The 51295-nt window shown below is 38.1% G+C and overlaps 1 protein-coding gene and 1 long non-coding RNA gene across 10 annotated transcripts; one reads left to right on the forward strand and one right to left on the reverse strand.

Annotated features, from left to right (window-relative positions):
- Positions 1-14126: 14126 nt before the first annotated feature.
- LOC127161152 (galaxin-like) lies at positions 14127-20552 on the reverse strand. Of its 5 annotated transcripts, none has more exons than XM_051103798.1 (10): positions 20507-20552; positions 20361-20405; positions 18111-18138; positions 17881-17960; positions 17618-17752; positions 17283-17456; positions 16997-17085; positions 16498-16718; positions 15691-16052; positions 14127-15593 (listed from the first exon to the last, which is right to left on the reverse strand). In XM_051103798.1, exons 1-10 carry the CDS (start codon positions 20529-20531, stop codon positions 15316-15318), a joined length of 1437 nt encoding a protein of 478 aa, XP_050959755.1. In that variant the 5' UTR covers positions 20532-20552; the 3' UTR covers positions 14127-15315. The 5 variants fall into 5 exon arrangements, with proteins under 5 accessions (XP_050959755.1, XP_050959754.1, XP_050959756.1 ...); XM_051103797.1 differs by having other exon boundaries at positions 17881-17963; XM_051103799.1 differs by lacking the exons at positions 20361-20405; positions 20507-20552 and adding an exon at positions 19941-20033 and having other exon boundaries at positions 17881-17963.
- A 14652-nt stretch (positions 20553-35204) lies between these two features.
- Positions 35205-42170, forward strand: LOC127161153 (uncharacterized). Of its 5 annotated transcripts, none has more exons than XR_007826965.1 (8): positions 35205-35397; positions 35891-36007; positions 36899-38311; positions 38559-38810; positions 38936-39238; positions 39604-39924; positions 40035-40602; positions 40736-42170. It is a non-coding gene; the product is annotated as an uncharacterized LOC127161153 (long non-coding RNA). The 5 variants fall into 5 exon arrangements; XR_007826967.1 differs by having other exon boundaries at positions 40765-42170; XR_007826968.1 differs by having other exon boundaries at positions 40035-40540.
- The last annotated feature ends 9125 nt before the right edge of the window (positions 42171-51295 follow it).

Below are 51295 nucleotides of genomic sequence, written 5' to 3' on the forward strand. Positions count from 1 at the left end.
GTGGACTCTACTTAAATGTATATAAAGGCTATTCCATGTTTTGAAGGTACACCGACAAGTCAAATATGGACATGGATAATGCCTGCTACAAGTATAATGTCTGTGCTTTAGTCTGTAATGTTTAAGCAAACCAGGCCTACTGGATTCCACAGCAGTACACTGTTTACACTTCCACATGCACTTTAGGACAAAAATTTAAAAAATAATTGGGTGGGGGGGTTAAGAATTTCTGGACCATTATTACATAATAAATTTGCACCTACCTCTAGTCAGTTAAAAGCAATTCCAATACTTGATAAAATAACAGTGTACTAAAAAAAAAAAAAAAAAAAAAAAACAGGATAGAAATTATAACCAAGCCTAAATATAAAAAAATAATTTTAAAATATATTTTTAAAAAAAATAAATATAAAAAAGAAATTTCCTGTATAACTGCTTTTTGAACAATAATGTTACGTCTGTGCAACATGTCCTGAATGTTATTAATCGAGAGGGGCACTGACGCAAATGTATGCAAAAAAATAAATTCTGCTAAAATGTATAGACTATAGTGGCTGGCACATGACTAACATGCTCTAATATTAAATAAAGAATTTGAACTTACCTGTAGTCACTTAAAAACAGTTCCAATACTTTGATGAGTGTCTACTACAATCTAAAACAAAATCACAACAGGAAAGAAGTTTTAACCAAATCAAAAACCTTGCACACATGCAAAAGTTTGTACAAATAACAGTCTGGTTGTGGAAAAAATATATCCTAAAACATTTAAATGTACAACTTAATATAAATATTAAATGTGTTTTAAGAGTGTAATATTAAAAGAGTGTATTTCTGACACCATGCTATAACTTAAGAGTGAGGAACATCAGCTTCCTGCTAATGTAACGACATGATTATGAAATTTTGTTTATAATTATTAAAACACAGATTGTGCGGTATATGAAACATTTAAACGCCATATAATTTATGTACAAAGAAATACAAAGGAAAAAGTTATCTGGTACAGATTAGTTAGCACAGTGTACAGGCCGTCCATTTCATCAGAATCATTACAGTCGATTATTCCTTTTGACAACCTAGTAACATTTATGTCGGTCGACAGAACATGCAAACGCTTGGAGAAACGTCACGTTTTTACCTTGCAGAGACCGGTTGACACCACAGCTCATTCCCATGTTTTGCATCAGTATACCGGAGAGTTTTAAAAAGACTTTTTAAACCCGTTTCTGCGCAAAATGACTAAAATAATTAGTACTGCGATCTAAATGAGATTATTTCTTAACACTGGCCCAACAATGAAATAGCATTTTGATACTGTCCTTGCAACTCGGGTCTCCGAGGTTATTTGCCACGCGCAGCTTGAAAAAAGCCCGGGAGTGGAAAGGTTACCAATGAACGCGCTACAGGTGGCTAATCTACTGCCCGTTTTATTTTTATTTTTTAATTATTTTGACATCGATGAGCGATAAGATATATACGGTTGAGGGAGACCTCGAATATATGAATATGTCTAAACTTTCAATCATCCTAACAGCAGCTGAATGCAGAGTATAGTATCAGCTTAAAATTGAGGGGACAATTTGGCCATTTCTAATTATCGGGGGGTGGTGCTTACGACCCTGGTTCGTTCATTAATTAACAGTAACTTTACTGAAAATATTGATAGGTTTTGTGTCCTCTTTGTTCCTCTTACACATTGTAGTTTACCATGCTATGTTACGCTGTTAGTCAAAATGGATGATTAAACATTAATAGCTGCAACCTAAAGCCCAACGTCAATTATTATTAAACACACTCTAAGTTAGCTATTTTCACACAATTCTTGAATAACATTATTTTCTGACATGCAGCATGAAATTAATATTCGTATTTTAAGTTAATTTGTTCATTAAGTACATGGATGGTGATAGATTAAAAAAGTAACACTTACCTCACATGTTCTTTTGGCGCTGAACAGTGCTTCTTCATCCGTTTCGGCTGACGACGTACATCCGGTTATGATTAACGAAAAATGTTCATGTTGACTCAACTAGAAAAAAAATTGTAAACCTATTTTTCTCTAAATTATGTTGACTAAATTAAATTCAATTAAGCTCAAATGATTTTATTCAATATTTAAGTCATATCTTCTCATTTTAATTAATTAAATTGAACAAACAAAAAAAAATAGTTTTTTGAGTGTGGGGGGCACAATTGAAGTCAATTATATGAAGAAAAATCCTGAAATGCTTTCCTCAAAAACCATAATTTCTTTACGACAGAAGACAGAAAGACATAAACATCTTGGATGACAAGGGCGTGAGTAAATTATTTGTGAATTGTTTTTCTGGAAGTGGAGTTCTCCTTTAACACCATATTCAAATATCTAAGGCTTAGTATATAACTGTACTTTGAATACGTTTCAAAGGACCATGGCCAAATCAAGAGTTTGGTACATTCTAAGAAAAGAAAAAAAGAACACACTGGTAAGCTCAGCAACATAAAAAAGGCCTAGACATTCACAGAGGACAACAGTGGTGGATGATGGGATGATCCTCTCCATGGTAAAGAAAAACCGTTTCACAACATCCAGCCAAGTAAAGAACACTCTCCAGGAGGTAGGCTTGTCACTCTCAAAGTCTACAATCAAGATATGACTTCACGAGAGCAAATACAGAGGGTTCACCACAAGGTGCAACAAGGCTAGATTAGACTTTGCCAAAAAACATCTAAAAAAGCCAGAACACTTCTGAAAAAGCATTATTTAGGACGGCTAAAATTAAGATTCTGTACCAGAATGAGGTGAAAAGTATGGAGAAGGCTTGGAACAGCTCATGACCCAAAGCATACGTCATCATCTGTGAAACATCAAATGGAGCAAAGTTGATTGGATGGCACTTCATAGTACAAATAGACAATGACCCAAAACATACAAACAAAAGCAACCCATGAGTTTTTGAAGGTCAAAGTGGAATATTTTACAATGGCCAAGTCAATCTCCTGATTTCAACCCGATTGAAGTGAATGCCTGGCAAAACATCACAAAGGAGGAAACCCAGTCCATGAGCTCCAGACTTAAGGCAATCATTGCTAAAGTCAAATGATTCTCAACAAAATGAACATTTTATTTATGATTATATTTATTTGTCCAATTATATTTTAGCCCCTGAAAATGAGAGGACTGTATATAAAAATGTTTGTAATTCGTAAGTCTAATAGGTCGTTATATTTCTGTTCAACCCCTTAAATTAAAGCTTTAAGTCTGCACTTCAAATTCATCTTGATTGTTTCATCTTGATTTTTAAATCTATTCTAGTGGCAAAATTAGGAAAATTGTGTTGTGTCCAAATATATATGGACCTGACTGTATCTGTGGTATTGCCCACAGATCTCCCTCTAAACCTTAGCTAAAGCTCATTCTTGGTTAAAACAAAGGGCTGTGGTTGGGTTTGGAGTCTATTGTAGAAAAACACTTACACTCTCTCCAGAATCCTGTGGTTGATGAGTAACATGTTGCCTCCTTAGCATGAAGTTTGCTGTAGTCCTCATTTGTAAGTTGCTTTTGATTAAAAACGTGCTAAATGAATTGAAAAATAACGTGCTAAATGAATTGAAGACCACCTGCTTAATATGCTGTTGGTCCTAAAAAGCACTGACCCGCCAGGTCATGAACTACACAGGTGTGCATGCACTGTAGCAAGGTTTGATATTCTGTTGAAAAAGGCCACTGCCATCAGGGAATACCATTGCTATGAAGAGGTGTACCTGGTACCTGTTTGACCTTGTTTGGCTGTGTCCGAAATGGCCCTTACACCCTTAAACAGAGCACAGCTGCCATCTGGTGTTCAAAACTATTGTGAACTTTATTGAGCTAGGGGTGTAAACTTTTTAACAAAATGAAGAAGCTACAGTACAGAAGATACTTAGATGTTTATTTTTAAAAACCTGTAAAAGAACCCAAATATAATACAAATACATTAATGCTGCTCACATATAATTGCAGCCCAGTTTGTGATGAATACAGACTATAGACATAATACACTACCACTAGAAGTTAGTTTTAGTTTTCTAACAGCATTTTTTTCCCCAAGACATCTCTTCTGCTCCCCAGTCCTGCTCCCCAATCCTGCATTTATTTAATCCAAAGTACAGCAAAAAAAACCCAAAACAAAACAAAACAAAAAAACTATTTAAAATGTTTTCTATTTGAATATATTTTAAAATGTAATTTAATCCTGTGATGTCAAAGCAGAATTTTTTTCATCATTACTGTAACGCCACGCCAGCAGAGGGAGCCCTCACCCATTGTCTGACTGTTGCTGCTCCCTCTGCTGCCTCCTTGGTTACTTCCTGTTTGGTGGCCATAAAAGGAGGCCTATACCAAACAGATACCGCGAAGTATTGTTTTGCTGTGCGGACTCTACTAAGCGTTTATCTTGTTTCATTGCCTTGTTTTGTTCTTGCCACGGTTTTGTTTCTTAGTCATTGTTTTGCCTTGTTCCATTGCCTTGTTTATTTGTTACTTTTGAACTGCTCACTGGTATTTTGACGTTCTGCCTGTTTTTCTGGATTACGCTATTGTTTCGCCTACGTATTACTGTTTGTTTGGTGATCGACACTGCCTGTCTTGACTACGATCTGTGTAATAAAGCTTGCACTTGGATCTATCACGCTTCCCTGGAGTCTCCGTTACAATTACTCATGATCCAGTCACATGATCCTTCAGAAATCATTCTAATATTCCAATTTGCTGCTCAAAAACATGTTAAAAACAGCTCAGTAAAATTATTTTATGAATTAAAAGTAGAACAGCATTTATCTGATATAGAAATCTTTTGTAACATTATAAATGTCTTTTTCATCACATATTATCTTCTGATCAATTTAAAGCATCCTTGCTGAATAAATTTATTTTATTTTTATCATTAATTTCTCAAAATAGACTCCAAGCTTTTGAATAGTATGGTATGTTATATGGTATATGTTACTGTCATAATCACCAGACGGGATTCAGTTAGCGAGTGCAAAAATATAACAGTTTATTGAAAGAAGCAATAAACAGAACAAGACGTGAAGCGAGAGGATGATCAGGACACCGAGTAGCACAGGGACGCGAATGGGCAGCCACACATCCGAGAATAATCCAGGAGAAAGGAAATGAACCAGAACAGCATACAGGCAGAGAATCCGGGAGTGGAGAAACTGTAACATAAACTTTGACATCCAAACGGAAACAAACGATCTGACAACACAGGACGGAAACACAGGTGTTAAATAGCTGAGCCAGACAGCTGGCGCAACACGCTAACAATTAATCGCCACACACACACACACACACACACACACAGAGCGAGAATGAGTCAGTGAGCCCATGAACCGTGACAGTACCCCTCCTCCTAGGAGCGCCTCCTGGCCCTCCCAGGCGAGCCTACCCGTTGATTGTAATCATCAATAAGGGAGTGATCCAAAATGTCCCTGGTCGGAAACCAACTTCTCTCCTCCGGACTGTAACCTTCCCAGTCCACCAAGTACTGGAATCCGCGTCCCCTCCGCCTGGAGTCCAGAATACGATTTACCGAATAGGTGGGTTCCCCGTCTACGAGACGCGGCGGTGGGGGAACCAGAGCTGGTGGATTAATGGGTGAGTGAAAAACAGGTTTCAATTTGGAGACATGGAAAACGGGATGAATTCTCCTGTACGCTGGAGGAAGTTTGAGGCGGACTGCCACTGGGCTAATGATCTTAGTGACAGTGAACGGGCCAATGAATTTGGGCGCTAACTTGTTGGAAACGGAGCGGAGCGGAATATCCTTGGAAGAAAGCCCCCCGTATACGAAAGAAGTGATTAACTACAGTAACTGCTGTTTCCTTGGCAGATGGTAATTTAGGCAAGGGAATGAAATGAGCCGCCTTCGAGAACTGGTCCACTACAGTTAAAACAACCGTATTGTCCTGGGAGCGTGGGAGGGCAGTAACGAAATCGAGCACGATGTGGGACCAGGGTCTCGAAGGGACTGACAATGGTTGAATAGCCCCTCTGGGGGTCGATTGGAAGTCTTACCACACGCACAAGCCAAACAAGCCAAACAAGCCAAAACAAAATCCCGGATGTCACGAGCCATAGAACGCCACCAGAACCATTGCTTAACCAGAAAACTAGTACGATTGACTCCTGGATGGCAAGCTATGTTGGAACAGTGACCCCATCGGATAACGTCGGACCGTAATCCTTCCAGCACAAATAGTTGACCCGGTGTGCACCCGGGTGGGGGCGTTACCCCTTCTAACGCCATGCGGACCTTTGACTCGATCTCCCAAGAGAGTGTAGAGACCACGAGTCTCCCAGGTATAATGCTCTCAGGAGAGGGTCGGTGTTCGGAATGATCAAAAATACGGGATAACGCATCAGGCTTGATGTTCTTAGTACCTGGACGGTAGGAAATGGAAAAATCAGAGCGACTGAAAAAAAGTGCCCACCGTGCCTGCCTGGAGTTGAGTCGTTTGGCGGATCTTATGTACTCTAAGTTCTTGTGATTGGTCCAAACGATAAAGGGTACCTCCGAACCCTCTAGCCAGTGACGCCACTCCTCCAACGCCAACTTGACTGCCAGCAACTCCCTGTTACCAATATCGTAATTGCGTTCAGCAGGTCACAAACGTTGAGAAAAAAAAGCGCAGGGGTGCATCTTGTCGTCCGAGGCAGAGCGCTGGGAAAGAACCGCACCTACCCCCACCTCCGACGCGTCAGCCTCCACCACAAACTGACGTGTGGGATCAGGGGCTACGAGGATGGGAGCCGAAACCAAGCGGCTCTTGAGGTTGGTAAAGGCAGAATCGGCTGCGCTAGACCACCTGAATGTCGTCTTGGCAGAGGTCAAGTCGGTCAGAGGTGAGGCTAGTTGGCTGAAATTGCGAATAAAATGCCGGTAGAAATTGGCAAACCCCAGAAACCTCTGGAGTTGGCCAATCCACCACAGCCTTAACCTTAATTGCGTAAATCCAATTTGGTGAAAATGGAGGCTCCCTGCAACCGCTCGAAGGCTGAAGACATCAACGGCAAAGGATAGGTATTCTTTACCGTGATGTTGTTCAGCCCTCGGTAGTCAATAAACGGTCACAGGGAACCATCCTTTTTACCCACGAAAAAAACCCTGCCCCAGCGGGAGAGGAGGAAGGACGAATGAACCCGGCTGCTAGAGAATCAGAAATATATTTCTCCATGGCCTCCCTCTCAGGAGTAGAAAGTGAGTATAACTTGCCTTTAGGTGGAGATGTACCTGGCACTAGATCTATAGCACAGTCATAGGGACGATGCGGAGGAAGAGAAGCAGCCCTGGACTTACTGAACACTTCCTTCAGGTCCAGGTACTCCTTAGGCACGTTAGACAGGTTCACCGGCTCATTCTGCAACGAAGAACAAGACACAGACGAACAAGCAGACACAAGACAAGAAGCATAACAGGAGTCACTCCACGCAGAAACAGAATTGTGACCCCAGTACACCCTGGGATTGTGGTGGACCAGCCAAGGATGTCCAAGGACAACAGGGGCCAGTGGGGATGAAGTGAGCAGAAGGGTAATCCTTTCTGAGTGGTTCCCGGATGTGATGAGGGTTATCTGGCCAGTGGTGTGAGCAATGTTGACCGAAATCTTTTGAGTGAGGGGAACAATGGGGATGTGAAGCTGAAGAGCCAAAACCCACACTCCCAACACACACACACACACACACACACACACTCACGCACACAGAGAGCGAGAATGAGTCAGTGAGCCCATGAACCATGACAGTTACAAAAGCTTTTGATTTTAAGTAAATGCTGATCTTTGGATCTTTCTATTTATCAAAGAATCCTAAAAAAATGTACTCAACTGTTTAAATATTGATAATAATTATAATTATAATTAAAATAATAATAATAACAAATGTTTCTTGAACAGCTAACCAGCATATTATAGTGAAGGATCATGTGACACTGCATAACTGGAGTAATGATGCTAAAAATGTAGCTTTGATCACAGGAATTAGTTTAAAATATATTCAAATAGAAAGCAGTTATTTTAAATAGTACAAATATTTCACAATATTACTGCTTTTGCTGTATTTTGGATCAAATAAATGTAGGCTTGGTGAGCAGAAAACAACAACAACAACAACTTACTCTTCAAAAACTTTTGACTGGTAGTGAATTTTGTTAAGATACTGAAAAAACACAAATGTCAGGGTATGTCAAAACTTCTCAAAAACCCCCTTAGACCCCCAGAGGGTTAAAGACACTTGTATGTTGTGCAATAACATATATATTTTCCGCAGCACTTACAGTTTTGACTGAAACCACTTGATCTTTTATTCTGGTGGATAAAGGGACCCATCCTTTTTACCCACGAAAAAAACCCTGCCCCAGCGGGAGAGGAGGAAGGACGAATGAACCCGGCTGCTAGAGAATCAGAAATATATTTCTCCATGGCCTCCCTCTCAGGAGTAGAAAGTGAGTATAACTTGCCCTTAGGTGGAGATGTACCTGGCACTAGATCTATAGCACAGTCATAGGGACGATGCGGAGGAAGAGAAGCAGCCCTGGACTTACTGAACACTTCCTTCAGGTCCAGGTACTCCTTAGGCACGTTAGACAGGTTCACCGGCTCATTCTGCAACAAAGAACAAGACACAGACGAACAAGCAGACACAAGACAAGAAGCATAACAGGAGTCACTCCACGCAGAAACAGAATTGTGACCCCAGTACACCCTGGGATTGTGGTGGACCAGCCAAGGATGTCCAAGGACAACAGGGGCCAGTGGGGATGAAGTGAGCAGAAGGGTAATCCTTTCTGAGTGGTTTCCGGATGTGATGAGGGTTATCTGGCCGGTGGTGTGAGCAATGTTGACCGAAATCTTTTGAGGGGAACAATGGGGATGTGAAGCTGAAGAGCCAAAACCCACACTCCCAACACACACACTCACACACACAGAGAGCGAGAATGAGTCAGTGAGCCCATGAACCATGACAGTTACAAAAGCTTTTGATTTTAAGTAAATGCTGATCTTTGGATCTTTCTATTTATCAAAGAATCCTAAAAAAAATGTACTCAACTGTTTAAATATTGATAATAATTATAATTATAATTATAATTAAAATAATAATAATAATTAAAATAATAATAATAACAAATGTTTCTTGAACAGCTAACCAGCATATTATAGTGAAGGATCATGTGACACTGCATATCTGGAGTAATGATGCTAAAAATGTAGCTTTGATCACAGGAATTACAGTTTAAAATATATTCAAATAGAAAGCAGTTATTTTAAATAGTACAAATATTTCACAATATTACTGCTTTTGCTGTATTTTGGATCAAATAAATGTAGGCTTGGTGAGCAGAAAAAAACAACAACAACTTTTCAAAAACATTTGACTGGTAGTGAATTTTGTTAAGACACTGAAAAAACACAAATGTCAGGGTATGTCAAAACTTCTCAAAAACCCCCTTAGACCCCCAGAGGGTTAAGGACTCTTGTATGTTGTGCAATAACATATATATTTTGCGCTGCACTTACAAAAGAAACCTTTTTTGACTGAAACCACTTGATCTTTTATTCTGGTGGATAACTATAGTTCTGTGAATCCAGGTTTACAAATGTGTCTCATTACAAGAGATTTGTGCAGTGGAAATAGAACAGTTTGAGAATGGAACCTGCAACAGAAACCAAGTTGGTGGTGAAGGGGTATAACAGCAGTCACCTTAAAATTCTTTATGCAGGAAAACCCTGCCTTAAATGAAATGCATTTAATATTTTAAGCAGAAATGTTTCTTCAAATTCTGATAAAACGTTAGATCCAACAGCCTTGTGCATATAGTGTGGTTGTGCTTTGGGTGATCCTTGAAAGTGTCCCAGCTCTAGGTCCTTTCTGATGCCGTCCCCTCCTCTCTCTCCCACTTGTGCACTCTCTGTACTGACCTGTATAAACAAAAACACCAAAAATAAATACTCATAAACATCAACTTTGATACTGTGAAATATCTTTAACTGAAAACACTGAATACAAAAATTACTTTACAGTTCAATAATAGCAGATAAACAGCAGATATGCAATTCCTTACCAAACTGCCAATAATAAGCTGGATCCTTAATGACTCTACAAGGGGAAAGAATAAATGGTTTACTGAAAAGTTCTTAAAAAGCTGTATTTCGTTTTATACCATTCCATTGAAAAATCTTAATTCATTTAAATTATAAGACATTTGCCACTATATGACATTCAGAAAACAAAAACATAATGTCATGTTTGAGACTGTTATTATACATTTAAAAATGTAAACACACCTACAGTAATGCATAGCATTCACATGTGAATCTCTGAAAGACAGACATTAACAAATACCAGCAACACATAACATCGAATATGGCTAGCGTGCTAATATGCTAATTGCAATTGGCATCTAACTTTTAACATCTGTGATAAAGCATTACACATACGCACGCACACACATACACACACAGGTATTTCACTTCTGCAGGTTACATGTCCTTTACCCATTTGTAAACTCTTGTACTATTTTTGAAAGGTAATAATAAACATTTATTTTCTTACCTGATTTAGCAAGTACTGTGTGTTTGCAGGACCTCGCAGATCACATCTACTTCCTCTGTGTTGCGTTTTTTGTTCTCCGCGTTGACAGTTCACAACTCTGATTCGCTCAAAATAAAAATTTGTGATACAGTCTATGAGCAGCTCACAGCCTCACACACAAAGACGATGTAACGGTCGTATTTTCAAACATGAAAAGGCGTGCACAGTTTCACTGGCCAGTGTCCTGGATGACAGCCACATTAATCAATCATGATCAAAGCAGTTAGGTAAAACAACCAATAGGAATTGTCTCAGCATGGTAGCGAAATGTATTTAGTTTTATTGTTGTTAATGATAATAATTATATTTTAACATGTACATTTATATTTTAGAATAGGTTTCACGAAATAATAATGATCATAATAATAATTTGAAAGGCAGAAATTTTGAAGACATGATTCAACATACAGATCTTATAGCAGCATAGCAGATCATTTAGCATTACACATTATTTCATTATTATATTACTATTATTATTATTATTATTATTATTTAAGTTAAACACTTGTTTTTGAAGGTATACACGCTCATTTCAGCATTGATTTTCAAGTAATTTTAAACCTATTTCAACCATTTTACATTTTAAGGTATTGTTTCACTAAAACATCAACTGATGTCACTTCAACCATATTTTAATGTTGAATTTCGGTCTTGTGTTGACTGGGCTTCAACTGGTTAGCATTCAACGTAATATCAACGTTGTTTCAACGTTGAAACAACAACTGACCTTACTTCAACCATATTTCAACGTTGAAGGTCGGTCATGTGCCGGCTGGGTTATTTTGTCTTGTGGACTATACGTAAACATCTTTTATGTGATCTTATTCATGTCAGTACTAAAAAATAACATGCATTTTGTATGATCCCTCATATTTTGGTAAATAATTAACATTTTGCAGATTCTGCAAGGTGTATGTAAACTTTTGACTTCAACTGCATACTGCAGTGATATTTATTTGGGGTTATTCATGGTATGTTAAAAGTAATTTGTTAATGCTGACACGTTTAAATTTCCTTTTAGTGATTGATGGTTGAAGGATGAGTAGAATAATGTCACCTCATTGTACCCAGTTTTTGAAAATGCTTATTATTGCATTCATAGAGTGTACCTTTTGCTGTGAACTGTTTGCAGTTTAACAGAATTACTCCCATGATTCGGGCAAAGTGTCATGGGGCACAGAAAAAAAGATGGATGGGGGTGATTTCAAACACCCATTTTGTATCCATGTTTACCACTGTTTCAGTAGACTGCTGTCTTTGCATCCAACTGTAAGTTGTTGCTTGTCTTATAGCTCTGTTTTTGAATTAATGCTTTGGTTGGATTATCTTTGTGTTTGTTAATAAAACTGCAGCACTTAGATCACCTCATCAGTGCCTAACCTCAACAGATATTGCTGAATCAACATAATAACTCCTACTTAATATGATGTGACTAGCATTAAAACCACCCTGAGTCATAATGGGATGCAGTCTAGCCTAAATCATAACCATGCCCAAGACATTCAAATTAAGCAAAGACTGTCACTGACACAGGGTATGTTTAATTTTAGATGAGAAATTAATGCTGTTCGTTGGTTCTGAGATGGCATTTCACCAACAAAAATGAGACACGTCCGGCCATTTAGAACATGTATAAACTGCATCCTTTTCAGGAATTGGCTGGTCCTACTGCTACAAACACAACCTTACAAACGTCCATTATAACAATTTGCCTCAGATTCCCCCCACTCTACTGGACCTGTTTTTCTGATTTCTAATGCTACCTATCAGACTGTGCTACCAACACTATAGTGGCATCATTTTAAGGGTAGGTTCAGGGTTTGAGTAGGTATGGGAATTAACAAAGCCTCAGAACCTATGAATGTGATGCACTCGTTTTGTTGATGAGCACACATAATCAGATTAGAACCAGTTCGAAACTATGAACTCTATTGTGGAATCCAGACCTGGAAGCTGGCTAGTCTCAGCCTCAGACGTCTCGCCGAAGAAAAACTGGCAGAACTTCTGCCATTAGTCAGAAGGTCTGGTTATAGAGGAATAGAAGCAGACAGACTGGCTGGAAGCATGTCATCAATAAGTAAGTCTAGTATATGAATACACTGTGTCAACTTGCCTGTGTGACAACTTGCACCAGTCTTTAGGTAAGTGTGATTGAAATTAATCCAAATTCTTAGGAGGTTTTGGAGTGTTAAGATACCGTATTGACATTCCAGGAAAAGCACATTAATGTGTTTCATGAACATGAATCTCTCTTTTAACTGCAGTCCTTCAAGTAAACCAAACCAAAAAAAAAACAAGTATTTTCTGGCTAATCAACAGTGAATTCTTCACAGACATTTTGTTTATACAGGCATAGCCAAGTTAGCAAGGTTAAGGTGTAAACATATAGTCACTGAGAGCAGCAACAAAATGAGGTCCAAGAAAAGCAGAAAAACTATTTTTGAAGCACCTTTGCCCTATATTACATGACTGTGGTACCTTTCAGTAAACTGAAAAATACAGATTAATGAAATTAAAATGAAATATTAAATATGATCAAATATTCTGAACAGATAGAGAAAAGCTCTCTTCAGTGAAGAGTGTTTTGTATTCACTACCCAAGAGAAAGATAAATGTCCTGTGTTTTTCTTTTCTACACTTTTATGAGGTGATATCTCTGGAAGTACATTAATATTCAACCATTATACATTACATGTATATATTTTTCTTTTTACCACAATTCTCTTTTCATAGCTGAGCACAGACTGTTTATCAGGTTGGTATTTAGGGCCTTCAAGAAGTTCACTTCCAGAACAAAAAATTACAGCTAATTTACTCACCCCCTTGTCATCCAAAATGTTCATGTCTTTCTTTTTTCAGGCATAATGTAACTATGTTTTCTGAAGAAAGCATTTCAGGATTTCTCTCCATATAGTGGACTTCTATGGTGGCCGCAAGTTTCAAATTCCAAAATGCAGTTTAAATGCAGCTTCAAAGGGCTCTAAACAATACCAGCTGAGGAAGAAGAGTCTTAAATTGACAATTTATATACTTTTAATCTCAAATGCTTGTCTAGGTCTGCGTGTACTCTGTGTATTCCGGTTCAAGGCAGTTAGGGTATGTTGAAAAACTCCCATCCATGCAGAAACATTCTGAAATGTTTTCCTCAAAAAAACAATTTCTTTACAACTGAAGAAAGAAAGACATTAACATCTTGGATGACAAGGGGGTGAGTAAATTATCTGTATATTTTTGTTCTGGAAGTGAACTTCTCCTTTAACCTTTGCGTACTATAACCTGCGGACTACAAAATGATATTTTCAATACATATTATATATTTAATATTCTATTTTGAAAACATTCTACAAGAAATTTACATTCAAAGGTACCTTTACTACTTTCACTCCATAACAAAGTTTTCTTACATGTAACCCCTTATTAAAGTTGTGACTGATATTAAATTATCCTGACAGTAATTTGTAACTTCCTTTACTAAGTCCTCATAAAATATGCATAGTCTTGAGCTTCTCAACATTTTTATTTAGAAACAATAGCTTTGAAATACAATCACAAATGGCAATTTGTAATTTTTTTCAAAGATCCATATCTGCATTGCCATAATACAACTTGAATGAGTAAATAAGTAACACAACAGTTTAAATGAAAGATGTGTTCACAGTTGTATATAGCTGAGACATGAACAACAGTAAAAGAACTGACTGGAGAAGTTCAAATGTATTGGATAGACAAATATATTAATTACATAGACATATAGATAAAATCTTTAACACAGTGGTGTCTCTAAATTAAATCATAAATTTAGAATACATTTTAGTGCAAATTTATTAATGAATCAAGATTTCTGTATAAAAATGTGCTTACACAGATTTCACAGATTTCACACAATTTGGTGTAGGCATGGTTAATGAATGAGAATCACTGTATTAATAAACCTGTAAATTAGTCATGCAATGAAAAGAAATAGTAATAATAATAAAAAAAATACATATCTAGATCAAGCTTATATTTGAGCTGTTGTTATCAAAAAATATATATGTAGGAAAAAGCTGCTGTCTTTTCAAGGATTAGGAAAAAGCCTATTCATTGCATTTGAGAACCTTTGAGCAATAGTACATGAAGGCCTTTAAAACCCTTCAAACAGAATTGGAATAGACCTGAGACTGATTAAATACACTAGAATTAAAATCTGCTTATAAGGCCATGCAGTGCAACATAAAATTTATAAAACTGACACTTAATAGCAATTTAGAATTAAAAACAAATAAACAATCAAGAGCTCTTTGAGAACTCAATATTACATTCAAAAAGAATAATGTTTTCTCATTTAATTCTATTTCATTTTTTTTTTTTTTATGTTTCACATTAGCTAAACAAACCTTACAGTTACCTTACTAATTAAATAGCTTAATGCATCACTCATACAGAACCAATCAATTATTGAGATGAAATAAAAATAACCAATGAGGCAAAGCGCACAGATGAACAACATATGATGCCTCTGCCATAATGCCGTGTAATTCTATAGTAACAGAGGTTTTGAAAACTTGTCTTCGGGGAATAAAGGTTCTTAGCTTTCAACTATAGTGGCCATTTACATACTAGGGTTATTTAGAGTTAATGATAGCACCAAGACAAAAATCGTGTGGTAACCAGCATGAATATGTTTTGAAATGATGGGAAATAGACATCAATCCATTCTTCTATCTCTTCTTTTGGTAACACACAGAATAGAACATCTGAATGTCAGAGGTTAGATCAACAGGGTGAGAGAGAAGCTTGTACTCCCCATTGTGGATTTCCTCCCAAAGGTAGGTCATGCCGTTCTCTGTGGCAGGAGAGCTGCAGTGATCCAGGGACACATGAAGCCAAGGGTCTTTGATGATTTTTTCTGATTTCACATTGACCTGCCAAACAAATTTCAACACCACAAGACGCTGATCATTTTCAAGTGCCACACTCTCCACTTTGCCGAAGAACACTAGAAGCAGACACAAAAAAGACAAGATCATTTAGTCTGCTTCAAAAATGTGATATTTAGTATTTCAGGTTGCAAAACAAATGTTCAAGAACATCACCTTTTTTATTGCACATTTTAGGGATCAGGTCCATTAGAGGTTTAATTCTGTATTTTGCAGGAGAGTTGTTAGGCTTTGGTGTTGGTTTGAGATGTTCAGCACAGCAGCTCCACAAGGATGTGTTGTAGTAGTAATGCCCACAGCAACTGTGGTTTTGCTTGGTGTCATACATTACAGTATTGGTTGAGGAGGAACAGCAAGTTTGATTGTTATTATATTGGAGCAATAGGTTTCCACAGCACTCTGCTTCCCCACTTGAATTTGTTAGTTTGTAAAGATGACCTGAGCAGCATCTCAAGGACTGGTTGTGGTGGTCATAGACTTCTGAACCACAACAGAAATTGCCATTCTTCTTGTTGTGGCTAAGTAAAAAAAAAGAGTTGGAAAGAAATGTCATTCAAGTGGTTTTATGGGGTGGCCTCGATGACTAAGAGACTGTTCTGAAGCTGTACCATATGAATAAGTCTTCTGTGAGAAATGCAGTGTGCATACTATTGCTAAATGATATTCTAATGGTGGATGTCTTGCTAGGAGGGGTCGAAGTCTAGATGGTTAGAATGCTCCCCTTAACCTAAATAGTCCCGATCTGTAGTATTTTACTTACTAAAGGTCATTCAAAAGTAGCTGTGCATTGTGATGAAATTAATTTAGCACTGTAGATAGCGCTTTAAGATGCAAGTGCATGACCAGTCAAATACTACTCACTTTTGTTTGCAAAATGTATCAGAATTTGACTTAATTATTAAAAGAAACAAACAAAAAATACTAAGTGCATTTTTAAATCAAATCAAATCTTTGTGGATCTACCTGTGTCCGTTACAGCAAATATGTGTGTGAGGATTGAAGGTTTGTCCTCCACAGCAGTGTTCACCAAGACGGGGACGGACAGACATCTGGCAAGTAGTGTTTCCTGGAGTATATATAACACCACCAACACACTCTGACTGCTCAGACACATTGTGTTTAAGGATTCCATTACAGCACAGCACATTGTCATCCGACAGACTGTAAAAATCTTCACCACAGCACTAAAGGACACAAAAATACATAGTGCATTGATGAATCGAGATTTCTGTATAAAAATGTATACAGAGATTTGAAATACTGTAGGCCAGAGATGGGCAATGTCGGTCCTGGAGTGCCGATGTCCTGCAGAATTTAGCTCCAACCCTGAAAAATGTCTCTGCTTCATTTTTCGAAATACTTCACTAGCATATTTTCCTGAAAATCACAGTGTTTAGAGAAATCTCCATTTTACTGGAATTTCTGTCCCTGCAGAGCTAAGCATCAGGTCAAAAGACAATACCTTAGTAAGTGCTGATGCCCTCTTATACAGTTTCCCTGAGCAACAAATTTGTTCATGGGGATTGTAGGGGTTTGATCCACATTTAAGGTCTAGAAAAGAAGAGAATGTCTTTTAGGTAATTCTGAGAATAAGATTGAGATTATAACCTACTAAAACAAATGACAGATCCATTACTGTTAGACTAAAAACACATGAAAGATCACAAGTACATGATGTTTCAATGATTAGCCTCTCAAGAAATTTCACTAATGATTTAATAATCAAGGTAAGAGCTGTGTTTACATACCTGTTGCTTTTTGACAGCAAGTTTCATGTTTAGGCTTAACTTCTAGTTTAGGTGCAGTACAGCAGCAGTGGGTTGTCTTGTCAAAGGTTTTATTGCCACAACAAGAAAGATTTTCCTTGAGTGTATATATTTTGTTGCCACCACAACACAAATGAGTTCTTGTCAGGTATGTGACTGTAAATAAGTGTAAGAGAATACTCATTATAAATGAAGTCATTGCTGATCTAATATTATGAAGATCAAACAATCTCAACAAAATATCTTAGGCATGCCAGAATGTGTTAAATATGAAAAAGGTGTCAAGGTGTTAAAGTCTCATCAAGTGGATCGGTTACCACTGCCACAGCATTTTGCCTGAGTGCTGCTTAGAGTCAGTATGTTGTTATTACAGCAAATCTCATTGAGCGGATTGTAAGCTGCAGAACCACAGCAGTTAGCCACCATCTGGCTTAATCCCAGAGTTATATTGCCTGCAACACATTAAAATACAAACCAAAACATTCTTTAGTATTCAATTTTTGCTGTTTGTTTTGCTAATCTAAATCTACTCTTAGTGACTTATTAACCACAAACTGGCAGCTGCAGGAATCTCCCCTACCATTACAGCAGGAACTTCTTGAGATCTTGTAAGGCACATTTCCACAATTGCCTTCCATCTGTCCACTGAAACCGGCATCCCTGCTGACATTATAAACAAGACAGATCAATTATATTTTACTCTTACCAACACATTAGGTTAATTTACAATTAAGTGATCTATGATTAAACACATTTAATAACAATAATAATAGTAGTAATAATTAAAAAAAAAAAAAAAAGCTCACTCACTGGCTCTGTCTGTCATGATGACAAATTCCTGATGAACAAACCAGATAATTTATAATGAACAGTGGTTACTAGTTTCCTGTGGTGAGACACCTCTAAATGCTATTACAGATTAAATTCAACATGAATTTGACACTGACTAATGCAAGTTCCTGCTCTCAGTGCAAACTGTCATGCTAAACTTACGCCTACATCCTGCCTCGCCCACCAGGGGCGTTATGCACTCATTATTTTTGAGAGAGGGTGAGGGCAGGGTTGTTGATTTCCCAAGGAATTTGTGAAAGTTTGAATGAATTAATCAAAAGTTGGTCATTACGCTTAAATCAAGTCGCGATATGGACTAGTATCTGTAAATATTTTGCCGCAAAAAGACTATTTAAATATGAATCCTGCATGTTCTGCTTGTCTTTTTATGAATGGAAAGGGCGGACGCGCGGTTTTCTTTACATGTAATACTTATGCGCGTGTGACGCTCGCAGTGATTTCAGCGTCTGCCGTTTCACTAAATGAGGACATAAATACATTAACAACATCTCCAGAACTGCTCTGAGAGTCACTCCATGAGCATTTCACTGTTTCATCTGAGTAAAACAAGCGTCAAATTTTCACACCGAAATTTAAAGGTATTCACGGCAACCCGTCAAAGTAAAAGTTCGGTTTAACTTTATTAACCATTCAGAAACTTGGGAAAAAACAGGGCCCTATTTTTGCATGCAACTATATATTTGCAACAGTTGTAAATACATCTTCAAATTTATTATTTTATTTGTCTAACATATTTTTGTAAAGTTATACTTTTGTTATAATACTTTGATATGTTTGCTATTTGCAGTGATGACTATTTACTATTGTTCATAGTGTGACAAGGTCTTTAACCCCCAGTTTAATGCCCCTGGACCCCATCCAGGTTCAAACACCTGTGTCTAACAATATCTTATGTGAGCATGATGTGAGCTCCCACCCAACACCACTTAACCTCTGATGTTTTGACATCAGCCCCAGATGTTTTATAATCCTAGAAACGCCCCTGGGTGAGGGTGTGTGCGTTTATTTAATTTTGTGCTTTTTATTCGAAATATTATTATTTACCAACGAATTCAGTTGGCCAGCTATAGTGAACAAAACAGTGATGTTTCTTTGATGGCTAATCTGAACACCTCTGTTTGGTCATTGCATTCAAAAGCTCAACAGAATCGTGTGTGATTGGTGATAATGCGCAGCGCTGTAAAAAACGCGCCTGTCTTTGGCTCGTCTGAATTTAGCAGCTGAATTGATGTGCCCCGCACGCACTGAACGTTCTAATAACGCGGGTGTGATTATATCCCCTCACTTTGAATGGACATGACGCTTCTGTCCCCCACTATGACTGCAAAAACCGCCTTGTGTTATTCAATTTCTATTCAGTTGTTATATATAAAGATATATATGGTTAGCCTAAATCAGTACTAGTATCAGGCACAGTCTGCTCAACAACAGAACAACGGAACAACGGAATTCATAAGAATCTACCATGTCTACACCGGACGGAACCAAACGACTATTGCAAATCCATTTGTTCTTCGTGTCAGAAGTGCATCAGCGTGGCTCGCTCTCGGTGTAGACTAGACACGATGTAATTTCACAGTAGTACTGCAGTACAGTAAACAAGTGTTTTACTGGGCCCGCCACAGATTGATGCGTCATAGCACTAAAGCATATGCTTAGCAACTATAAATCTCAAATTAACACTACCACATCAAAATACTGTCCCTCGCCGCCCAGTCAAAATGATATCCAATTTCGGTGAGTGTGTAAAAGTTCTGTGCTCTAACAGTTCCTTGATCAGTGGCTTACCGTTATTGCTAAGCTTTTAAATAACACAACCTATGCTTTTTTCCCCTCTTTGGGCTACTCAGCGCGATACTCCACCCGCAGCTACTAATTCACTCTCAACAAACTGAAAACTTGCATGGCTCAAGAGCGAGCTCGGTCTCCGCCTCCATCTAGCAAAAAAAAAAAAAAACAAATACCGCACACACTGCCTTTGTCTAACTCATTTGTAGCTTAATCTTCGTATTAGTGGCTGCTTGAATCGTTTACAACAACTACAAAGTACTTTATTTAAATAACACCATTGATATTTATTAGACTCACTTAATTGTCAGTTTTAATTACCTCTCTTTTAAATCATACCACTGGTTGACACTAAATAGAACTAGTAATTTTAAATATCTAAAGTAGCTTGTAATTGCTTGTAAAATAGTGTTTTCTTACCTTGTGCAGAAGATCTGGCAAAAATGCACAAGATTGTCACTAAACCTGCAATAAAAAAATACAAAGTACAAAAATATCACTTAATATCTAAATTAACATATAAACTCTACAATACACAGTGTAACCCAGAACTTGGGCTGTCATACATGCAGTTGATGTGCACATCTCCATGGTGTATCCCTGTTCAGTAAAGCTTGAATATCCCAAGGATGAGAATTTATGCACCCCAGAATAAAACTTTGGCCCCACCTCCCTCTTAGTCTGATTTGTAAGGAAGGACTACAGGTTGTGATGCCCAAAAGCACATAAAGGAAGTAACAAGTATGGACATGGGAGAATCAATCCATATTTCTTTTGGATTAGTGATCTGTGCACATGTATTGGTGACTCTCATTTTTTTTGTCCCATCCATTGTTTAAGAGTTAATCTTTCATCTATATCCAAATGTCACTCCCCTGATAGCACACATCCATCACGGAGACATCTGTTTGATGTATTTTTTAGAGTGTTTGTTCATCTGCAATACATCTAGCAGATGTTTCCTATCAGATGTCTTTAAGATGTTTATGTCATCAGCATGAAAAACAAAACTTTTATTCAAATTCTGAATAGATAATATATAGCATAGAACATGCATTCCCTTTGTTATCACTCGTTATTTGTCATTCATCTTAGTTCATTGCGATATCATAGTTCCTTGTAATCAATGAATCCCTACACAGCTCAGTGAATCTCTTATTTACATCATGTCTACACTTTGCTAACACACAGAACTCAGCACTAAACAAAAACTCTGGCGTTTTGAGCGGTGATAAGTTTCTAACGTAAACCCATCTGCATTCCATACCTTATGAAAATTAACCATTGTTTTATTGTAGTAAAATTGTAGAAGCCATGTTGTTGTTGTTGTTGTTGTTTTTTTTAATTTATTCATTTATTTATTTTTATTTTTAATATTTTTATTACCATTTGTATAACCACAGCTTTACTAAAAATACCATGGTTAAACTATTGTTAGTTTTGCAAAACCATGGTTAATTTGTTGTTACCATGGTTAATTTGTTGTTACCATGGTTTAATTGTAGTAACCATTGTTTTTTGGTTTTATTTGTAGTAAAACCATAGATAATTTTCATAAGGGATTGTGTTCAAGGGATTGCCTGATCTGTTTTACCGATGTGTAATTATTACAGCCTCATTCAGTCTCATTCATTCTATAGCAGTCAACATTTGAAGTGGATCAAAAAGTTGGTTACACTTTAATTTGATATTCCACTTTATACATTCTACTAACTATAAGTAACTTTGCAACTACATGTCAACTAATTCTCATTCATTTGCAACTACATGTCTACTAACTCTCAGAGCAGACTGATAGGTTAGGTTTAGGGTTAGTAGAATAAGTTGACATATACTTGCAAAGTTTAGAAGAGTGTTAGAAGATATTAAGCAGGCAGTCTACTAATACTATAATGACTAGTTGACGTGCAGTTGCAAAGTTACTTACTGTTAGTAGAATGTCTAAAGTGGACTATTAAAATAAAGTGCTACCAAAATGTTAATCAATATTATCCTAAGACAAGAATGGTATTGTTTTGGTCTTAGGACAAATTTGACGAAAGGTTTTGATCAGCTTCAAATGTTGACTACTGTTTTTGTTCTGGCAACGGCCCTGACTGCACAGTTACTGAGATTCATATCATCACTCAAGACATCTGGAATATTTTTACTGATAAGTGTTGTTTATTTTAAGAGTTAAATGAGTTACAAACTCAACGAACAAAATTTCATCAGTCTTTTGACATATGAGAGGTCATTTAACTATAAAAACATCCTGCAAGTTTCAGAACTCAAAACTTTCTCAGCAGTCTAAAAATAGCTTATATTGGAGCCAGTCTTCCAAAACGACAGGCTGTGGAATGTGGCATTCTATGATATAATAGTAGGGTTAAACACTGCCTCTGCAGAAGAAGATCAATGCCTGCTTCAACATCGCTGCCTGTTTAGCTCCGCCCACCTATTCACACATACACCAATCAGGCAAAACATTATGATTACTGACAGGTGAAGGGAATAACACTGATTATCTCTTCCCCTTACGAAAAAAGATGTTTATTCAAGTGTGCTATTAGTATACTTCTTTTAAACTAAAAATAGGAAAGTATACTTTTAGTCTACTTTTTATATACTTCTCAGAAATGTGCTTTATATACTTCTCAGAAATATACTTTACATTGTTATACATGAGAGATGCTATTACATATCTTCTGTACAAAAGTTCCAAAACACAAGTGAAGAAGAAACCAAAACAGATGCTTCCACACTGCAAAAAATGTAAATACATATTTTCCATTTTACGAAACATTTTGAGTCTCAAATACTAAAAAAATGCTATTTTCTTGAAACTAAAAACCCTTGTCAGACCTTCTTTTAAGTATATTTAATAAAACAATTAAGGTACCCATGCTGACCCCTGTCCACCACCAAAAGTGCCAACTGGACCAAGGAGCAATGGAAGAAGGTGGCCTGGTCTGATGAATCATGTTTTCTTTTGCAACACATGGATGGCCGGGTACATGTGCGTCGCTTACCTGGGGAACACATGTCACCAGGATGTACTATGGGAAGAAGGCAAGCCGGCGGAGGCAGTGTGATGCTTTGGGCAATGTTCTGCTGGGAAACCTTGGGTCCTGCCATCCATGTGGATGATACTTTGACACGTACCACCTTCCTAAGCATTTTTTCAGACCATGTACACCCTTTCATGGAATCGTATTCCCTGGTGGCTATGGCACAGCAATGAGTTTGAGGTGTTGACTTGGGCTTCAAATTCCCCAGATCTCAATCAAATCAAGCATATGTGGGATATAAATTGTTGAACAAACAAGTCTGATCCATGGAGGCCCCACCTTGCTACTTAGTTTCAAGTTTCAAGTTTACTTTATTTATATAGCACATTTAAAACAGCCACAAGACTGACCAAAGTGCTTTACACTTAGAGACATCATCATAAAATTAGGAGTACAAAATTACAGCCAAAGAGAGAGAGAGAAAAAAAAAAAAAAACACACACACACACACACACACACACAAATAAGAAACATAATATAGGCAAAATAAAAACCTAATAGGCCACTGAAAACAAACGAGTTTTTAAAAGTGATTTAAAGATAGTCAGGCTAGGAGCCGTTCTGATCTCAACTAGCAAATCGTTCCAAAGACGAGGCCCTATTACTGAAAAGGCACAGTCACCTCTACGCTTGAGTCTAGAATGTGGAATTAAAAGGAGGTTCTGGTCGCACAATCTTAAACTTCTCAGGGGGGTATACTGGTGCAGCAATTCAGATAAGTAGATGGGTGCTTGATGGTGCAAAGATTTCAAAACAAATAATACAATTTTAAAGTGTATTCTAAATTGGACAGGCAGCCAGTGAAGGGCCTTCAAGAGCGGAGAGAAATGATCTCTTTTTTTCTTTTTTAAAAGAAATTTAGCAGCGGCGTTCTGGACCAATTAAAGACGGGCAATTTGAGATTTAGAGATGCCACAGTATAAAGAGTTGCAGTAGTCTAGACGCGATGTAATAAAAGCATGAACGGCCATCTCCAAAGTCTTGTCAGTGAGAAAATGTTTGAATTTTGCAAGTGTGCGGAGCTGATAAAAACTAGATCCAATCATGGTATAAATTTGTTTAGCGAATTTTAACGCGTCATCTAAAGGAACACCCAAATTCCGTACCTGTGAGGACCTAAAAGCAGATAAAGGTCCCAGGTCAAAATCAGAGGCCTTCATATTTTCTGATGGGCCGAAAACACAAAAACGAATCACCTCAGTTTTCTCTTCATTTAAGGATAAGAAATTTTGAGATGATTTAACTTCATCTAAACAAGACAACAGAGCATTCATGGCCAAAGGATCATTTTTCTTAAAAGGTAGATAGATTTGCATGTCATCAGCATAAAAGTGAAATGACACCCTGTGTTTCCTAAAAATGGAGCCTAGAGGTAGCATATACAATGAAAATAAAGTGGGGGCCAAGATGGAAGACCACAGGGGAAAGAAGAAGTGGAAGAGAAGAATTCTCCTAGCCTAACCACATATTTCCTGTCAGACAAAAATGACTGAAACCACTTTAAAACTGTGCCAGAGAGATTCCACCCAAGACTCTAGTCTATTTATTAATGTAGAATAGTTGATAGTGTCGAAAGCAGCTGATAAATTTATAAGAACAAGGACCACAGAGTCCCCTGTATCAGTGGCTAAAAAGATGTCATTTAACACTCTCAAAAGGCCTGATTCAGTACTGTGGGTAGCCTTAAAACCAGATTTAAAGTGCTCAAACAAACTGTTTAAAACAAGAAAAAACTGAAGTTGGAAAAACACAATCTTTTCCAAAACCTTAGAAACAAATGGTAGAACAGGCGATAATTTTTTAAAACCGACAAGTTGAGTGAAGGCTTCTTGAGGAGAGGTGTGACAGTAGCCACTTTCAAATAAGCGGGAACCACGCCTGTTGAAAGACACTTATTAAAAAAAAGGACACTATACCCGGTCCAACCGAATCAACAATTTGTTTTAAAAATCTAGGATGAATAACATCATATGAAGAAGAGGATGGTTTCAATTTAGCAATAGTGTCGTTGAGTGACTGAAGGGAAACTGGTTTTGCCTTAGTAGCCGAGTCTCAGCAGTATGCCACAATTCAGATTTAGGTTTGTGCTTGAAAGGCTTTAAAGGAGCAGTTTCATTCACTACATCGAGCCAAGCACTGTTTAACAGACTGAGATGTTCATCCGCATCCAAGTCCGATAACGGAGAGTCCAAAAGTAAATGAGAATAGGACTTTGTGAAACACTAACTAAAATTGAAACTAAACTGAGGCGAATAAACCCGAGACAGAAATATCACTTTAGTGGAAACATGAGAAAGACTGGGAAGACACATGGAAAATAAAATGGGCTTATAATCAGAAATGGTAACATCAGTGATATCACCTCCATAGGAGAAGATAAGGTCCAGAGTATGACCGTGAATATGAGTGAGACCTTTAACCCACTGTGTCAGGTTAAAAGCATCAATTATATTAAGAAATTCCCTTGAAAGAAGGTTTGACTGACAGCAAACATGAATGTTAAAATCGCCCATCAATAGAAAGCGATCAAATTTGGTGACAATGTTACCAGTGCAGTCGGTGAATTGTTGTAGAAAGTCCTTAATGAATGTGGAGGACGGTAGATCAGCCCTAGGCAAATAGGATTGTTCCAGTCAAGATGGATAAGTTGGGCTTCAAAGGTGGTATAAATATCCAGAGAGACGGAGCGACACTGCGCACGGTGAGAGTTTTTCATAACAGTCACTAACCCACCCCCACGTCCGTTTTGGCGGAAGGGGTTAAAAAAAATGTACAGCCAACCGGAACCAATTCAGAAAAAGGGATAAAATCGCCATCCTTATTCCATGATTCAGTAATATACATGAAATCCAGATTTTGCGAAGAAAAAAGTCTTTCAACAAAAACATCTTACTTACTACTGAGCGAGCATTAATTAAAACCATATAAGGTGGAGGAACAGCGCCGGGGGAGAGTGGCATGTAGCAGTTCTGGGAAAGGGCTTAGAATACAGCCCGCACGCAGACGGGCTTTCAGCTCGATCGTAAGTCCTCCCCGACACCCGCAATTCCTCCTGCGCTTCCTCTGTAAATTGTTTAAAGGCCAGCAACAAATACGGTCTGAATGTCCGTTATGAGACTCATGTTGTTTGTTAAAAACACACTCCACATCCGACTTGTGAAAGTTAAGAAGAGTTGATCAAATATCCAAAAGACTGGCGATCATAGACTACAAGGGCGCCACAGTTTGAATACTAAGCAAGCAACCAGACTATCAGGCAGGAGAGCAGTAGACGGCATGCCGACACAGCCGCCATCTTGACCTTACAGGACTTAAATGATCTGCTATTAACATCTTGGTGCCAGATACCACAGCACACCTACTGGGGTTTAGTGGAGTCCATGCCTTGATAGACTAGGGCTATTTTGGCAGCAAAAGGGGGACCAATATTGTTGTATAGTGTAAATAACGAGAGACAAACGCAGGTCTATGCAGAAACCAAACGATAAAGGTCATTCTAAATACAGCAAGACACTGTGCAGTGCCAAGTTGTGAAAAACCAGGCTTTGCATTGCCTTCCTTCTGAACTTTATTTTTTTACTAAAGATTGAGACTGTGTCAATAAGAATTTAAGGTTATTAATAAGCTAGTGTGCTCCAAAAAAATGACAAAAGTTATATTTACAAGATAAAAGCATATAAAACGTACAGTCTCTAACGTCTGCTATGGATCAGCGATTTTGCTGACATCACCCTCACTTCAGCTTCTCATCAAACTTTCTGTCCAGTCAAATGCTCTGTAGAATCCGAACTGTCTGTCCCCTACACTAATAGATGCTAAAGCTGCTGCTGAAATCAGTCTCTTGGTTACAGAGTTAGTATTTTCTGTGCAGCATTGATCACTGTTTTGGGAACAGTGAACGCTTCAGACAGTTTAAATGTGTTTCCATTGGGCTGAAAGTAGTCTGGTCTACATGTTTTGCCAACAGGCATTTTCAACCCATTGTGGAATCTGGCATCAGTCTTGAAATTTATGACAGGAAAAATCTAACTTGATGACTCAGCCACTGATGGTTCTGGAACCCCAAAAGCAAACCAATGCACATCTGTAAATTATTTGATTACTGCAACTACTCTTGGTTTCCTAATGGGATAAATCATCCAGAATATTTTAGAGGTGGATTTTCTTTAAATGAGTTACTTGTTTTTCACTAATGAATAAGTGATCATATTTTTTTTTTAAAACCAGCCTATCTCTTCTGGTATTTATGTTAAAGGCAATGTTATGGAATTACCTTTATGCCAATTAAAACGAATGAGCAATTTCAAGAAACGTATGAAAACATAAAGTGATTCTGAAATTTTTGTTTGCCATTCTGGCACAAATCTCTCATGGGGGCGTGGCTAGCAGCTGTGTTTTCTCACTGGCTACTGAGTTTTTGATTGACAGATTCTTGACTTGGAAGTGAAGACGTTAGTTGCACAAGTGTGGATGTGTTAGCGGCTTCCTATTTAATTTTAATGATATATGTAAAGATTTGTTATATTATTATTATTTCAGGATTTATCTGCTGCTACACTACATTGTTGATGTTGAGATGATTCTTAATAACACAGACGAATGATATCATCGTCATTATCATCAATCATCAGGATATTCGCGGTAAGTTGTCTTGATTTAGCCAGGGTTGCCAACTCTCACGCATTTGGCGTGAGACACGCTTTCAGTCTCTGTCTCACACTCTCACTCTTCCCATGTAAATCTCATGCCAAATCAGCAACCCAGCTTTCAAACGTTGTAAATTTTAATACTAAATTGAAATGATAAATACCGTTTTGGTGCACTTAATGGTGCGCGTTATTCACGGAGCTCTCCAAACAAACCAGCAGTGACAGTACATTAGTGTTTTAAAATCCAGTGCAAAGAAGCAAATTAGACTCATTTTGTGGTCAAAAAAAAAAAAAAAAAAAAATCATTTTCATTTGTAATGCCTTTGGTTTACACACTAGGTATGTATGGCTCTTTACTAAATATACATGTATCTAGAATATAGCAAGTCTTACCTGCTTACTTATTTTTAAGTTTTTCATTTGAATAAATATTTACACTATATAAATATAAACACTATATTTTTAAATGTGAAATTTAAAAAGTTAATAACTTACATCATTTTTTAATGATACTCGTATAAGTACACACAATGCATGCAAGCAAATACTGAATTTAAACCAAGTTTAAAATGGTGCTAAAAAGCATTCAGCTGCATTTTTATCTCCTTATATGCATAGTATATACATATAAATAGATATGGAATCGAGATCGCCAGCACCCGCCCCCAACCCACCCCCCACTCCAAAGCAAAAAAATAAATCTCACTCCAAGCTGAACTTAAAAGTTGGAAACCCTGATTTAGCACAATCATTATACGGTGATTATCTACATACAGTTACAGTTTTCAATTAGATTAATTGCTTCAACTGGTTTATATTTACCCCAGCACACATAATGTATAGTACTAAATGTACTGTATCTGTCAATGACCGATGCTGTTTTACAAGGTCGCTGTCAATCACTGCGCCGTAAAAAAAGGTATTATGTTCTTGTGCAATTTGTGTTGTAATGTAAATTATGAGAATACTGTGCATTACATGCATACTTTGCATTAAGTGTTTTGTGGATTCTGGTCTTTCCTGTCACAACATAATTGCATTCAAGACTTTAATTTTGATACTTGTGTATATGCAATAGTGACAAAAAGAATGTAAATTTATTTTAATTAATTCATATTTTCATTTACATTTATTCAAATTATAAAAGTCACACTTGAAAGAGTTGGTGATTATTAAAAATGTATTTCCAATTTTAAATGTTAAATGATAATGTTCTAAATAAAATAAAATTATCAGCATGATAAAAACAATTGGCAGCAAGAACATTCTTTGTGTGGAATATGTAATGAAATGAGCTTGATTGCCTGGTTAGAGTGAAAATTTCTTGACCTCTGTGTATGATAGCATTATTTTTCAAGTGTAATAGCTCAACCTAATCAAACCCTACAATGCAAAAGAATTATGAGCAATAAACAAATATCCTACAAGAACATTGAACATTATACTCCTTACAAAAATTAACCACGGATTTACTACAAAAACAAAAAAACAAAAACATGGTTACACTTTTACTATAATAAAACCATGTCGTGAGGGACAATATATTCAGTATTCCAGTATTATACACAGTACTTTAATAATTAAACCTCAATATGACTTTATTTTTCTCTCGAATTTGATCTCCCGCATTCCATAAAGCTTATGTTGACAGTAGTAGCAACAGATAAATACACATTAAATTAAAAAACAAAACTCCTAACTTTAAATCATTAGGTCAAGAATCTGTCAGTCAAAAACTCAGGATCCAATGAGAAAACACCACTGCTAGCCCCGCCCCCACAAGAGAAGAATGGCGAACGAAATTTCAGAAGCATAAACAAAAACTTTAGAAGCGTAAGCGAAAACTCTGGAATCACATTTGTAAGTACAGATCAGCAATTGAAAGAGGAGAAAACTGTTGTAAAACAGTTGCAGTGTGTTAAAAACGGCAGTCAAAGATTTTGTCTGCAATTTTTTTTTTTTCCAGTTTCAAATACATTTTATTCAGTCTATATTTTGATTCGTTTCTTGAAATTGTGCATTCATTTTAATTGGCACAAAGGTAATTCCATACAATGTCTGTATATCCGAGAGGTGACTGAGGGCCTGACCTATATTAAGAATGCAGTAACAGTGTTCACTCGTTTAGTCTGGCTTTGAGAGAATAAATGCATTTCTCTTGAAATTGTTTGAATCATTATATAATCAAATGCTATATTTGATAGAGAGTTGTCAGTTTGAACTATGTACTTTTTCATTTTATTTTGTGGTTCACATGATAGCTGTTTAGGACATGCAAAGAGCAACTGTGCATTGGGGTATGAAGGTCACTAATGCATCCACTTACCTAGTGGTTTTCCTTCTTCTCTAAACCAGTACTGAAAGCACAACCCTAACCAGTTATTCACAAAATATTCAACAAAATACACCCATGGTAGATTTAAATCTTCAAAACATAATTTGCAAAAATTTCACTGCAGACCTTCTTTACAACTTAAAGGTACCTACAAAGGATTGCGTATAGATACTATATGGATCCATTCAGAATTACTAATCAGAATAGAAATTTAAAAAAGAAAGAAAAAAGAAAGAAAAATCTGAATATGTTGAAATCTGAAGGTGGATTAATGTCACCAGTAAACAGTTCCTTTGTCAAAACAAACAATTGCGTTTATCATGTTTGGAGCATCTGATAAAATGGCTGCCCTGATACAATCTCAAAATATGTTAGCTCATTTCAGTCCGCCAAAACGTGCAGGCCATTTGCCTATATAAGTTGGCATAGAATGTAATTTTGTCAGAATATTTCTCCTTCAGTGCAAAGAACCAAGAAGCTTTAAAAGCACATGTGGTGAATTCAGCCGGCAGCTTCGGTCTTTTTTGAGAAAACAACGTTTATGCGTGGTTAGTGAAAAACTAAATGTTTTAAGTCACTGAAAAAAGGCCATGAAACACATTCAGAACACAAGACTTTTGAGAACTGGATGTGGTAGGCTAGAGTTTTTTCTACAAAATTATTTGAAAATCATCTTGTTCACTCCTTCAGAGAAAACATTATAATGATGTAAATTTTCTAAGACATGTTTTGTGATCGAAAGGGAATATGTGAAGGAGTGGCAATGACCTATGAATATTTAGCAATTCACACCTGAGAGACAAAGAGCCCTCCCTAATGGCCCATCAATGAGACTGTGACTGTCAGGTAGAAACAATGAGAGATTCAAAGAATGGAGTTTTAGATTATTTGTATTTTATTTACAACACAGTATCATCAAAATATACATAATGAAGGTCAAATACACATTATTGAACACCCTGATCTAACCACAGAGATGTGAACAGACTTTGTGTAGTTTCTGAAAACTATTTTCTGAATTCTGTTCAACAAGTGAAAAAAGTAAATCATACCTGCTATTTAAGTGCTTGCAAAACTCATCATCAGTAGTCAAGGAACTTCTTTTTACACTAGAATATGTGTAGTTGAACATCTGATGTTAGTACAGTGCTCTCAGTTTGAAAGACAGCAGGATTGATCTGTTGTGCAGGTATCAGATCACTAAAAAACAAATAACATAAGAAAAACATCTGTGAGCATGTTAATAACAGGAGCATCTGTAAAATATATATATATATATATATATGTATATATATATATATATATATATATATATAGTGTATGAATTTATAGCCATAAAAAGGACAAAAAGGACATTTTATATCTGAGAAACTAATAATTATTGTTTTTCACGTTAAACATCTATTCGAGAGCAGAGTATTGATAAACATAGTCTAAACATACACAGTGTAAACAGTCATATTACATCCTATTGTTATACGATAAATAAGTAACTAAATAATATGATATTAAATCATAAAAATAAGCATGCTTTGTATGCATTATACAATACAGATAGCAATAGCTTTTGGACCAAATGTGGCCGACAGCTGGCACATATGGCTTAGATATGGCATGGCTGAACAGATATGGGCCAGATTGTTACCGTATATGTTTTGCCATAAGTTTAAAATGTGCAGGAAATTATTGCTTGGTTCACAGCTTTTGAGGTATATGGTCCAGATAACAACAAACACATTAGAACCAAGTAAGGTTTAGCTATGGCTGACACTGGTAAACATCGACTTCTGGCTAACATTTGGATTACACTTGGAAAACGCATCAAGTTTGGCTGATGTCTGGCAGGCCACACCTCGGTTGCTATGATGACCGCGTCAATTTGACCAAAAAGCGCCCATTCCCTCATGGATTTTCTGTCACACAAGTGCTTCAGGTAAGTGATATTTTGGCATTTTAAAGTCAATTTATTTAAATATTCATGATTATGTGTCAATGTTTGTAGTTATTAGATGTGGTGTGGTGTGGTAAAACATACAGGCTGTCTTGACGTAAAAGATAACAGTCGAAGCCATTAGAAAAATCATCTTATATTTCTTATAATGGGCTTTTATGTAACCTAGTAATCCCGATTTCATAGTCCCATTTTTTTTTTTTTAACCATTTTAAGCAGTTTTCAAAAACTCAAGTGATCGACAACATGTCAAGCTTTCTATAGATGTCCCAGTTAGCAAATTTTCTTTGGCCCGGATCTGGCCGTTATCTACAGATAAAGTGTGGCCCAGATTAGTATTTGTTCGCCGGCCCAAAATTGGCCCATATGTTTTTAGCCAGAACTGAACCAAACCAGAGCCATAACTCCACAGTTCATGAGTACTTGATGCAATGTTGAGAAAATACTTAGAAAATTGAAATATTTTTTGTATTTCAAGTCAAATGCTGTAATGTTATGCCCAGGAGGTAAGTATAGCCTAGTAAATGGTGTTTGTGTGAATGTCCACAAAACTTTAAGACTTTATATTAGCAGTAGAAAAGAAAATTTTAAAGATGAAAAAGAATTTATAAGATAATCATAAATAATTTGTTGCCATTGTGTGAATAATATATAATAAGCAAAAAGTAATTATAGATTGAAAATGTATGAACCAGATTACATGTATTTGGTTATCCCACATTGTTGAGCATTTTGATTTTTAGTGTAATCCTGCAGGTCTACCTTTCAGTTTGTACTACTGATAATAATTATTAAATTTCCCTTCAATGTAGGTGCTGTCAGGCAGCATCCCCTAACTGGAAGGACTTCAGATAAAGACAATGAAATTAACTTTATAAAGTGGCTGTACCTGTCTGGAGACCAAGATGATGGGAGGAAAGAGAGAATGAATAAACAACAGTGCATTGCTGACCCCCATTAGACAGTTTGCAGCATTAATAACACCAACACACTTTCAAGCAACTCTTCTCTTCTCAACACTTTTCTACTCAACACTCAAGTTTAATGTAATTTGTTCTAAAAAACTGGTTCTGACTCAAATTTGTCCATTTAATATATATTTTTAATGCTAAATGTATATCTGTTGAATATTCTTAAAAATTTGTTCATTTCATAATTTTTGGTTTGAATATTAATTGTGTTTTTTTTATATTCTTAATTCTTAATATTCTTATTTATAAGAATATTCTAACTCAATACTGAGTAACTGTAAAGCACATTTAACCTGCACTGACAAAAGTAAATTATTTTATTTACATTTTTGTTGTTGAGTGTGTGATTTACTCTCTAGTTAATATGAATTTTACATACACAGTCAGCCGCATATGGGCCACATTAGGGCAGTGAGGTCTTAACAGAACTCAGCCTTATTAAAATGAAACATAAGGCCCATATATGGGCCACATAAAAATGTATTACTTGGCTCGTGAACGGCGGAGTTATGGCTCTGGTTTGGTTCAGATCTGGCTAAAAACATATGGGCCGAGTGAGACATTTTGCTGCAATGAAATGAAACGTACTTCATGATGTTTCACTTGTTGTAGTCATGAATTATAGTTTGAACAAAAAGTCTAACTAGTAAAATGTGTACAAGTTCTGTCACAGTAACCCAATAACAACTAACGCAAGCAGGCTGATAAAAGAAAGACTTACTCACGTAAATATCTCCTCTGATGGATCGCGCCATGTGTCACGTCGTATTCTTCCTCCAAATTCTTATTCCTCACAGCGCATCTTCTTACAGAAAGGACAAGTAGCCCAGACGAACTTGGAAAAGGAAAAGTATCGGTGCTTTGTTTACGGTGATGTGGGCGGTTGCGTTTGGCGCGCACCCTCACGTGGCGATTACACTTTCACTCGTGGGCGTGATCTAATTAAAAATAATGAAGCATATGGGAGAGATTGAACATGGAGTTGGTTTCATACGGATTACTTCATCAGAGAATATTTGTTTTCGGCTTCATCTAAAAGTAAAAATATCAAGCTTTCTATAGATATCTCTCTCGTGTGAGTGTGTCACGTATTTGCTGAGTTTTAGTTCATTTTACTGACGCATTTCAAAATGATATGTGTGGAGACGGAGACTGCTGAATGCGCACCCTGTTTATTTTCTTTGTTTTGCAAAAGCATAATGTTTTGTTGATATCGTGAGTGTACACAAATAAAGGTAGACTCTCTACAGATTTAAATGATGTATTATTATTATATGTACGATCAAAAATGAGCGAGCATTTTAGTTTTTTTTGCTCGTGTCATGAACAGATGCAATTGGCGTCGCCGGCCCCACCGTCAACCCCAGGAGGTTAATATATATACGGCTTGCCATATATGAGGCCGGCGGCCTGAGCGAGCCACGGCCGGAGTCCTTGAGCGGGCCGCGGCCGGCAGTTCCGGGCTGAGGAAGCGGATGGAGCCTTGGATGACGCGGGGTCGTTTGGGGCGGGGTAGATGGTCCAAGCCGTTGGTACGGTATGTGGGGGTTCCTGGCAAGGTGTGAGCCGGCATGACGCGGCGTGTTCCAGAGGGGGCCAGACGACGAGACATATAATCCTCCCTTCTTTCTTCGACTTCGAATTTAGAACCGTTTAAATAAAGGACGAGATTAATCAGTTCGATCAGGGGATACTCACACAAGGAAAGATTGCAACGGATAGTCTTGTCATCCAGTCCCAGCTGAAAACACGCACCTAGAGGAGCGTCGTGCCAGCTCAGCTGGTTAGCAAGCTCGAGGAATTCCTCCACATACCGTTCCAACCTCCAATCGCCGTGCCGCAAACCACACAGTGCTTCTTCATCCGTTATTTTTTTATGGTCTGCTGTTCTGTCAGGCTGTGTATAGGAAGGAGCCAAGGACGAGGAATTATAACAAATGGGCTTTAAATCCAAACATAGGTACAGGACAGGAACAGAAGGGGAACACAGCTCCAATAAAATCTAAGAAATATAAACTGATTTCATCTATGACCTAGTGATTTCATAAGTATATTTACTTAAAATATTTAAACTATACAGAAGCACTGTATTAGGCAGTCATGGCCTAATAGTTAGAGCATTCATGACACTTAAAGTGTCATCAAACCCCCTTGTTTCAGCAGTGTTTTTCACACCTCTGAAAAAGGTTCCAAAAAGGCGTGGTATCAGCAGTAAGGTGGGAGGGTTAGGAAGAGGAAAGAGGGAAGGGACTGCATAAAAAGGGGAGTTCCCTTACGCACATAAAGACAGCTACTTTGCAAACCAACATGCGCACACACCCTGGTGAGATGGAGAGCGATGCAGAGAGCAGCAATTACAATGGTTCTGAGAGCAGCTTTGAAGTGGAAGACTTCTCCCCACCAGAATCCCTTGAATTACACTGTGACTGGGTTGATGATAGCGCAGGTTCATTGCCTTATCAATTTGAACCTTTGAACCCTCACATTCATGCAAGAGAAAGGTAAGTTGAACCTGATAAAGTGCATGAAATCTTGCAATGAAAGCAGTTTGTACCAATTTATATTGCATGAAAAAGTGAAGAGAATGTAGAAGATCTCGATGAAGATGTTTATTGAGGACCTCCAAGTCCTTAAAATGAAAACTGTAGCAGGGGTAGAAATAAACTCCAGGTCCTGAGTTTGATATCCCTGCCAGAAGACTTGCCATTTTGGAGATGTTCTGGATAAGTTTTTACAAGCTTCAATGAAATCTAAGAAAATATAAACTGATTTTATCTATGACCTAGTGATTTCATAAGTGTATTTACTTAAAATATTTAACCATTAAATGCATGCCTCGGGTTTTTAGTGACCCATTTACTACCCTCTTCCTCCTTCATTTTTTTTTTACATTTTGATATCAGCTTTCTTAGTTTTCCTCAATCTATTCATTATGAACAATAAAACAAGAATAAAATATAAAAGAATGTCTGTTTTCTGATTAATGTTTTGTAGAGTGTATAGGGTTGTGAATTTGAGCCAGATGCTGAATGTACTGTGAAAGTGCACTCTGACGATAATGGGCGATGGTAAAATCATCTGCTCAAACTGAATTCTTCTAAGTTTCAAAAGGTAACGAAATATGCTTTATTTTGTTCTTCTGTAATTGTTCTTAAAATATCAAGAGATTTTTTTGCTATTGCAGCAGTTAGAGATCCATCTGTGCTGGATATATACGTCCAGGTCGCAAAAGATCAGAATATGTAATAGTGATTGGTGAAACATTCATGCATTTAAGAGTTAAACTACATAAACACTGTATTGTAGTGTTTGGGCCAATCAGACACATAATTGTTCATTCGATTTACTAAATCGATGTTTCATTGAATTAACAAATAATCACAGACACCCTCACTCAATCCACAACACTGTCTGCTGGGACATCTCCAATGGCCCACCAGGCCCTCAGCCAGATCAGATAAACTTTACGACCTACAAGTATGTAGAGAGAATCTTCCCCTACTTAGATCTCTCTAAAAACAGAAACATACTGCTATAGGAAGTTAATACTTTCATTCATTCACAGACAAACCTTTCTTTGATCGCACATAGCCCCAGGTCATTGTGTACAGTATTACTGCCTTGTAATTTTGTGTTTTTCATTATGCACTGCATTTGTTATGATAGATCTCTAGTGTAGTATAACTTACCTATGCCCTGTTTGATCTCTTAGAATTCGTATTTTGATCAGCTAAATGGTAGTGTATAATATATGTTGATACCTTTGCAGCATATTAGTGTTTCAAAAATCCTTAGTAGTTTTTGCATCGACACCCAATCGAATTACATATGCAAAATACCATGCTCACAGACAAAGAGTCTTAAACTTTCCCTCCAAAGGTGAAAGTCACTATTGGTTCTTGGACCTCCTGGAGGCGCAGCCCCCAGTGACCTTAAAGGCATCAAATGATTGATCGCCTCCCTCTTTCTCTCTCTTCTTCACTCCTGCAAAATCTTCTACAGGCTTCCACGGGAAGCCTGAGCCTGCACAGGGCATGCCCGGCAAGCCCGAAAGGCCCCAACATATAGAGCTGTGGCTCTCGACCACAAAGAGCCAGACATTTTCACTCAGCCCTGGAATTCATCTTCATGACTCAACTCAGTCAGTCAGGGGTTATTTTAGAACCTAAGAGGATGAGGAAGATGAGCTAGAATTCTTCAGGACTTCCCTAAGCGTGCGTCAGACCTTGCGGCCTTGTCTTTCCATTCCCCAAAGATCACAGGACTTCAGCTGGGTCCCTCTCAGCTCTTGGTTCTTCTTTACTTTTCACATGGGAAGAAACTCCCAGTCACCACTGAGTCAGAACATCTTTGGAGTTCACCACTCTTCAGACCCGGAAAAACGTGATCACGATTCCAAAACCACCACTGCTCCAAACCATTAAGACTTTCATCCGAGACTGCATTCGGACACTTGTTCAACAACCAAGGCAATGCAAGTATTGTACATTTAACTAAACAAAACAGAGGTTTAGTATAAGCTGTAGACAGCACTGATGGTTTCACTCAGGTGGTTAACTGATTCTTCTCATAGCTTCATTATCTTGTCTCTCTTTAATGGCCTTTCACTGACCCTTCCCCCATGTATGAGTGATTTCATGTTTGTTTGTTTAGATTAGTTATGTGTCAGTACTTAGTTAATAAAGCTCTTGTGTTACATGAGTTTTGATTCTCATTCTGCCTTGCAAAATTAATGTCCCTTTACGATTCCGATTCGAGCTACATGCTCTAATACAATGGTACTTTAAGAAAGTTATTTACTGTGGCCAAGAAAATATAATTTCTTAGAGTTGATATAAAAATTATAATGAATGTTCGTTGGAAGAACAGATCAGTTGATGGAAAATTAATCCTGCTACAGTTACTACTGGCAGCTGGTATAAATAATTGTAATTAATCATAATTAATTGTAATTATTTATATACATTTCCCTTTTGAGCTAAATTCGCGACAGTATGCTGCAGTTGTATTAGGTAGTCGTGGCAGTACCTGCAACAGGATCAACTAGTTTGACGGGCCAATCCATGCTTACCATTTCCATAATGCTCGGCCAATGATAAAATGATAAAATTTCCATCTCAATAATAGATCAGTGAATTGCCTTTTTGGATTTGGCTTGGCAAGTGGCGATAGCCCAATAATGTATCAACCAATAGCAAATTCGTGCATTGTGTAATCGCCATCTTGGTTTGTCTTGGCCAGCAGCGAAAGCCCAATAATGTATCGACCAATCTCGAATCCACTTTCAAAAATCACTGTGGCCAACATCATGAATCAGATTGACAGATCCTTCCACCAATCAGGTTGCAGCATTCAAGCATATTTTGTGCTAGCATCAGCTTGGGAAGAGATGCTGTAGTGAATACCAACAGCGAGGTAAGAATTTATTATATCAATAATGTCAGCAGGTGATTAATTTTTAAAGATTAAGCACTTTTTCAAATAACAGATTCATGGTAACTATTGTATTTTCATGTAAATCTCAAAATTAGGGCTGCCACAATGGACATGCCAACTTTTTTATTTATTTTATTTATGTTGTGCACACAGAAAGCCGTATTATATTATTATTTTGCTGACTGATTGTAGGTACTATGTTAATATCCATTATGTGTCCTTACAGACCTCACCTGTCTCATCAGTTCCATCTCCTTACAGTGACAGCTCTGTTGCTACAACCACTGTGACAACCAGCACTTCTCCTTCCACTGCTGGGAGAGCTAGGCCTGCTTCATCGTCTGTGAGAGCCAGCCCATCTCAATTCTCTGGGAGATCAAGTCCGTCTTCATCTCCTATGAGAACCAGTCCATCTCCATCCTCTGCCAAAGCCAGTGCTTCTCCATCTCCATCCATGATAAGCAGCCCTTCTGCATCTGTAAATCACTTCTTCTTTGTTATAGATGGCATATTTGTATGTGTGGAAGACACATACTGAATATTTAAATTAATTCACTATAGCATTAAGTCACTTAGAAAGTTAAATATGAAATATGTTTTTAGGGTGATCCTGTAGCTTCTGGCAGTCATTTGTGGCAGTTGCTGCTTCACCTTTGGCTCCTGCTCCATCTTCAGCTCCTGCTGATTCTTCCATTTGTGCACTGCCAGCTGAAATGAGGAAGACAATCCCCTCACAAGATCAGAGGTGGACAGCATCTACACTTTTTCACACTGGCAGACTTCGGTCAGACTTAAAACTCTGGTGTGAGCCTCCAGTCCCCTCCCTTATCTACCACCAGGCACCAGCTCCAGACCATTTTTTTCACACACAGGCTGCTGGTGTGGATGCCCTACCACCAATGGAAGGTTAGTCTGCAATGTCCTGTCTGTGGGAAGCAATTAACTGGTTACAGCATCCACAAAAGTGCTTGCAAGGTCCTCAACATTGACTGGTATTACCTCATGGTGTCCGAGACACTCAGGTGTACTATCTGTTGAACCAATTACTTGTCAACCAGCCAGACTGTTCTGAACCATCTAGACTTGCCACACAAGAAACTGTTCTGCCTCATCTTGACCTACAAGAATTTAAATACATCACACAACATCATATTTAACTCCATACTAATTGTTCCTTATAATTAACAGCGATTGATGGAAAAAGGTGTTCTGTGTAAAAACATATACTGATGTAGTTTTATACAGATAGATAATTATATTTGTATTTAAAGATGCATGTGACATTCGTGTCATACGTCTGCTGAGGGAGAGGACACTTAGCAATAGCCCTTCCCCGACTGGTTAAGCAACTGAAGGAGAACCATGGAGAGGGATGGCTCAACAGATTGGCACACTACATGGGGGAATGTGCGGCCTTTGTTGACCACCCCAGCTTCTTGCCAGTTGTTTTCCAGGAGCCTCCAGAGCTGTTTGAAGTCCCTACCAGCAAATAGCTACTGACTGTTAATGGGAAGGATATTGTCAACCGACTGGATCACATTAAGGCCAGCATCACTTTTGGGTCAATTTTAAAAATGGATTTGACAAAGGAGGTAGAATTTAATTTACATGTTTAACTTTAGGGTTAACTTTTGTATTGAATCCAGACTGTATGTGCCACACAATGTGTCATTAATGTTCTGTGTGTTGTTCTTGATTTCAGATCACAAAGAACAGGGCAAGCTTCAGACCCGATTTTGAGAATGGCCCAACCTTAACATCAGGCTGGACATATGACACTTTATGCGACAGCTGGCAGCAGGGTGCACCACGGATGCCCATTGCCTTCATGGCAAAGCTATCTGAATGCATATTTGAGTGGGACCCACATGACATTGCTCTTTTGCATCAGGCGAAGAGAGAGCAGCTGGAAGAGAAAGAGGTGCGTTTAACAGGCGGATAACAAAGAAAGATTTGGCCCTCTTCTGCTGCCGAAAGACTTGTGGAGTAGAGACTACTATCTGCCTAATCAAGCACCTTTTGCAAGAGTTAAAGGAGAAAAAAGGAAGAGATCTTCTAGGTGTACCTCTGCTGGACACTGTGCGGATGGAGCACATCTGACGTGTTCAAAAGAGACGTGAAGTGCCTCCAGGATGTGCCAGGTGTGACGCTCTACATAGAGACGAGCACCACCACTACCAAGGGACACATAGTTCTCACCAAATACAGGTGTGCCAGGGGCTCAACATTTCTTGAGTTATTCCACTGTCACTTGCAGAGATTCATTACAGGTTTGTGGCATATAAGAATAAGAATATAAAAGAAAACTAGAAAACTAGACTATGCTATTTGCAAGTACCCAGTCTTCCCTTAATGATATGCTTCTTTATAAAATTTATTTTTTCATGGACTCTTTTTCCATAGAAACCAACGCAAATACCTTGTATTTTCAGCTGTATCTCCTGGAAGGCCTGAACAGATGGAAGCAGGACCGAGCAGCAGCACCTGTGGTCACCAAGCCATCCTCTCTCCTCTCGCATGCAAGTGATGTAGTGCACTGTTTTAACACTAATAGTTTGAAAGTGATCGGTAGGAAAAATGTTCCTACCTTCCAGCCCCCTGCAAAGTTCACAGGCCACATCATGCTAGCCACTTGTTTGTTCAACATGAACCATGGCTACAGATGGTCAATGAAAATAGCCGAGAGCAGTCGGGGGCGGCGTTGAAAACAAAGCTGACACTTTCTGGTCTCGTTAGAAACGCTCTCGTGGTGTTTGCTTACTCAGGTGAAGGGAATTAAGTGCAATATTTTTCAAATACAATGTTTAAAAGCGTTTTCATGAACAACAGAAACAATTTTCATATACTGATTAATACAGCGCCATCTGAACAATGTATGTATGAACAATGAATGATGTTCAACATAAACATATTCTATTTACATACTAATAAAGTGGGGTTAGGTATGCATTTAACTCAATATAACATTGCAACTACAGTAAAAACACTTTTACTGTTCTAAAAACACAGATTTGTGAGCATTATCGGACTGGAGGATGTTAGAATAAACCCGAAACACATGTGATCGTTGTCATGCGGTGAATCAGGCCAATCGTGAAACAGCTGTGTCGTCATCAGAGCTCCTGCAGCTGCTCTGAAAAAACTGCGCCGGCTGAGTTAGCCGACTCTTGAATTATTATCGCGGTACTTTGATTCCACACGTGACAATCACAAGTCATCGGCGCCGTCTCAAGTCGGACAAAATTTCTAACCAGCATGCACTGCTTCAAGTCAAAATTTAATTGAGCTGTGCAGCGCTGTGTTAAGTCGAACACACCTTTTGTTTCCACTTTCAGGAGCACATGTCATATGACTACATATTTTCTCCAACAAAAGGTGCATTTTTCATAAATTTTCAAATATATAAGTGCAGACAAAAAATCTGTCACCTTCATTGGTTAGTGAAGAATTTTCAAAAACTTTTCAAAATATTTCATCAAATATATGAAAGGAAATTACAAAGGCAACATTGTAATGTAATGCAATCACATATGGCCATACCAGGCTTATAGGACAGAATACATGTATATGATATTTGTAAGAAAAAAAGTTAGAAATAGTTATCTAAATGTATTTGCATTTTTGCATGATATTGTAATGCATTTATAAGAATTGTAATTCATATACAATATCTGCACATATTCTGTTGACAGGAAGTGCTTCCACAGCTTTCACAAGCAGTGAGGAGTCATTAGTGAGGAAGGAGATTTTACATGCATGTATGTTGTGTGTGTATATGCATGCTTGTAAGGATAAGTTACACATTAGCATAAGGTTATGATTTTTTTTTTTTTTTTTTTTTTTACTTTTAAACAACACTAATTATAATGTTTTAGTATGATAACAGATATGATAGTTTGGTTATACTTGTGATCCCGATGGCACAGTGTTGCCTGAAAGCAATATTTGGGTATGAATTCTTACTTTTTTGTTAAATATGAGATGTGCAATAAATCAAAAATGTGTTTGTTCAAATGTTTGATTAAAGAAATTTATGTTTAAATAAAAGTATATATATATATTTTTTTTTTGTATGAAAAAATACCGTTGTGGTACAATGTTGCCTTGAGGCAACAAACTTAAAAAAAATAAATAAATTAAAAAAAAAAAAAAAAAAAAAAAAAAATGTTTTCCTCATTTCTTTTATATTGTGTACCGTAAAGGGTTATGTATTTATTAACATTAATTAACAGAGCAATACATTTGTTACAGTATTTACCAATCTCATTGATTTTTCATGTTAGTTCACAGTGCAGCTAATGTTAACGAATAGAACTTCTGATTTTAATAGTGTATTAGTAAATGCTGAAATTAACATTAACTAAGATTATTCAACGTTGTAGAATTATTGATCATTCTTTGTTCAGGTTGACTAAAGTAGTTAACTAATGAAACCTTATTGTTAAACCTTATAACAATGAATCGCAGTACAGCTTTATCAATGGTTTCTTGAGAAATGATCTCTCCGCCCAAGAAATTAGCCATGGCAGATAAAGATGCTGACTTGTCGCGCACAATCACAATGTAATGAGTAATGTAAGTGTCCGTTCAAATGTAGAAGAGTAAAGAGTACATATATTCAATCAAAAATGTAATCGATTAGAGAGTAAAATTTGCTTATATTTGTGATACTCAGTACATGTACAAAGTAGCCAAAAAAATACATAAGTACAATAACAAAGTCCATTTACTCAAATACTTTACATCACTGCTTTCTCCATTTCTTTGTCTTTTTTTCCTTTCATTTCTCTTCTTTTTTTTTCCTTTTCCTTTCCTTCTTTTAGAGACTTTTGCATTGGAACTCTTATACACACATACCTGTCACTTGTCCTTACTGTGTATGTAAGATAAATACTGAAATATTCAACTACAGTTTCTACCACATATCTGAAGCATTATTATGATACACACCTTTTCCCATGTGCCATGCATCAAACTTGTGCACAACTCCCGGTCTGCTTTCCCTGAGGAACTTCATGACAGCAAGATGTCCATCCCTCCTTTTCCATCTGTTGGCTGCTCCAGCCAGTTGATTTTTGGATATAGAAAGTTCCGTTGGTGTATTAAGTGGGTTGTGTGACTAATTCCCATGATTCACATGATATTAAATGACTGCAAAAACCTGACAACAATGGAAAAGGAAAGTTACACAGCAACACAGCTGGCAGAGAGGGCACAACACTTCCTGAACAGCTCAATGAGGTTTTCTTCATATACTATGAACTTCCTCATTTTATAATGTGGGGTTTCAGCGACAGCTGAAATATAGCAAATACAAAACCATGAACATAAATAAATAAAATCTATAAATAAAACAATGATATTACCTTACAGTAGCAAGCAAATAGCAAAAAATCAATTTCTCACCTCTCATTGTTGATGCTGTGGTTAGTCACTTGTTGATATAAATAAATAAATAAATAAATAAATAAATAAATAAATAAAAAAGAGTGATAGCATCTGTAGCTTATCTTCTTCTTTGGCCTTTTTACAGGTGTTGAAACAGCCAGAGGGCCTTTCTCAAATGAGTGTTTCACATGATTGAACTACAGCTATTCATTTGATTGCCTAATAAAAGTAAATAAATAAATTCACATTAAATGATGACTAAAGGTAAAACAACAAAAATAACTGTGTACCGTGTGGATGATGGGTATATGATTGATGGGTGAATCATCTGTGTGGCATCCAACATCTTTTTGAATACATGTGATGTATCATACGTCTGGCTCCACACTTCACAACACAATTCGGGCTCAGAGGACAACTGTAACTGTTTTACAACCGTTTAACAAGGTAAAAAACCCACACAGATTGTTTATTAACAACCTGATAACAATAGCCCAGAGTACTGAAAAGTGGTAACACTTTAGATAACAGCCCACAATTTACTTTGCCCACCGGGAACTTTAAATTTACAATTTAATTTAGTTTAAGTCCAATTTGTTCCTGCCTTGTTCCAAGTAGTTATAGCCCTGATAGCCCTGATACATCTTGGATATATATCTATTAGACATCTGCATTTACATCTGCATAACATACTTTTTAGATTGTTTGCTCATCTGCAATATGTGTATAGGACGTTTCCTATGAGATGTCAAATAGACGTAGATGTTTATGATTTAAAATGTATGTAAAACGGACATCTTGCACACATCTGTCAAATGTTTGTACACAACAGATGCTTTCCAGATCAAATGATCTTTAACAGACATCTTTCAGACGTACATGTGCTATCAGGGAGAGTAAGTACAACATTTGTGGACTAAAAAATTAAAGTGGTACTTGTCCCCCCCCCTTGTTCCGTGCAGTTCCGTGTAGTTAAGTTTAGAATAAAAGTTTAGAAAGAAGCAAAGCAATTCCATACTTACACAGCTTATACAGTTAAATCAAAAAGATTTTGACAAGCTTAATGTTGAATAACTTGCATTAAAGAACAAATTTGATCTTCTGAATCCACAGGATGTTACTGGCTTTACTGCTCAAGGTTGTAAGGAAACACTCAACAAAATCCTCCACAGAACCGTTTGCATTTGAACCCACGTGGCGTGCACGCTCTCTCTCATGTCCACATTCCTACAGCACCTGCGGGTTAATTAGCTGTTCTGATTATCAACCCAAATTGTCAAATAAACCCAGCTTACTTACCCAACAGTCCCAAATGAGCATTTTGGAATAAAATAACATTTTATAATAGGTGTACTATTAAAAGTGTATGTACTATTACATTGTGTATGTTTTTGCTAAATCACTAGCAAAAGTCTTTGTCCAGGTTGTTACCCCTTTGTTTCCCAGACTTCGCATACTGTTCCCTTACTGTACAGGTACACTGTAATTACAAAAAAAAGGTATACTGGAAATTCTTTTTACTTACTTGATGTTTTATTAAGAAGGTTTGGGAGGAGCGCGTCAGATACCTAGCCTAATTATCACAAGAGGAGCTCACTCAAGCTAATCAACTCTACAGATTTAAATACAGCTGACTTGCCTCTATCCATTTGACAGTTTATCAGCATCTGGTTCGCCCGTCTGCTGCCATGTCGCAAAGTCAAACTTCCCTGTCTATAGACGATTACGACTCTCCCCCGGCCGGCCCCAGGACCGTGCCTTCCCCGCATGTCACCCCAAGCGAGCCCCAGGCCCCATCTCGCGGCCGCCGCTCGGCCCGAACCTTCGGTCACGCCGATGCCACCGTCTTCCTCCTGTAGAGGGCAAACACCAGCGACAGCTCAGCCCTCCACCGCGGCTCCGCCTGCAGCCCAAGTGAGTGATTGGCCGCTTCCTCCGCCAGTCCCAGCCCTGCCGCCAGTCTCTTTTAGCTCGGAGCTCACAGCCCAAGTAAGCACTTGGCCACACCGGCTACAAGACTCCGCTGTCTGCCATGCCCAACTCGGAGCTCACAGCTCAAGCGCTTACTTGGAGCTCAGAGCTCTAACCCTTGGCCCCACTGGCCGCAATTCACAGCCCCACCTCCAGTCCCTGTTAGCTCGGAGTTTGCAGTCCAAGCGAGCGCTCGGCCGCATTGGCCGTCACACACAGCGCCGCCTCACACCCCTGTTAGCTCGGGGCTTGCAGCCCAAGCGAGCACCTGGCCACATTCGCTGCCAAATACAGCCCCGCTGCCAGCTTCCTTTAAATTCGCTTTCATCATGTCTGCTTTGTTTTCTGAGTTCTCCCAAAGACTATAGAATACCAAAGACTTGTCACTCGTACAGTTTTGAATGGGGAAAAATGTAACGCTCATCATGGCTTTCTCAATGAAAGAGCCAATTGTTGATTAGTAAAGTCAGCACGTCACTGCAGCTGCAGTAAGAAGTCCCGGTTGCTATAGGAACAGTCAGTGTTCTGAGATGTGCGCTTAGTACTGTGCATGCGCACTGGCTCATTTAGCCTGAAAAACAAGCTTTTTAACGGTATTGGAGCATAAGGAACAGTATTTATGAGGCAGTTCTCCTCAGATTTCATTGGTGATTTCAAACATGAAATTTAATCGTAAGCTTGATGAACAGTTTTTTGTTTCCCCATTCAAAGATATGGAAGCTGCACTTGCCTGCCTGAGAGGCATTTCAAAGATGGCCGCTGAGTGAAATGACTTGCCTTAAAGGGACTTTGGTTCACTATCTGTTGTACACTCCGAGTTGTGTCAAGTGTACGACACTAGGGGTCGCCCTTGGGAGCCCAAACACCTCTGATAGTTTGAGAAAAGGCCAATGAAATTGGGTGTGCAGATTTTGCATAGCTGGCCACGCTCCGGACATCCGGGTATAAATAGGGCAGCGCATGCTCTGCGGCATCATTCACCTCTTCGCTGTTGGATCTACGGCGCAGGCAGCGGTCTCTTCCTTCTCTAACACAGCTAAGTGTTGTGAGAGCTCCCCTGGGTGCGTCGATGGCGATCTACAAGAGAAGATTCTCCTCTAACAGACCAAATTTTCTCTAAAAGAGCTACACGGTACGGATTGTGTGTGACATTATGCCTTTCCGTACGTGTCCTTCTGGTTGCGGTTTCTACGATTGGCACGATCACTGTGTTCACTGTTTGGGGCGTGAACATGCTGAAGCAGCGTTCGCTGAGGGAGGTTGTCAGGCTTGCAAAGACATGCCCTTGGGCACCCTCTGCTCGAGAGCCATGTTCTTTTCGAAGAAGCCGTGGCTCACAGCTGCTTCCCGCTCCTTCTACTTCCGGGTACGAGGCCGCAGCAATGTGCGTTGAGGAAGAGCGAGAGGAAATGGGCGATGTTTTGCTGGGTACGTCCCAGCAGGCCGTCCGTCCTGCGTGCTTACCGATTGAGCTTCCGGACGATTTTGAAAGCTCGTCTCAGTACGGGCTGGATCTTTTGTTCGAGCTCCTGCTGAGGAAAAGGAAGGCTCTGCAGCATCGGAAGGAGGGTGTGAGCCGTTAAAAGCTAACGCCTCTTCTGAGCTCACCACTCCGGCGGCCGAGTCTTCAATCGGTGGCGGATGCTGATATGGCTGCCGCACTTCAACTGGCAGCCTAAGAGATCAGAGTTGTGTGGGTTCCCCCACCCAGCCCCGAACCTTCTAGGCTGGACGATTGGTTCCTGGGTAACGGGTGTGACTCAAGGCCGCACTCGTCCCCGGTCCCATTTTTCCCAGAAGTGCACGAAGAGTTGACGAAATCGTGGAAAGCTCCTCTGTCGGCTCTCCGTCCCTCACCACCCTCGATAGCGGTCCGGCGAGGGGGTATACGGAGGTTCCTCAGGTGGAGAGAGCGGTTGTGATGCACCTGTGCCCACAAAACGCTGCCTCCTGGAGGGGCCGCCCGAGAATCCCATCCAGGGCTTGTAAGTTTTCGTCTGCTCTCTTAGCGAAGGCTTACACGGCCTCTGGTGAAGCTGCGCATGCCATGGCTATCCTGCAGGTCTATCAAGCCAAGATACTTAAAGATCTGCACGAGGGTGCTCCCGACCCAGAGCTACTGCAGGAACTGCGCTCGGCGACCGACTATGCTCTAAGAGCTACGAAGGTCACGGCGCAGGCGCTGGGAAGGGTGATGTCCACAATGGTGGTCCAGGAGCGCCACCTGTGGCTAAACCTGGCCGAGATGTGAGATGCTGAGAAGGTTCGCTTTCTTGACGCCCCCAACTCCCAGGCTGGTCTCTTTAGCGAAACCAGTTTGCCCAGCAGTTCTCTACGGTGAAGAAGCAGACAGAGGCCATCAAACACATCCTGCCTCGGCGTGCAGCCAGCACTAGCCCAGCTCCGCCGAGGCATCTCATTGTTTTTTCATGTTAGTTCACAGTGCAACTAATGTAATGAATAGAACTTTTGTTTTTTTAATTTTTATAATGTATTAGTAAATGATGAAATTAACTGGAGTTGGGGTCTTGGACTCGTACTCGGACTCGAGTCCAGTCTTGAGTATATTTTTTAGCGGACTTGGACTTGTCACGGACTCGGATGCATTTTTACTCAGACTTGACTCGGACTCGAGCCTTTTGGACTTGGAAAATAGTCCGAGTCCAACCGAGTCCAGGGACATTTGATGAAAATATCACTGACTCGATGCATTATCACGAAAGTGACATTCAGTATTTTCATGTGTTTTTAAGTCTTGTCGAGTAGGCTACTTGAAAACCAACGGGTTTGTGTGTGCACACACTCAAAGCACGCTCACAAAACACGCCTCTCAGTCAGTGTGCGAATGCCAAGTTCTCTTCTGCTTAAATTCTATTAGGTTCTGTTATTGCTACACACTTGCTCGTCTGGGAGACTATTGAAATATAATGCAGGCAGTTTTTGTCGTTTTTAAGTAAACCTGAACGGTTGGGAGAAATACTGATGCATGAAAATATTTGATCTGTGCGTCAGATCTTAAAGCGACAGCAGCGTAAACCTGCAGCCGCCGATCGCGTTATAAATGTTAATCAAACAACAAAAGAAAAAGAGAAAATCACTCAATGTTCTTCACTGAATCACTTATTAACTTTTATATGAATCACCTTTAATGCATACAGTGACGATTTTGCAGTGTTTTATTTTTACATTTATTTTAAAAAACTTTAAAAAACTAAAAATTATATATATATATATATATATATATACTATATATAAAAATACTATTTCATCTGTATTTTTTGATTAATATATTTATCTATCATTTTGCTTGTAAATAATAGTTGGAGTGTTTACTTGCCTTCAGTAAAATTGATAATGTTTTACTTAGTTTATTAGTTTTTGCTGGATTGAAATTATTATTATTATTTAAACATGGTTGCAGTTTATAGCTTCAAAGAAAAATAATTTTTTCTATCATCTTTGCGACAGTAGGTTTTTTCTAGGTCCAAAACCACCTTGGGTGTGCATGATTTTTTAATAATTCAATGGCCCCTCATCAATTATTTCTTACATAATGTAATTTATTGTAATTAATGTAACTATACATACATTCACAAATAAAACAGGTGTGAGTTGGCTTGTAAAGTGGTTTAAGGTGTAAGGTTGTAAAGACTAAGTTTATCCTTCACAGCCTCATTTTCATCCAAGAAGAAAAATTCAAAATGCCCTCTCTAAGGTCTAACCATTTGTCATATACAACCCAAAACAAACACAGCCATAATCAGAGATAAGAGGTGCATTTTCTGCTCTTAATGTCCCATTCACCAAGATATCTACTCCTTTACCCCCACCCTTGAAATTATACAACTCCTATACTGATTAATAAATTCAAGTCCCGCCCTACAATTTTTCACATTCTAAAACTTCACATTCTGAAATATGTCACAATACATACGTCAGCCATAACTTCTGTTACGTGACTTTAAGTTTGCTAAGCAGAGCAGGACACCAATTATGAGATGGTGTGAAATGTGAAATCAAAAATCAAGTATGCCTAAGAGCTTGATTAGCTGGTTTAGGTGTGTCTAATTGGACAAACAGTACTGTTTCCTTGGACTCGGACTCGACTTGGACATGGCCCTTTGGGACACGGACATGAGTCCGACTCTTTCCATTTTGGACTCGGACTCGTCTCGGACTCGATTGGTTAAAGACTCGGACTTGACTCGGACTCGACTTAGGTGGACTCAAACCCAGCACTAAAATTATCCTTAAAATTTCAGGTCAATGACATTGTGGCACTTTGGCATAACCTGCTTGATTATGACAAAAAGTGGGTGGTGTTTGCTGCTAGACACCAGGACAGGTTGACCACAGGGAGACTTTGGTCTGAAAACTTAACTTGAATGACACTGATGTACAAGCACCAAACACTGATTGTAAGCCTAAACTTCACAAAAACTATAAACTGTTGTATGTTGTCCACCACATGGTTAATTTGTTTTTGTTAAAATAAAACTCTTTGTTGTTCATATAACAGCAAGCATTCTTTTTTTTACAACTCTTTTTTTAGTAACCAATGCAGGTACCCAGATGAACATTTTATTTTATTTATTTATTTATTTTTTTATTTATTTATATATATTTTTTGTTTGTTTGTTTTAATAATACCTTTATATTCTGTAGCACAGTTGAAATATAAAAGTAAAGTTAGGACAGATAAAGGTTTCCTATATTTGAAAGAGAACTAATACAGTAAAATACAATGAAAACATAGCATTGTACAATAAAAAGCAGTACTTACACATAGAAAAATAACATATTGCATTTAATGGTTTGTATTCAATCAAACATCAATAAACTACTCCAAAAACAAAGATACTAAAGCCAGAAAAGATAGTCAAGTTAGAAAAGAACCATGGTCCTCCTTGTCAGTGTTACAACCTGAAATTTGAAAAGGAAAGTACTTTTCAGTAAAACATGACAATTTATTAAGAACAAAACAACTAAAAATTGCACAGGGGCTCTACAATTTTCCTTCTCTCTTTCTCCATTTATTTGTCTTTTCTTCCCTTTCATTTATCTTCTTTTTTCCTTCTCCTTTCCTTCTTTAGAGGCTTTTGCATTGGAACTCTTCAAATATACACACATACCTGTCACTTGTCCTTACTGTGTATGTAAGATAAATACTGAAATATTCATCTACAGTTTCCACATATCTGAAGCATTATTATGATACACACCTTTTCCCATGTGGCATGCATCAGACTTGTTCACAACACCCGATCTGCTTTCCCTGAGGAACTTCATAACAGCAAGATGTCCATCCCTCCTTTTCCTTCCATTGGCTGCTCCAGCCAGTTGATTGTTGGAAATAGAAAGTTCAGTTTGTGTATTAAGTGGGTTGTGTGACTAATTCCCATTATTCACATTATAAATGACTGCAAAAACCTGATAACAATGGAAAGGGAAAATTACACAGTGACAAAGCTGGCAGAGAGGACACAACACTTCCTGAACAGCTCATTGAGGTTTTCTTCTATGCTATGAACTTCCTCATTTTATAATGTGGGGTTTCAACTACAGCCGATATACCAAATACAAAACCATAAACATAATAAAAAA

The sequence above is a fragment of the Labeo rohita genome, unplaced genomic scaffold (genome assembly GCF_022985175.1).
Source record: "Labeo rohita strain BAU-BD-2019 unplaced genomic scaffold, IGBB_LRoh.1.0 scaffold_564, whole genome shotgun sequence".
NCBI classification, from domain to species: Eukaryota; Metazoa; Chordata; class Actinopteri; order Cypriniformes; family Cyprinidae; genus Labeo; species Labeo rohita.

Excerpts from the sequence above, each read along its gene's own strand:
- LOC127161152 (XM_051103797.1), bottom strand. The coding sequence starts at position 20,531 with ATGGAGATGTGCACATCAACTGCAT. Across the intron at positions 18,139-20,360 it reads TGCCAGATCTTCTGCACAAG|GAATTTGTCATCATGACAGA; the intron begins GTAAGAAAACAC and ends TTTGTTCATCAG. Across the intron at positions 16,719-16,996 it reads GGGCATCAGCACTTACTAAG|TGCTGTGGTGAAGATTTTTA; the intron begins GTATTGTCTTTT and ends TGTGTCCTTTAG.